The 72,089-nt window shown below is 46.0% G+C and overlaps 1 protein-coding gene across 1 annotated transcript in view; it reads left to right on the top strand.

Annotated features, from left to right (window-relative positions):
- The window catches only part of LOC8035833 (transcription elongation factor SPT4-A), a 46,176-nt gene extending 44,735 nt beyond the window's left edge, over positions 1 to 1,441 (top strand). The window contains exon 4 of the mRNA XM_042290994.1: positions 1,220 to 1,441. Coding sequence (XP_042146928.1) covers positions 1,220 to 1,338 — 119 coding nt within the window. The 3' untranslated portion in view covers positions 1,339 to 1,441. The remainder of the gene's footprint in view (positions 1 to 1,219) is intronic.
- Positions 1,442 to 72,089: the final 70,648 nt, after the last annotated feature.

The raw sequence follows: 72,089 nt of genomic DNA, 5'->3' as shown, positions 1-72,089 counted from the left end.
GTTGTAAACGGCTTTCACTTTTTTTTTCTATTTTGATAAAACCAGTTTGGGTGACTCTTGAGTTTAGTGGTAAATACCGAAAACACGAAACTGTAGGTCATGTCTATACTCCCTGTCACTAGTTGCGTTGCAGCACAGGCAAAGGCAACGCCAGGCGAGGGGTTAAAGGGCAAGCACAAGGAAGGCTGGGGAGGAGGAGAGAAACTTCCTCTCCTCTCTAGCGTTCCTAGTGCTATCGCTTTCTCCCCTCGCCCTTCATTGTCCTCTTCTCCCGTCCCGCTTTCTTAGTGTTCGGCCTCTCTCTCTTCGCCTGGCGTTGCCTTCGCCTGCACTGCACTGAACTAGTGACACTGACTATAGTGTTGTCTTTTCGGGGTTTATTTTTCTTGCGAGCCGCCTCGGTGGCTCCGAGGCGAGAGCGCTGGCCTACGGATCCCCATGTGACGGGTTCGAATCCCGGCCGAGGTGCCCGCCATCTGACGGAGGCTTATTGCAGAGGAGGCGCCGTGTAAACGAGCTTTCGGTTGCACGTCAAAAGATCCCCAGGTGGTTCAAATTAATCCTCAGTCCTCCGCTGGGGCGTGCCAGATACCCGTCGTTGGTTTGGCACGTAAAACCCCCAAATTTGACTGTGTTTTTTTTTTCTTTTTTTTTTCTTTTTTTTTTGCAAATCAAAAAAAGTTTTTTTAATGTTGTTTTTTTTTTGTAAAAATTTGGCTAAAGTTGAAGGAAAACGGACATTGTCATGGGAGCTTCCAAATTGGGCCAATGTTAAAGAAAAAGGACATTGGCATGGGAGTCTACAAATTCCACAGTACACACGCGTGATCCGAATTTTCGAAAACGTCCCTGTATCGATAAAAACATGAAATGAGGTAAGATAAGTGGTTATGAAGAAAAGAAGAGGCCTCGCAAAAACTTATTCGAGGCTGTATTCATGTTCAGCACAAAATAAAACTGTAAACTAATTTTGTTCCCAAAAGGTTCTTTTTTTTTTATCACTTTTCTTTTTTTTTTCTTTTTTTTTTGGGGGGGGGGGAAAGGGGAGGGGGGCGGTTTTTTTTTTTGTTTTTTTTATTAATTCGGCAGGGGGTTAATTTTCGGGGTTCGTCGGTATTTAACCGAAAACACGAAACCTTAGGATTCATGACCGAACTGTAATTCAGAACGTTCGCTATTAAATCTATAACTTGTTTTCTTTTTTTGTTCTGTCGCGCAGACCGCAAAGCCAAGGGCATCTACGCCATCTCGGTGTCCGGTCGCCTGCCTCCGGCAACGGTGAGGGAACTCAAGAGCAGGGGCATCACCTACAAGTCCAGGGACACCAGCACCGTCTAGGGACAAGACAAGGAAAAGCTGTCCGTCATCTGCGGGAAAAAACAGCCTTCTGTACCTCCATCTATTCCGAGCACATTGTAAATAAATTGATCCATGTTAGGAAGCCTTTTGTTGCCCAGTCATTCGTGCGCGTTTGATATTGGTAGAATACAAGATGCGATTCGTAAATTCCGGGACTAGTTTTGTAGCATAAAACGAGGGTTCAGCACGACGCCGCTGTTGAAGGCACGTACGCAGCTGTTGAAGGCAAGGAACTTCGTGTCTCGTTATACCAAAGGGTGTCGTTCGGCGAACGTTTAAAGCTGCATTACACGAGGGTTTCGGACCTCGTACCCGAGAACAATGGAAATTTTAGCATATGCTAAACCAGAGCGAGAGCGAACATCAATTCTGCGTCAAACTCGGCAAATCTGAAACAAAGACCTTCGAGATGATTAGGCGACCTTCCCTGACCTCTCTTCGTCCTCCAGCATCGCTGGAAAACGAAAAGAGGTCGGGGAAGATCGCCCTACTCCTCTTCGTCTTCCAGCGATGCTCTGCCCTTCTTGAAGCGCGACTACCATGCACTCTAACGGCTCGGCCTCATTACTAGTTGTCCAAGAACCGGCCGAATAATTTCAAACGTCTTTGTTTCCGATTTAGCGAGTTTGACGCAGGATAGGCCGATCTCACCTGCCAGTTTGACTGCGCCACCGCTGCCGCAATTCATCGAGGGAACTTTAGTTTTTTTGCACGTGCGACAACATCTCTGAGTATGGAGCCCCGCACGTGAAGAGCACGAGATGGCACGAGCCGTCTCAAGCACTGCCGCCTGCCTCTTGTGAACAAAAGTTATGGCGGCTTCACGCATGCACCGAACGCTTAGTGAAATCGGTCTATTGATGTTCGCTTTCGCTCCGGTTTGCAGTATATGCTGAAATCGCCATTGTTCTCGTGCACTTAATTATAAAACAACTCGTGAAGCGCAGCTCCAAATGCTCACAGAACGACAGCCTATGGCATAACGAGACAGCTGCGCGGACTGTGCTGCAGACGATGGCAAGCGGAGTGACTGGCCGCGGCCATGTCTCTCTTCGCGTGAGCATGCCCGTGCAGTTGCAAGCCTGCCAAAGCTAAGTCCACGCGCATGCTTTGCGTGCTTCCACGCATGCGACACCAGTCGGGCCGCCATGCTTGCAATTGTCTATAGTCCACGTGGGTTCTGTATCAGTTATGCGGGGCGGAAAATAAAATGAAACAGTTCAACCTGGAATATGCGAGAAAATATGGGAGGCGAAATAAGAAATGTTTGACAATCACGCATTTTTCGTAAACACCTTCCGGTGGCGTGGAGAGATCAAATCGATGTTTTACCGCATACCAGAAGTGACGACATTCAAGATGGCTGCGATCTCATTAGCCGGAGTTATTTCGCTGCCGCAATGCAATGCATCGAGGGGACGTTTGTCTCTGTGCACGTGTGGGCAACCTTGCGGTAGCACTGCGCGCGCAGAGCACAAGACGGCAGGAACCGTTTCGTATACTGCCGTCTTCCCTCATCTGAAAGTTATGGCGGCGGCGAGATGCCCTGCTTGCAATCGTCATTGCACCTTCTCCACAAGGGTGCAGCCATCTTGAATGCCGTCACCCTTGGTACGCGCTGAAACATAGTTTTGATCTGGTGACTGAGAATGAACGGAAACAGAAAAAGTATGTATTAAAAGTTTACAAAGCTTTTTAAAGATTTTCTAGTGGTCGATTGAGAAAATGATATGTGGATTTTCGACCCGCAAAAATAACTACTCATCGCAGAAAGTTGCAACTCTATAAGAATGTGGCGCTAGCGTTGGTGACATATTGTGAAAGTTTTAGGACATGACGCTACCTGAATCAAGAGATACGAGAAAAAACAAAGAACTCTATGAACTGAGGTTTGCTTAAACGAAACATTCATCACACCACGAAATGACATTGTAAACGCCCATTCCGTTTACTTTCGTAAAAAAAATATAGGAATAAAGCGAACAATATTGTCTTTATCGTTGACGAGTTCTTTCCACTGCAATTAAGGCCACAGGTGCCCACGATGTAATCTTTTGGCTCGATGAATATTAGGCATAAGTAGACGTCGGCTTATAGAAACATTTTGTTTTCCCCTTATATCTTTTTTGATCCAGGAAACGTCATGTCTGAAGCTTTCGCATTTTGTCATCACCGCTGGCGTCACGTTCTCACGGAGTTTCAACTTTCTGCTATGAGTAGTTAATTTTTGCGGGCCAAAAGATCGCATTTCATCTTCTTGTTTGTGTCCTGCATATCTCAGCAAGGCCTCTACACGTCTGTGCCCAATATTTAGACTAATTCTATCATTTGTTGCAATTAAAGTGTGACCCAAGTAGGAAATGGTATCCTGCTCCCGTTTTAAGGTTCGTTCACGCACTGGCGACTGCTTACAACAGAGTGCATCGTGACCTTTTGTGATCTCTTAGGACGAGGGAATAGACTGGCGCCATCTATCAGCTAACCGTGAAACACTTACAATTTCCGTTTTTTTTTTTTTTTTATAATTTTTTTTTATACTGGCTCGAGAAACTTGACCGGTGTTATAAATAACAATTTCTTTTAGACAGATACGTACATTTCATCTCGCAAATGCTGAAAAACCTTCCCTCTAAGCATGCAGTTCCGGGGCGACCTCATAGGTGGCGCCAGCGTGCTCTTTCGTAGCAAGATATCGACGGAGGTCGTAAGCAGTCAGAAGTGTGTGAACCAGCCTTTACTTCTGCGATGTAGCTTCGTCGAAACAGGATGTGTTGCGAGGCCCTAAATAATGCACGCATATACGGGATATTGCCTCGGTACTTGATTGACAATGAAGATGCATGGAAGTGGGACTGCTTCGGATACGGATTTTAGCACGAAATCGGCTCAGGCTTGTGTGCAGGTTTGCGTTCGACGTCGTCGTGGTGCCATAGTCCGGAAAGTTGCGGTGGGTCTCGGTAGTATCGCTACAGCAAGCGCACCACCTGAAGCAGCCATTAGAGAGTTTTAGTATACCGTTTTCATTTTCCGCTCCGCTCTGGGGGTGCCAAACTGCGCATGCGCGGCCTGCTTCGCCGGAATGGAAAGCGGAGGTCCAAAAACGCGTTTTAGTTGAGCGTTTTTCTTCAGCGTAAGAGCGTTTTGAGCGGGTTCGAAAAATTTGCTTGCGTAGCCCCACAAGTGGATGTTTATAGTACTAGTAAGACGAAAAAACCTGAACGTTAACACCAAGAGAGTGAAAAAGAACTTGCTTGTAGAGGTAGTAAAGACGAAGGCGACAATAATGAACACAAAAGAGTAGGCACAAACCTGAAGAAATATTATGCTATAAAATATAAATATAATCGTTCCACCTTGTGTGCGAGTGAAGCCGAAGGTATAAGCATGAGCACGTTGCTCTAAACGGTACTTGCACTGCACGAGCGCGCGTGCTTATCAAGGACGCTGAAAGGCCAGCACTCGCTCTTGTAGCTTCTGCTCCACTCGAATTAAAAATGAAACAGATTTACTTATTCGAAGTAGAAAAATAAAAGAAAAGGACGAAGTTTGCGCATTGCGAGCACATCCTTTTGCGTAGTACGAGTACATTGTTGCTCAAGGCTAGCAAGGCATCTGCACGATGAATCCCCGCTGTTCTCAAGGAAGGAGACTTCTATTCGTATCCCTCGTGCCATCAAGCGCCGAAGCTTCCTTTCCGAACGCGGTTTGCTGGATATTTCCAACGTAGAAAAGAAACCCTATAGGAAGCTATCCTGCTTAAAGAAGGACCTGGCTGCTCTGCATGCGGGCCTCCAAATACCAGCACCCGACAGATCGGCGCAGGGTGTTGCCAATCTGGCGAGACGCTTTGCATGGTTCTTCCTCGACTGGCCTATCCCAACCGTCTGTTCGTACTTGGATGAGCGTTTGGACGGAACTTGTCGGTGTTCTTCAGTTTGTGAACCTCATCGTGGGTCACATCTACGAGAGGTTCGGCCACCTGCTCGCTGACATGAACAAACATAGGTGGTTGACCCTGGCGAAACTGGAGCTGGGCTCACAGGTGAGACCCTGCATGGTTTGTGTAAATTTCGCATTTTCATTGTTTCTAGCACAGCTGCTCTGTCTGGTGAAAAGGTGTACATGGGCAGTGTCAGGACAAGTCACGACGAGCGCGTTCGTAATCTGTGAGTATTAGTAGGCCACTTTTATTAACCCTCTTTGCTCTACTTTACGCTCTGCGAGAAGCATCGTCCCCACCGCGCATGCGTGGCCCGCTCTGAGTTGGAGCGGAGTGAGCGTGCGCTCCGCTTCACAAGTTGTAGAGCGGACTGCCCTCAGCGTCCCTAGCGTGATCGCTTAGATCTCAAGATGGCTGCACTTACTCAATACGCGCCGATGTTTTTGACCGTGACCTCAGCTTGAAAGGGATCAAATCAAGAAGTAAAGCGTACGCTCCGCGCGTAAAAAGTAAACCATTCGATTTGAGTTCTATGTAACACAAAACAGCATAATCAAACGAAGTGAACGAGTATCACTTTGCAACCAGCACGGCGTCGGTAAAGTCGTCGCGTTTTTGTGGACGTCCTATGGCTATGCTGTCAGATATACGGGTGCGCGTGCTTGAACGCCGATTATATCTGTGCATGCGCCCTCCTGTCGAAAATGCCACTGAAAGCTGACCACGAGCATAGCGCTCGCAAGCTGCACCAAAGAAACCATTCATCTCAGCTTTATTTATTCACACTCGCTCGCAACTTTTGAATTGTTTAACTTTAATCAGGAAATGTTCGCAATGGATTTCCTTGGTAGATTTAGAAAATAATAGAAACTTGAATGCAGCCTTTTCAAAAGTGCAACCTATGGTGCCGCTAGTCTTCGAGGCTGCCTTATTTTGGCCAAGTGTCTAGGGAGCAAGAGAGCTACGTCATTCTTTGTCGCGGATGCGAGTCTAAATGTATTAGACACGAATGCTGCGTCAATACTGAATATGAAATTGATTCTAGTCACAACTCTCGCACTAAAAGCGATGCCCAAAATATGGCGGCCGAATATGTTACCCGGTGGTGTTTTGAAAAGAGTTACCAATAACGGTCGAAAGAATATTCCACGTCATTTTTTTGTCAGGCATAAACAATGCAAAATTTAACAAACACAACCCTGGACTTCTAAGCAATAGTGGTAGATCAGAACAGTTTTCAGAAGTTTCGTTTTGAATTCCGACGTAGCGGGCCTCGCATGCACAGTTTGACGGCCTCAAAGCTTAGCAGAATTAAGGAACAACTATATATATATTAATTTACGATACCCAGTTTTTTACAACCCTACAATGGAAATACGCTTTATCTTAGAGGAGTAACAAGTCCCATATCACATGTTTTGGTAGTGTTTAAATACTGCCGTGTTGTAACAGTGTTTTTCTTCGTTTTTTTATTAGGCCGTCAAGGACAAGGGAACACCCCTGAACAACTGTTGGGGTTTTGTTGAACGCACAGCATGCCCATATGCCGTCCATCAAAAAATCAGAAGAGGACCACAAGAGGGTGCTCGTCCTGAAGCACCAGGCAGTGATGTGCGCAGACGGCTGGACGAAACCTACAGGCATCTTTTTGTTCGTTTAATATTAGAATGCATAAAATTATCACAGTAAATCATATTCAAGCTTTTGTACTGAGCGAAATACCTGTCCAACTGGGCTGAAAGGGATTTAGAAATATTTTAATAAAAAAACGTTTACTAACGACTCTCATTTTACTTCTCAGATGTGCGTGTGAATATTGCATCTAACCAAATTATAGTGTTACTGTTGAATTTAGCATTGTAAGAGTAGCCTATGTTGCGTGGCCTTCTATTGCAAGAAAAGACCGTAGCACAAGTGAAACAGAAACTAGGAAAACGCACTTTCATAAACACACAAAAGAAATAAAAAGAAGTGTATAGTCAAGCAAAATGGTTTCATGTCACTCCCCAAGGCAGATACATACACTGCGCTCCACTGTTAATACGAACACGAAAAATATCGCTTTTATTTGCAGTTTATTTCTTTGACAGCTATTGAAAAAGCTGAAAATTTGTCGCTCAGATTAGTGCCCCAAACGAGCACTTTATTCCACACCAATAGGCAAATGTCAGCCCCTCGAATTTAAGGTGAAAAATGAAAACAGGATATTGAATGCTCCCGCTAACAATGTCGCGCAGTGTACATAAACACCAAGGCACCCTATCACAAACCGAAGCATACGAAGAAGAAAAGACTCATTTCATTGGGGAAAAAAAAGTAGAGATATAAATGGAGCACTCGCTTTCGCTAATTTTCACTGTCTTGCTGCCTGAAGTAACTAAACAAAACATCTGTCCGTTTGCCGACTGCTTTAGTCTTTGGTCTTTAACCTTTCATTTTTGGCTCTGGAGAGCCGCGGCACCGCGGAAAGTAGCAGCCCGTACCACCGAGGCCCGCGGTGCCGCGTCTAAGGAACATGGTAATGTGATGAGTATATATGTGCAAGATGACGACGACATGGGTTGTTGGTATTGGGGAGGGTGGCAGTCTGATTCGCAGAAGTCCAGACTTCGTGGAGGCGGGTTGGACGGGTGAGCAGCGAGCTATGAGGATCTTGCACGCCGTTCGATCAGTGCATGAAGGAGCACCAGGAACATAATGGCGCTATTGCTCACTGGGGTCCACCGGGGTCAAAGAACCATGCTCCAAGGAGGTAGTCCAGCCGAAGTAGAAGGTGCCGCCTCCGAGGAACCGAGGCCCAGGGCTCAGATTGAGGCACCGCCGTCGCCCGGTGTGTCATCCTCTCAACGTCGTCGTCGTCATCTCGCATAGAAAAATCGAGCCCGCTGGCTTAGACAAGGAAGGCAGCACCTGTTCCCACCGTTCAGGGGCCGTGAAAGGATTGCGGCCAGCGATTTCTCGAAGCAGCCAGAGGTTCTTGACCACCGTGAAACATTTTCTGGGGGACGCCTTTTCAAACAAAGTCTGCGCAGCCATCTTAGTGCAGCGAGGTTCATAACGGTCAAGCGCGCTCCTAAGCATGATTTCAAATAGCGAGCACCCACCTTTCCAGAAAAACACCATCTAGTGAACCTTTACTGAGAGTGGAACGTACTTCTTAAAATGGCGACGATAGCGGAGCTGACGCTACACGCTCAAATCCCAGAGCGGGTCGCGCATGCGCGATGGCGACTCCGCTTTCCATAGAGCGGAGCGGGAAAGCGAAAACGGTCTACTAAAACTCTCTATTACCTCGTGCTTGCGGGGCGACACTGCAACGGAAAGCGCTGTAGGGGAAATTCGCGGTTCCATGACTTCCACTGCCATCCCGGACTTGCCTCTCGCTGTACGAGACGCGTATTCGGAAAAGCTCGTGAAGTAAGTCACTGGGTCAATTTCGGCACTCTAACGCGTATTCGTGGACATCACATCGCCCGGTTTACGGTGGAAGTGGTTTAGGTAAGCGAGTGACAGTGATTCGCGTGCTAGCCTTTATCCGGCTTCGAGGTTTGCCTACGCATATGGGATCAGCAAATGTGGGAGCGGGCTAAAGGCTAGTCCGTGAATCACGAAGGCCTGTTTACCTATGCCGTGGCCCTGTATTGCCCTGCCCCCCCGCCCCATAAACCAGGCGATTGTGATGTCAATAAAAACGCGCAAGTAGGAGTGCCGAAATTCTCCAGTTGACTTCTTAAGCGCAGACCGCATGGCGGGTTTTTCTGCACGCGAAAACGCGATGCGCTATGAACGCTAGCGCGGAAGTCGACGTGGGGGCACCCGCATGCAGACAAAGTCAAGCACCGCCGACCGCGCGTTACCAGCGTTGCCGGATAACAAAATTCTCAACACGCGATGTAAATGTTGACGCAAATACTACAAAATGAGAATTAAATGAACAAATAACTAAATAAAACTGGTTTGTGTGTCAAAAGAAACACCTTTTCAATTTTTATATGGAAAATAAAAATGCTTTTGAACACTTTGAATTGTGCTGAATACGAAACAGCGTACAGTGCAGGATCACATGATAGTTCGACCGACCCTCATTGGGCGAGAGCGGCTTCGACGCCTCGGCGCGCGCGTCTTGTTCTGGGTTGGCTAGAATTAAACCAACGCTCCTGCGAAAACGCGTGCCCGCGCGCAGGAAATGACGTCAGTTTGACGCCGACGCGCCTGAATCGCGAGGAAAAACGCGCCATGCGGTCAGCCCTTTAAGATTTTCTGTGTACGCGCACAAGGCTCGAAAGCCACAGATTCCGTTACGTTCGGGGATCGACTGATCCGCTGTCCTCATCTTTCAGCTTTCGCTGGGTGCTTCCTTCGACCAACACCTACACCCGTTTGCACCTCAAGAACCGCAGTAAAAACTTAAAAAAAAAGTCCGGCTTTTCACGGAGCATTACTAATATCCCCCTTTACATCGAGAATGAGATAATTAGATATATGTTACCTTATCAAGGTGTACAGGGTTCAGACACAAAAAAAAACATCGCCTCTTCCTCCGACTGCCAAATCCTTTAAAAACTACAACTCGAGGATGTTGTATGCATGTAACGTGACTGTTTGCGACTCCAGCGACCTATAGGGGGCGCCATCACCGAACAAACGTGGCGGCTGAGTCCAGGTCGCGTCGGCTCGGCCGGGCCGCCTGAACGGGTGGCGCATTCAATTTAACAGATTTTATTTTGTTTAATTCCCAATTTTATAAGTATTTGAACTGAGACAGTTAAGTGTAGCCGGTGCACATAAACTTGCAAAACATAGTTTTGTTTTCCCTTTTTTTTTTTCTTGTTCTTTTCATGTCAAACTTTCGTTCGGATATTTCGTTCAAAACCGAAACATTGGGCTCCGGAGAGACGGTAACAGACTCTAATCAGTTTTGATCGTCTAAGGAAAGTGGCGATGACTACAGAATTGTTCCATCGAGAGTAATTTTCAGATAACTCGCATGCCTCGACCATGTGATTTATCTGTCCGCGAAATCGAGGTTTTGTACGTATCCGCGTTTAATAAAGAGCTCCAGTCGTCTGCTCGGTCAACAGTACAGGCTGCAGAAAAATTACGAAAATTAAGCAAGCGCTTCTTGAGCCGAGGAGCATGTTAACCCGCTGGCGCCCCGCTAAGCAGCTGATAATCGTATTTCAATTCAGGTTTTAGTAATCAATCGAGAAGTCATTCTGACGTACTATGTCCCACTAAAGCGATATTAGTATATTCTTCGGGTTGAAATATGAGCTTAGTTGACTAGCTATTAGGTGAACTGCTGAATAAAAGTATATTTGACAGACAGAGAGATACTACTTAAACTTAGCCAAATGGTTCTAGCCTGTAGAACGGAGACGAATGCGGACAAACTGAGGAGAGTGTTCATCGGAGATTCACTCAGACCTCTCTGCACTGAACTTGACTTCGAATCCTGAACGGATAAAATGAGTATTTTTGGTGGCCGGTCAACCTGAGCAATGTAGACGTATATTGCTGCTGGCTTCGACGGGGCTATAATATAAATATTGGAGGCGCGATAGATCATAATGCCGTGACAGCTTCTAACTTTGCGAGACGCGTCCCCCATCTTTTAAAAGCAGATAATTTCCCTCATTAATCATATGCAGCGAGGAGGTTTTCCTGAATCAAGTAATTGCGAAATCAGCCCAACTCCTTCAGTGTGGTCCAAAGGATTTTTCAGTGAAAAGCAGCCAAGATGAATAGCCAATGCACCGACCGGCGTGGGTGGCTCAAACTTGAAGCTAATCGAACACAACCAAACTCAAGAAAAGCAGCTGTCGAACCTTCCGATTCACTTGACTGCAACATTGGTGTTCCCTCCAGTGAAACACCTCGTCCGTCGACCTCAGTCCACTGTTGCGCATCCTTATAAAGGAACCACTTATAAGCTACCAAGTATTCGTCACTTTGAATGTGATTTGAGACTGACAAGAAATCAAAACGTTTTTCCCGTGATTCCTCCCCATCCAAGAAATCGAAAGCACGCGACCGTGTGTTGTGGAGTAAACGGGCTTTCAAACACGTGATGGAAGGATACAATCAACTGAGGCTTCACCACACCAATGAACACTCAGGCAAACTTAAGAAATTTTCGGACCTTCGTCAAATTACATCGTTCGCCACCGCGCCGACAACACGTGTCCGCCGCGAAAGCCACCAGAGACGCGGAGGGGCGCGGAGCGACCTGGTCCGGCTGGTTCCCGGTTTTTCCGCTTGGTGGCGTCCGTTTTGCTGGAGCCGCAAATACTATTTATAATACACATCATGTACTATTTAGTAAAAATGAGGCATGACTGGTATGTTACAATTGAGAAAAGTTCATGCACGTGTCCAGTTCACCTATAAAATCTTAAGATTCACGACTTTTTTTTAAAATAAACTTATTGAAACGTCGTCTTTTTTTTTAACAAGCATAACAATTACGTTTTACAAACCTCTATGTCAGACAATGAAGGGGCAAGATAAATTATTTTCAGAAACCTAGTGGTCGGAGTGCGAAATTTTGCTTCTTTCATGCGGCCGCATTTTCACGTATACTGGCGAGGCTCGTTGATAATTTCTTGACTTTCTTTTTATTTGAGGCAATAGCAAATCACATAGATAAACGTGGGAAAGGCATCACATTTTTAATATTATAAGCTCTCAGCAACGTTTATGGTGGTAAAAAAGAAAGGGGTTTTAAGTGAGGTTAACATTGCTCTTGAAAAGGTGCTTTTTTTACTTTTATCATTACCCTGAAAGATCTGTCCCTATTATGAACCTTCATCCATAAGTGGCAGGATTGAATGTTTTTCACAAGCCAAAAAGAATTCCAATTTGTTTTCACTTCTGAGGAGTACCAGGCATTTTCGGAACCACTACACGAGAAAAATCATCAACACTTCGAATGCTTGGAATGAAGAGCGTTTTTAAAAAAATCGCTCTGTACGTTATACAGCCTTGATGGAGGTACGGCACGACAGGTAATCGGTCTCTTCGCTAGGTGCGAAATTTAGCCAGTGTAGTACAACCGCAAACCTGGGATTTTTAACGTGCATCACGCAGTGGTGATTAACGAACGCGTGCCGGTACGAAACTCATCGAGATCGAAACGGGCGGGGGCGGTGGGGAAATCGAACCCAGGAGGTTCCCAGCGCAAGCTTTCGCTCTACGCTCCGAGCTGAGACGCGTTAGCCCACTCGGCCACTTCCACCCCTAATGAACGGCGTGCTGGAAGGGGTAAAATTAAAAATAAAGGAAGAACTCCTCCTCCCCCTTTCCCCCCCCCCTTTTTTTTTCTGATAACGCACCCCTCCTCTCCCTCAGGAGAGGAGAGCCCGGCTCGTCGAAGTCGTCAATGGACGTTCGCTGCCGGTTGGGAAACGTCTTGTCCGTCCTCGTCGTTTGTGTTCTTCATTTATATTTCACTTCCAATGATTTCCAGTTCTGACGACCTGAGGTTGTGCAAGGAGTTTTGGTGCTTGAGGACTGTCCCCACGCCATTACACGCACTTTTGCCGTGTCCCATAGCTCAAAACATCAATTTGATCACCTCTTGTCTCTTCCACATCTCGTACAGTTGAAAGCTATTTTTGAAATGACTAGTTTCCCCGCCGGAGATGCGGACAAGTTTTGTAAATATCGGAATGTTTCTTTCCAGCCACTCTTCAACTATGCGCAGAGCGAGCAGTGCGTGTGCTGTATTGTGCACGATGTCGTCGATGACAACTCCTAAGCTGTAGATTTTGCGCTCCGTTATAGCGACACAGGTGAAGATAGACACGATTTGGTTCATCCAATGAAAGCATTGGACCGCTTGCGGAAGAACGACACTCCAGTTTTCCGCAAAACCAAAATGTAATACGACGATACCAGCCTTGAGGTGCGACTTTTCTGAGGTTATAGCAAGCCGCTGAGGATATCGGATGAATTAACGGGGGAAGTACTTTGTTACGCCCTTTCTGAGCTCATTCCAAAATGCGTTACTTCCCACTTGTTTCTTAAGCAGTTCGCTAGATTCCCACAAAGCCACATCAATTTATTCGACTTTCTTTATTGGCCAGGATTCCAGGGTTAACCCGTCTCTTTTTGGGCACATCTTATAGTTCAGCAAAACGCACTCCCTAGTTGAATTAGTATACACACTCTAAGACACGGGTACTCCCCTTGTCCCGTATGTAACTCCCCAAAACTACATTTCGTCGTTCAGTCCACTGACGTCGAGCTGGCGATACCAACTTTTACAAGCGGCCTGATAGCTGTTGGATATAACGTACTGAATAGCTAATGTGCGTATCAAAGACTAAAAAAAAGAAATTACTAAGGTTTTGCAGCCGGGCCGAAAAAACCTTGATTGTCTTAATGTAGCCTTAAATGAGTACATTAGCTATTTTAATACGTTGTATCGGTCGACCATCAAGCCGCTCGTAAAATTCGGTATCGCCAGCTTGACGTCAGTGGAGAGAACGACAAAATGTAGTTTTGGGGAGTTACATATGGGACAAGAGGAATACTCGTGTACACCCCCTTTTTCTTTGAGTGCTGCAGGCAGCCTCTCAATGTCTTCAAGACTGAATCCTTCGTCGCCCTCGTTCAATATTGCTGCCAACAAAGAGTAGTTGCTCCCTCTTGGGGTTTTGGTTAACTGCGTTTAACAAATTGAGATGAGATACCAGATATGTGAACAGCTTAGTACCTGCCAGCGAAGCAAAACGAAAGGGAAAGGCTGCCGCTCTCGAAGGCGGCGGCGGCACACGAGCTTTAGCTCTGGTAGAGCCTTCTGGTAATCACAGGTTGTCTATATATACCTCCTTCCTTTCTATCACCTGCACGGGTCGTCATATGATAGTCGTTTTTAAAGTTCTTAATGACACTGTCTGTGCTAAATAAACAATCCCGACAGCTATCTAAAAGCAGGACGCGACACTCATAGAGTTAAAAACGGTGCATGTCTATGTCCTGCTCGCCTGTGGATTGCACTTTCGTTTCCACTTTCCGTCGAACAAAAATAGTCAATGCAGCTTATGAGAGCCTTGAAGGTATCTCAACAAAAGAAAATGTAAACAAGACGAAATTAGGGAAGGCGCGCGCATTGCAAAAAAGCGAAAGCAAGCGCCGAAGCGGCGCGATGCCATCAGAACTGATAGTTACGCCCCATATCATTCTACGAGATTCGGAACGTACGTTTGGTTTCGCAAACATAGAAGTGCCAATAGTAAAGACGGAGATTGGGAGGTTTCAACAAGCCTAGCTTAGCTATTGTGTAAAGGAAGATGTTCGAAGAAAGAAAAAAAAAATCATACTCGCTTACTGACGTGCTCGGCGGGCCGTTGCTTTGAAATGTTTTTCCCCACAAGTGCTCTATTAACTCCCGGAAAACTTTTAAAATGTCCCATATATGTCTGTTAATCTCATATGACAAGGCTTAAACATTCCTAACTGTGTGTGACCTCGAGAACCGATAAAAACTATTATAATGTAAGGAAAACAGCTAATTTTTAAGTGAAAAACGGAATGACAGAGATATGCGTCGTAGAAAGGAGGCACAAACATGTCTTCGTTTTAAACACACTGCTTAATAGGGCCAAATATTATACGTGAAATAAATTTATTGCATTTATAAGAGCACATAAAAAGCTTTTCATATAAAACATTTTAAAACTACGTATTTTCTTAAAATGACGTTGAATTTTGTAGTTTTAGCTTTTGTTCTCATGTTTACAGTCATGTTTACAGTGTCTTTTATATAAACTATGCTTAAATTAACAACGTTCTAATTTTCATATAAGCTTAGATACAAGCTTTCCTTTGAAATGTTTCTTATGTCTTAAATAATTGCATATCGAAAGCTCGTTTAATAAGGTCCATAAGGTCACTATAGTTGCTTACAAAGTGAAAACTGCAGGACGTGTCTTTCGAAGGCCTGACCTCCAGCACGCGCCCGATGCCTTTCGTCGTGCTTTGATTGCGCGCACGTGGCGCTCGAGGTGGGCGAGACGCCGAAGCGCTGTCAAGGGTTGGAGGTTGGACGACTAAAATTCCTCCCTCTCAAATCGTCACAGACTATTGAGAAGCTTAGTGACTTTTGACATCCAGTCAAGATGTAGTATATGTTAAATGAAAAGTTGACAAAAAGTCTGTAGCTTTTTTCTCTTTTTTCTTCTTTTTATCGACACTGGCTACAGAGAGTCAACTGAACATTTTCAGCAGGAAGTAAACAGAACGTTTGTAGTCTTTCTGATGACACTGTCAACAGGAATTCAGCAGAAAAAAGTCCACGTCAAGTTAATAGAAGGTGAGCAGCTTTTCTTTTGACTTAAGCTGAAGAAAATTATCAGAAATGTTTCTACACAAAATCGAACTTCCTGTTGACCATGTCAACAGGAAATCAAAATCAAAAGAAAGCAACCAAAGTCAATATGAAGTCAACACGTTTTCAATAAAAAGTCAAAAAATCATTTTATAAGGGGGGTTGGGAGGTTTCCTCACAAGGGGCACGCTCAGGGCAGTTGAAACCTCACCCAGCGGTTCGTTTTTCGGTTTTTTCCCATCTCTCGATGCGTTCTGGTCAAATGTTCGAGATGTTCACATACACAGGACAAAAATACGATCGAATTCACCTTAAGCTCGTATTTTCAACAAACTCTCCAACTTCCCTTTAAAGGGGCCCTGCAAGGACTTTTCGACTGGTTTTTATTTGCACCGAACCTGAGCGCACTGAACGCAGTAACTTAATGAAACTTTTCTTTTCTCGAATTTCGCTTTATCTTAAAAGTTATAGGCAAATTAAAATTACCAAAACAAGCAAAAGATAACCTCCTTCATGACGTCCTCGGTTGCTTGACTGGCCGTGAACTAAAGGAGGGGTAGTGAGCTCAGCGAGCGGTCACAGCTGCCGCACTCCGTGTCAACGGCTCGAGAGAGCGCCACTAAAGCATGTGCTGGATAGGCTGGATGAAGCGGGCGGCCAGGGCGGCTCGCATTGCATTTGCTGCGCGACTTAACACTAATTCGGCATGACACTTCATTGGCCACAAACGACAGCAAACACGGGGTAAAGATAAGTTCAGAACGGGAGCCACTTCTGTGGTGCCAAACCGCCACACCGCAAGCAAACCTGCTCGCCGAAGGCCTTCGGAACGCTCGTAACCGCAGCGCTACCGCGTACATCCGGGACCTTTCTACGCTCGCCGCTGGTCGGTGCCTGATCCCACTACCCCTTTCTAGTATGCTCCGCCTTTTACAGCGCTTGGTGGCGAGTATGTCGACGGGTCATTTCTTGTTTCCGTACTTTCTAAATTGCATTTGTTTCTTTTCTGATCTGAAATAGTGAACAAAAAACACTTTCATAAATAATTGAAACGGTTCGTGCCACTTATATTTTGTAGTTTGACTAAAAAAAAAAGCTTTTAGCGGCTTTGATTAGTAGTAAGACCAGGACCAAAAACGTCACGATGTCGTCAGATATCGCGCGCTTTCGGCACCGTCGGTCGCCCCATAGGTGTGGAGGTTTCCGCGTTGTCCGGTTTTCAGCTAACAATATCGACACACTTGCAGAAACCACTAACAACACACTGGAATATTTACATAAATGGAGTAAAGCAAACGCTCTACTACTTAATACATCTAAAACAAAACCGATTATTTTTAAGCCACATAATAAATTGGTAAATATTGACTTGCGCCTGAAACTTGGCCCCTCTATCATTGAAGTCGTCCCGAATGTAAAAACCTTAGGTGTAATGTTTAATGAAAACATGTCATGGGCCACCCACATTCAAAGTGTAATAAAAAAAAAATTTCAAGTGTTGTTGGCATTCTCAACAAGTTCCGTTCAAGTTTGTCAGTCAAAATTAAGCTTCTCAATTACAATTCTTTATTCATGTCACATTTTAATTATTGTCACTTGATCTGGGGCATATCAACTACAACAAACATGGACAAATTAACGATCCTTCAAAAGAAGGCAATCCGAGCTATCATCAATGTACAGTACCACAATCAACCCACACGAAACCATTGCTTAAATCATTGAACGTCCTATGCTTAAGAAACTGTACGAGTACACTTTCCTTATTCGATATATAGCAAGTGTTGAACAAAAGAAGCCTGACATTTGTAACATAGCGAAACTAACAATAAAGATTAGACCTTATAACGTACGTCACGATGAAGTATGGAGGATGCCATTGAGTCGAACCACACATGGAACTCAAATGCTAAAACATCGCCTTCCTTTCTTACTAAACCATTTAATTGAAAATAACAATATCATCGAAAATTTAAGATCTCATTCTTTAAAGCTGATGATTCTATGAATATTTATGTCATACAATTGTATTTTAGCATATAGTGTGTGTTTTCTTCCTTGACATCGTAATCTATTGCCCAATTTTAAACGTGTATTTTGACTATTGCTACAGTGTTTTTTTTTTAAGTATCTGACTTTTTTTTTTCTTTCTCTTTCGATTGCTTGCCGTTTGCTAAAAAAGGGGGCGCGAACCGCGTCAAGCCGACATCTGTCTGCTTTTTGTTCGTGCCTCCAGTGCCTGTATTAGTGTACAGACGCAAATAAAAATGATGGATTGATTAAAAAAATATATGACGTAGTGATATTTACTTGCTCTCTCCATGCCCGCTGGATTGCCCGAACCCCAAGAGACGTGGAAACAGCATAAAAGGCAGACGCTTAAATATGATTGCAGGGCCCCTTTAAGTGCAATCAAACTTAGAAACTAAGTAGTGTTGTACTTCCTGAAAAACCGTGAAAAACCGAAAAACCGTTCTCAGCTGCGAAATCGCACCATAAAGTTAGGCAATGATGCCGGAAAACTAATGACGCGCAAATTAGTACATTATCTTGTGGTTTTCGAAGTTCGTGTATTCTCTGGTCTCGTTAAAACTGTATCACACAATATGCGTCGCATCAGTGTCGGACGTAACGTGTTACAAAGTATGGACGCACGCTACTGACAGCTCGTTACTTTTTTTCAGTAACGTACAGATGTACTGGTTAGATTCTGAAACGACTGCAGTCATTTTTTCACAAGTTTACGATTCTGTCTCTCAAATTACGCTGCTCGTTTACTTTGACTAAAATTAGTCACTTTTTCGAAACCTCTAAAGAGTCAACGCACCATCGGGATCACTCTGCGTTCTGCTAATTTGCTAAACGAAGTATATATATAAAAAAAAGAAAGTTATCAAACCACTTTTTGAAAGTAAAACTGCTTTCGAAGTTCTTAACTGCGGCTAGTCGCTGCCAAATACCGAAATAAAAAGTAACACACAAGTAACGTACGTCAGAATTTTGAAGTAACGGTAACGATATTTTGTTACATTTGCTGAACGATAGCGAATTTCAGTAACGCGTTAGTTTTTGACGAGCTAACGAGTAACGCAATTTCGTTACTTATTTTCGGCAACGGGCGCAACACCGGACTGCATGAACCATTTTTGAGGGCGCGACGAGAAATTCCCTTCGGCGCTTCAGCAAGAAAAGGGTAGTCTCGCTCAAGTAATCAACATTGCTCCCAGATGTCCCAAAAGCCTACATTTCTCGCGCACGCGTTCATTCACTAACCCGGCGGCCGGCATTCTCCGCAGCCCGTGTCCTCAATCCGGCGATCATTCATTTGTTCGCACATCCGAGACGTTTGGCGACCAAAACCGGCCTCTGACAGATGCATTTTTCATCTGGACCAGGTGACCGAAAGAGCTAGTCACCCCCTTCCCCCCTGCCGCCTTTTAAGCATTAAACAACGACTGCGGGAGAAAAAACAGCTAAAAACCCAGGAGTGCGAAAGAAAAAGAAATGTCTGACACAAACACCCCGGAAAGTGAAAGGTTCCCGTCCAGAAAGCTCCTCTTGCGAGGAGGACCCAATGCCAACAACGCCAGCCGCCGGCAACTCTTTGCAGATGACGGGAAAGAAGAAAAAGGGGGCAATATGGCGTCCTGAATCGTCTGCTACCAATGCAGAGTTCCGTGGATGCAAAACAAGAAGGCAAAAATTATTTACGACGTCTTATCCGAATGTCCTCCTGGCGCGCGTACCGGATGCCGGACAAAAGGCCATCCGAAAGTCCCGGGGAAAGTGCGTCTCTCCCAAAAACGACGACAACAAATCTTGAAAAAAAAAAAAAAAAAAGTTCCACGCTGAAGCAGAAAAGCAGCAGACTAGCGCGCCATGTCTGGGTCGTAGACCTCGTCGTTGACCCTTCTACGAGAGGAAGGGGCGACCAGGTACACGGGGAACCCTGGAAATCGAAAACTTCTGCAATATTTTATGCGGTCCTCACAAAAGAGGGGAAGGGGTCTCCCCGCGCGGATCAAAGGATTGCCCGGAGAAGAAGGGCAGCTCAAGATGCAGATCGCCTGGACCATCTTTTGTTCATCGGGAAGCAAAGGCTCGCGGAGGGGGAAATTGCCTCCCCTCTCCTCTTCGGTTCCGCTGCACCCCACCGCAGAACGGGGACAGAGGGGACAAAAAGTAAACACGGCCGACCGGACGCCGGTAAGAAGACCACCGCTGGGCTAGACGGGTGCCACGGCAGCAAACGAAGACGTGGGCCGAAGGAGAGGGTTTGAATCAGGCCATAGCCCTACGCGCTCGAGCCCACAAAACGAATTGAGTTCACGTAGTCCCGAAAGATTATAAAAAAAATAACAACTAAAAACGTCGACTCGGTGTCCGTCGGAAGTTTGGGTCTAGGATGGGTGAAAGCGGGACGCGAGGAAGTAGGAAAGGGGTGTGCGGGAGGGAGAAGGGTGTGGGAAAGGCGGTTTCCCTTTCGACGAGGGGCGCCCACGTCTGGGGCGACTTGGCGGCTTTGGCTGGGGGGGCCTGAATGCCTCAATGGCCGAGATGTCCTAACACCTGTTGGGGGGCCCCCAGATGGACCAGACTTTTGGGGACTGCCCGACTGTGGGCACCCCGTGGGGACGGGCGGCTTCGCCCGCGCCTCGCTACGTCATCGCGCGTGTTGCAGGCGGACGTGAGATAAGTGCAGAGGTGTGAGACGTGGCGCTTGGGCACTGCACTTTCATTATATCGGGGTTCGTAAGGCGGGCTCTACTGTGGTACCTGGAACACGTCTGAGACTGGTGTGTTGTTTGCAGCGTTTTAAAAGTGGTCCTTCGAGCTCCGACTGAGGACGCCGTAGAAGTGTCACGTTATATTCTGCCGTGATCCTGGCGGTGGCACATCAGTGGAGGGGAATGTTGTAGACGCCTGATCTGCTACATGTCGCCCTCTAGCTCGACAGTCCATGGGAGCTAGCATCAGCCAGGAGTTGGGAGGCGTCGGCGACAGCGACATTTGCGTTCGCTCATACTGGTCGCACGAACTTTTACGACCAGCCGCCAGGATCGCGACATCCCGCAGTATATAACTACACGCCGGTGCCTGTGATGTAATTTTTTTTTCACCTGGGAACATTTTTTATGCAGGGGTTGGATGATGCCAAACGTTGGAGACGCATTCCAGGCACTGCAGTTCTACATTGACGACAAGATGGCAGTGGCTTATGCTGAACCGTGGCTGTTAGCGAGCATTTTTATCGCAAGCATTACGAGAACACCGCGTTTTGAAGCAATAGACTTCCACCAATCGGGGACAGTGACTCTCTCGAACGTCTGTTTTGTCTTCGGACTCTTAATTTTGATATCGCCACGACTGGCCCATATCGAAGCATTAAAACTGGTTGTTATGATGAGCTGGAAGGGGGGGGGGGGGGGGGGGGGGGGTTCAGACGATTGTTGCCGAATTGTGGGACCACACTTGCCCGTGCTGCAAGAGCGAGCGAAATTCATGTCTCCCCGTACGCCATGTTAAGACATTTCCGTCCGTTACGCGTTCACAGTAACTGAAAGTACAGCTTCGACAGAGTCACCGAAACAGCTGCATCGTATGCTGCATTTAATGATGCATCTGGCCACGTCCCTTGCATCAGATCAATCAAAGACGGACAATAATGGACGACGTACGCGACCATAAACGTCGCTATGGTCGGCTTTCTACGGTTGGCCGGGCATGGCTATAGTTACACGGGCGCACTTTACTGAAGCTATATGTAACGGGTATGCATTTAATGAAAATACCGCACTGGTTAAATTTCTCAGCTGAGACACCAGACACCCATTCGGGCTGACTAACCGTCGGCTGTCTATATCACGGCGATGAGATTAGACTTAGGGGGTGCGGAAACGAAATGACGCGGCCGCGAGAGTCTACCTCTCGAATCAAAATCGGTCAGTGAGAAGCGCAATGCGTATCGCTCTCGTGACGTCAAGGGCCTCTGCACGGCCAAGGGCACTACGTACGTTCTGTCATCCTCACCTGCATCCAGAGTGGCTCCCTATGGGAGACGCTGTCGCCGAGAAAGTGCTTCGCGTTGTCGTTGGGGGCGCTCAGCTAAGGATTTTCTGCGACCCAAACTTGGCTAACAGCCTGCCTGCCTAGTGCACGGTGCGTACGGTGAGCGGCTTGTGATATCTGATTACAGTTCTTCGAGAACACCTGCCGTAGCGTGGCGCCAGCGGGCTGCAGTAGCGGGCTTTAGCAGTGGCACACTGCAGCAGGACGCACCGCCGGCAACGCTTTCATGTTTGTTTGGATCGAAAGAACGCGTTTCTCAGGCACGAGAGCACAAAGGTGTTTCTTAGCCCCGAATGCTGTTTGCCATCGTCGAAACGAGACGCGTTCTCGGATCACCCATAAACAGCCACTGTGCTGGAAGCCGGCGCCCCTAGTGACGAATCTGTCAAGGCGCCCACTGACTGACGAGATCCCGCGAGGAGAGCAGGTCAGGACCAGAGCCGTAAATGTGGAGAGTTTGGCGATTCATTGAGAAGCATAAGAGACAAATCAAGAGGCGCCACTGGCCGAAAGCAGGCTAGGCGTGTTCCAAAGTGTCTTCACAAATTCGAATGTGGCCAACCAGAAGCCGGAAATAATAGGGGAACGATCGACATGATCCGTACGCCAGGCGCCGAGGGCCAAGAATCTGCCGTCCGAGCGGTCAAACTCTTTCCGAGCAAAACAGAGTTGAGCGGCAGATTCGTTTCTAACATCTTTCTGCATGATCATGATCGAAACATTACGTGCACCCTATTTTCAACCATGAAGGGTTACTACATTTAACTCTTACGCGCTAATTAAAACTACATACCTTTGATTAAAACTGTTTCTCGCTACCACCGCTAGGGGATTCTTTTCGGCTTCTGGTTGGCCAAGAGAGCATGTCAAGCCCTCTTTTTCCGTCTGGTGCACGCCCTGGCCCTGCCCCCGCCTCCCATTGACCAAACTCTATACGCGGCTCTGGTCAGGACCAGATAACACCTCTGCGCCTTGCGCGCCTTCGATTGATATGCGGATAACCTAGGGCAGGGGTCTCCAAACTTTTTGGCAAAGGGGCCGGATCGAGGTTCTGTCTTTGTCTCGAGGGCCGGAAATATAAATGGGCAGATGTAAATGAGGAAAATTTAAATAAATAATAATCTTAGATATCTAAGCATTTAAATATACAATATTTAAAGTTAGAGTAAACATGAAACAAAAAGATTCTAGGTGGATGAATACATTCACTTTGTTATGACATTTAATCATTTAACTGCTTATGACATCACGCAATAATTGGAGCCCAGAAAACATACCAGCATAAACCACAGCGCATAGGAACCTTGGTACGTTCACACAGGGCAGAAGACTAGTGAGAGCGATAGAAGTTATGCTGACTATATTTAATAGCTACGACACAGTACACCAAGCACAATATACATAGTGATGTAAATTAATTTTAACGTACTTAGTTACACAGATATAAAACAGGGGATTAGGAGTGTGGATTCTGCTAATGACAATGTCCAATTACTAATATGACCAGAGCACACGCGTTACGGGAGGCAGTTCTCTCTCGTTTTTTTCTGGTAACTTCGTTTACACGGTTGGTGCGCGCCGCGGCGCCGTTTTACACGCGCTTATTTTTTCGCCAGTAGCAGCGGGCGTACTGGAAGCGGGCCGCGGGCCGGGCTCCATTGGGAGGACTGCAGCCAGCCACAGGCCGGTCAGAAGACCTCCGCGGGCCGAATTTGGCCCGCGGGCCGGGGTTTGGAGACCCCGGGCCTAGAAGAACAAAAACACCTTTGTGCAGCGCCGCGAAGTCATAGCGTGACGAAACGCTGCGGCCGCGGCCTGTACCACAAGGCCCGTGCTGGCACACTTCTGTGACCAGGTCAGGATTACAGTAGTTTGTGGTTAAGGGTATTGTAGTTGCAAGCATTGCCGCTTGGTGGCGTCAACACGTGACAATCTCGCCTAGTAGTAATATCCGAGGACTTTACGGCCTATGGCCTATGGCATTATGCATAGCTTGCCCGCAAAGTCATTCGCGGTGATGCCAGTATATTGTGTGCCGTGAGCGTTCGGATCACCGTGTTAAGGCCCGTCCAAACAGGATGATTCAGAAATCGTGGGCCGACACGAGTCCGACGTAAGTCGTGAGGCAACCCGCTCCTTGTGCTTATTTTTTTTTTTTTTTGCTGGAGGAAAAGTTTTTTTAATGTTATATATCGTTTGTGTCCTCCACGGGGTCCTTGATCATGCTCATCACGTGGGTCTGGACATCCACTCACAAGCTCTCGTGACTGTCGGTCAATCGCTCAAGGGGACTGCTATTCAGGTCCCAAAAACGTGAAAGGAAAGGGCTGTGGTCGATATCTAACCGGAATAGATCCGAGCGACTTCGGCGGGTCGTGTCACGTGGAAGTACAGATAGAGCGACGCTGGACGCGGTTGAGTTTTCGAACGCAAAGGTACAAAACCGTTATTACCCTGGAGTAAGATCGAGTAAATTTTGGAACACGGCCAAGGGTACAAGGGCCCGGCAAAACAAATGGACAGCATTGGCAGGTGGCGTGTGACGTCATTTCGAACGAGCACCGATGTCAGAGAAAAGCGGAGGAAGCCGGCGGAAACTCGGGATTCATGCTTCGTGGGGTTCAAACAGACATCGGACTGCCGTACTGCAGGACGCCTCAACTTCCACTATTTTGGACGGAGTCGTGTCGCCCCGCAATTTCTGAACTGTTCTGTTTGGAAAGGCCTTTAGTAGGGAGTTTTAGAATGGGCGGCCCCTACGCTCGGAGACCCCCGAAGCAATAAGGGCTAACCACTGCGTATGCGCCGAACCCTAACTGCTTTTTGATTTAGCTCTGCCACTAAGTCCCTTAAGGCAAACATGGCGGCGCCCTGTATCGCTCGCTTCAGAAGAAATCCGTCATGGTCGCTGCACTGTTAGGACTGTTCATCGACAATGAATGGTGCACCAGGCTTTCGCCTTGCCTTGCCTCGCTTAAATAACAAAGAATCACAAAGTATGGGTGATAATTTCCCCCAGTCTTTTAGATCGTTTTCTCATTCCGGCCGTTCTTAAGCCTGAAGAGACGCGGTATATAATTTTATACATGGCAGCGCCTCGCGAATCCTAGTGGCCTGAAACCTAAAACCTACAACCTCCGTGTGAGCCATCTCAAGCGACGGTGCAAAGCACTTGTCAGTTTTCCACTGAAGAAGTGCACTCGGACAGTACATTGTTATGTGCCTTGCCCTGATTGGCTTGCTGATACAGTAGCTTTTGCCGTTTGAAAAGTTATGCTGGAATGGAATATGCAGGGTGTTTCAGCAAACTTGTGCCAATACTTAAAAAAAAAAAAAAAAAAGTAGGAACACGCCACATGTGTGAAATCAATGCACGTTTGTTGACAGTTCTGTTGAGCAAGTCAAGATATTTTGCTATGTGCCGCTGGATAGTTAACGCAGATTAATTAGCTTTCTTTCTAAACATTGATTTGTGAGCAAACTCGGCAATGCAAAGGTTGTAGAGCATGTCGAGAAACATCCCGGGCCATTATGTCGTTTCTATCAAGGTAGCCTTTGTTTGTCTACTTTTTTAAACATAAAAAAGCATGCCTGGTTAAAAAAAAAATCGCTACTTATTAGCGAGCCACAAATTAGTGTCCTTAGGCACGTAATTTTTTTTTTAAATCTCGCTTTTTTTTTTTTTTGAGTTCTAAAAAACGTGACACACGAAGGTTACCTTAATTGAAACAACACGATGGGATGCTCCTTAAAATGCTCTACAACCCTTGAATTGGCGGGTTGGCGCGCAAATAATAATATCTAAAAATGTAGCTAATTAATCTGCATGAATTAGCCAGTTGACGCACTGCAAAACATATCTTTTTTTTTTTACAGTAGGACAGTGAATAGTACTGTGTTAGTTCGACATGCTTAGTTTCCAACAGTTTTTTTGTGGTCTTGGCATGAGTTAGTTGAAACACCCTGCAGAAATGCATGGAGGTTGGAAAGACGTCGGACAAGCGACATTCGGACGGCCTGCTTGAACCTAGCTCGGAACATGCTTGGACACCATACTATTGCCAAGCTCAAGCCGAGCTCGTTCCGGCCTGGCCAGCTCACCAAGGCCCATTCCTCGATTGATGACGACTGCCCGAGCAAGTTTTGATGAATTGGCCAATCATCACCAAGCTTGGCAATAATTTTCCAAGCTTGGTTCATTGTCGACCCTCTGCTTGGGGACATTGTAGATCGATAATTTCTGTTCCTAAACTTGTTTATCGCTTGTTTCAGCATAAGTTGGTAAATAGAATTAGGATTTTGGCGGAATAAGATATATAGTTATTTATTCTCGGATGGCCTAGGTGACATTCAATTAGTTACAAACTTATTTGTGACACCGAATAAACGTATTTCGTTTGATTTTCGGATGTTGTCCGTAACTATTTTTTTAGGGCGCAGCTCTTAGGCGCCCGTTTCCGGCTTGAGCGGCGTCACCGTCGCCGTCAGCGTAACCGCACGTTTCATTATGGGACGTTTCCCATGATGACCTCACATGTGACGTCACGAGAATTAATTACCCTCGTGAGGGTAACGAGGGTAACCTCACGATGTTACCCTTGTAACTCCACACATTGACGTCATGTGTGACGTCATTATAGAAAACACGTGACGTATGACGTCACATGTGACGTCACGAGGGGAAAATTTTCTCCCTAACTTTAGCGGAAAAATGTCCCCGCTATATTTAGCGGAGAAGACGAAGGGCCATATCCTCCCCTCCGTACCCTCCCCTCCTTTTCCTCAAGAGCTGCGCTCTAATTCGGTGTTACGAAAAATTGTAAACGTCTTTCATTTTCTTTTATATTACCAATCCCATTATCAAAAATCTTTGCCGCGAAGCTTTCGGTAAGTTTATTGTACGCAGGGATGCGCAATTTCCATCCTGAGACTGAGCATTTGTCTCCATCTTTCTTTCATATTCTTTCTATTTGGGCACTTTCGAGGCAAGCCTGATGGTTCCACACTCAGACATGTTGCTGCGAATAATGTTTGTGAGGCGTGTTAATGGAACATGCTCTGGTATCAGCAACAAAAATCCCAACTCTGTTTGCAGGATAGCTGTAAAGTAAAAATAAATTCGTGAGTTATTGCCGTGTTTCTTAACTGTCATGAGCCCCTTCCCGCCTGGGGAAGCAGACTAGTTCTTCAGTTCTTCTACCCAACGTTACTCGATCAACACAGTTGGCAAACTCCCACGCAGAGCGTGATCTCTTCTGAGGCACGCGCTGAGACACGTCAGTTTCGCTGATAAACCCTAGGCCCGTAAATGCTGTTTGAAGCGTCATCCTTCTTGCCCGTAGCGGCCGTGTTTTGAACTGCTGTTGCAACACGCGCCGTAGTGAACAAGAACGTTGGCGCTTCGAACAGCGTTAAGCGCGATCCAAACCAACGCTTCTTTTTGCGCTTGTAGGTCGTGCGGCTGCGGATGTGACGCATTTCGTGGCGTTTTTGCTGTTTCCGGGCGCGCTTTCTGAGTCAGAACCGTGCGCTTTGGTTTGGACGGGCGAAACTTCGGGCGAGCGCGCACGCGCGCACGCAGGCACGAGCGCACAAGCAAAGTGCAACTGCGACAGACTGGCCGGCCAGACGGCGAGAGAAAGAGAGAGAGAGAGAGATCGCGTTGTCATGTTGGAAGAGAATAAAAGGGGGGGGGGGGGGGGAGAGGGCAGCCAGACGGCGAGAAACGCGGAGCCGGAACTAGCTTGCCCTCCACCGATTGGCCGGGACACAGGGGCGTCCTACTACGTCACCGCGCGTTTTTGTGCGCGTTGAGAAAGAAGTTGAAATCAACCAACTTTCTTGTGCGCGCCCGGAAGGAGCGAAGAAGCGGCGCGACGTCACGAAAATACGTCACATCCGCAGCCGCACGACCTACAGGCGCAAAAAGAAGCGTTGGTTTGGATCGCGCTTTAGCCTACGTTAGCCTAGCGTTATTTAGCCCGGCTGAGGGTTACGAGAAGGGATCACGCCCTCGTGGGAGTTGGCCAGCTGAGTAGATTGAGTAAAGTTGGTTCCACCTATATAAGTTACAATATGCCTGTCGGCGTCTCTTCACGAGATGTACACAACCGATGATCCACCTTACGACATTCACGGACAGCACGGACGGGTTAGTGACACCTCCAAATGGCTTTATATATATATATTTTTTTTTTATATTGTGATAGATTTGCATTAACATAAAAAATATAATGTAAATATGGTTCATAACAACGTGTGCAACGTTCCTCCAAATGTGGCCGCCTTGTTTCCAAATGATTTGGTACGACATAAATACCTACACCAAGTCAAGCGTGACCAGCAGGCGCTGGTGCAGCGCGAACTGGCGCGTAGTTGAACATTGGCGGGCGCGAATGGCGCGAACGCTTGATCATCTGGTTCGTGCGTCACAGATACTGAGCTAGTTGGTGATTCACACTTCTGAAAGCTGCCAGCTGAACGTAGGAAGATACACGAAGAGATACCCTGTTGGTTTAAAACAGCGCGACAAAACGAGGACAAAGTAAACACGAGACCGACGACAGCGCTGACTATCAACTGAGAGTTTATTTCCACCGCTCCCAGCATTTATACACATGGTCGACAGCCCAATAAACAAACAGAGTGCAAATAAAAATGGAGGAAGATCCATTGGTAAATTCTTACGGAATGCGTTAGCATGACCCTTGGAAACGCTACACATGTCCCCCTTTGAGAAACGGTATTGCTGACACAGTCACTTTCCTTTTTCGGATTTCTCTTATGCTTTCTATATGTTTTGCTGCCTCCCTCTGGGCTTAGCATTTCCTGCTAACGGATTCCCCAAGAATCCACTAATGGATCTTCCCGTATTTTTTAATGCGATTGCATTATTAAGCTACTCATCACATATGCCTGTCTTTAACCTAGGTATCTGGCCTAAATGCAGTAGGCAGGGAGGGGAAGGGGGGGAATCCGTGTTTTTTTTTTTAATTTAACGGAAAATTAACGTCACGTCACCTATGCACCACTTCAGTTTCCCCGCTAAATTTGGTAAAGAAATTCACAAAACGACCTATGCACCAATTTAGTTTCCCCGCTAAATTTAGCGGAAAAATTGTCGTCATGACGTATGCACCAATTCAGATTCCCCGCTAACTTTTGCGGGAAAATTTATGTCACCTGACCTGACCTCACAGGACCTACAAACCAATTCAGTTTCCCCGCTAAATTTAGCGAAAAAATTGACTTCACATGACCTATACACCAATTCAGTTTCCCCCCTAAATTTAGCGGAAAACTTGATGTCACCATGCCTGACATCACGGGACAACAAACCAATTCAGTTTCACGGATAAATTTAGCAGGGAAACTGAAACTGAGGCCACCTCTAGGGATCTAGTCCCTGGTGGTTGTCCTAGAGGTCGTCCTAGACGTCGCCTTTGGCGTCTTCCACTTAAACGTTGTCCTCGACGTCATCCTAGACGTCGACCTTGAGGTAGTCCGAGACGTCGTCCTTGAGGTCGTATATAGCCTCGCAAGAAGACGAGGTAAACATGACGGATGCTTTCACAATTCATAGACAACGAGCAATAGTGGTTTCTGTAGCTTTTTTCAGCCCTTTCTGTAATCCGGGAAAGAGAGAGAGACGACAGAAAGAATAACACACTTAAGACGAAGGGAGGACGGACACTTCCTCTTTCAAAAACCAACACCGCTCCCAAGTTTATATTCTGTACCTTGGATACGGTCACCCATATCACTCGTGGAAATAACCACATCCATACCACTCGTGGAAGGAACCGCATCCATATCAACCGTGGAAAAAACCGCATCCATTGTTTTAACTACACACACACACATCACAGACCACGCACCTTTACCAGGAAGCCCAGAGGGAAGAACAACCGGCGACGGCAAAGCGGCAACTGAGCACGCCCGCATTCGACCGCGCCGCGGCGCAACGCCTCCGAGGTAACAAAGCCGTCGTGCTGAATGAGACGACGATATCAGACAATGCGAACACTGGGCACAGATTGGACACAACGATTGTGTCAACGTTCACCTCCAGCTTGACTTGAAGCCGAGCTTTGACGCAGCACTGGTTTCCAATCTGTGTCCAGCGTGGGCCTTCTCTGATGACGCCATCTCATTCAGTACTACGGCTTTGTTATCGAGGAGGTGTCGCGCAGTGCTTCTTCCTTTCTGGCTCCGTGCAAGCTGTGGGCGTGACTGACGAAAACGAAGGGCTTGTTTTGACGAAAACATGACGGTGTCTGTCGGTTTGTCAGTGCCAGGGAGAGAGGGAGAGGTTAACGCGTGTTGACGTCAGTGCTTCGGACCATTGGGAGCGTCCCACGTGTCACCCTCTCCCCTTCCTCCCTCTCTCCGCGGCGCTGATATACGAAAGACACAGCCGGGTTTTCGTCAAAAGGAGGGTTCTAATGCTTTAAAACACAACAATGCATACAGTCACAGCATCTTGTTAGTTAGATTATACAGCGCTGTGTCATAGTTGCGTGAAAGGCCATGCATGTTTGTTTATTTTGGAAGCTGCTATTTTTTTCTAGTTAGTTTCGTTCCTTTTGTGTGTTTCGCTTGTTTGGTAGGCGGGGGTGCATCCACAGTCACTGCAATCAATTTCCAAATGACCAGAGATTCGTTTGGATACATCATACTGATGTTCCCTTAATTGATCATTATTGCACCGTCACCGTCATCGTAATGAACTTTCAGTTGACAGTCGCTGTCGTCTAATTCGTCTTTACTTTGTCCTTGTTCTGTCGCGCTGTTTTAAATCAAGATGCTCATCACAAACTAGCCCAAACATATATTTTACGAAGAGAGAGAGAAAGAGAGAAAAGATTTGCCGAAGACCTTCCACACCCATCAGTTTCGTATCTCGTAACTAAAGGGCGTGGAAGAAGAAGAGCTTTATCTTCAGTAAATAGTTGCTAGTTCAGAAGTTCCGAGCATCCTTGTAGAGAAGAGGCAGGTACCTCAGCGAATCCTAGGAGCTTACGCGAAGCGGAGACGAAACGAGGTAAGGATTGCCAGTTGACCGTTGGCAAGTTGTTTGGCAGCTTGCGTTGGGCTTCACCGGACAGCCAGTTTGGCGAATGCTTCTTTGGCTCCACCTTACGGCAGCCACACCACACGTACAATTTGCCCTCTTCCTTCTGCTTGCCACTGCTCGGAGCCCAAAGGCATAGTGTAACTTATATAGGAGACGCTGCAGAGGCTTGTTGAGCCCCATACGAACTGGATGCTGCGGTAGCTTAATGAATACTTTCACGATCAAGGACATTTTTATACGATTCATTTGCGATCTTTCTATTCGAGGATGAGCATTGATACTATATACATATGTTCCTTTGATTTTTAATGGCAAATAAAGTCATCCTGCTACCGCAAAATAAGAAAAGTAATGAAAAGTTTGGTGCGGACTACATTTTATGTCTGACGTGCTTTCATTTAAATATCAGGTCGGCAGAAAACAAAGCTGTCGAGCTCGAGCTGCTTTTCGATGAATTTGGTTTTAACTTTGAAGTAATAATGCTTACAGAAACATAGTACACCAAAGAGACTGATATGCTAAGACTTTCTTCGTACCGTTCTTTTTATATGACTCGTACTGAAAAACGCGGTGGTGGTTTAGCAATACTGACAAAAGATGCTCTTTGTGAATTAGCAAGTGATTTCAGTGTTATAACACCGGATTACGAAATTATGTGTATACGTAATAACAAGCATATTTTTGCAGCGGTTTACAGACCACCAAACGGCAACGTTAAGTCGTTTTATGAAATTTAATTTTTTTTTTAATAAAGATGTGGTGGGGATTTTAACATCGGTATGAGTGCTGACACCGCTGTTAAAAGGACTTTAGAATCGCCAATCAGTGCAAATGGCTGTGAAAATGTTATTAATAGACTCCCACGTATTAATCTTTTATCTGAAACGCTAATAGATTTGTTCATTTCGAATAGCTCTGTCGAATATATATAAGCTGGTGTCATTGGTTGCAATCAGAATGACCAACTCCCGATATATATATATATATATATATATATTTTTTAAACATCCTGAAAAAGGTCTGCAAAACGTACCGGACACTGATTAAAAAAAATAACTCTAGATTGACTAGACGCCTTCCAGATCGCTGTCTTAAATACAAATTGAAACAATGTACTGTGCGAACGTAGTGCCGATGACGCTTACCAGGCACGTAGCAAGGGGGGGGGGGAAACATGGGGCCCGCCCCCCCCCCCCCCCCCCAATCTTCCACTTTGCTGGGACCTCCTCTCCCCCCTCCCCCTCATACAGCATTTTGTTATGAGCGCCCCTGCCCCCCCCCCTTCCCCCCCTCCCCCCAAATCCTGGCTACTTGCCTGATGCTGACAGCACTTTTATTGAAATATTTCTTAGTTTGTATAAGACGTACTTTCCCGTTTCACACTCATAAAAATAAATAAACGCATCAGAAAACCTTGGATTACTCCAGATCTACTTTGTAAAATTAACACAAAAAACGTCCTGTATGGTTAATTCGCAAAGTCAAGAGACCAGAATGATCTATCAATATTAAAAACTACCGCAACAACTTAACAAAAGAACTGCGGCGTCCGAGACAGCGTTGTCATTTTGATACGTTTAAAGCCGCACATGGTCATGTGAAAACAGATAAATTCTGTTTATCATATCGTCCATCGCCCATACAGTTCTACTGAAAAACATTTCTGCACAACGGCACTGAACTTACTGGCTGTTCATTGGCGGATGCTTTCAACGAACATCTTGAGTACGTCTCCAACAAATAATGCTGCGGTTTTTAGCGATAAAAAAACAACAACAACGAAACAGTGACACGAAAAAAACGAAACAGTGACGCACTCGCGCTTTTACCCTCCGTGGTTAGTTCACATTAGGGAGTCTTTGTAGATCGTTTTCCTCCCTTTCTCTACTACACTTTTTCCGAAACGAAGACGCCGATACTACGCATGCGCTCCGCTAGCCTTGTCTCTAGGGTTCCGGATCTCGTAGCAGGTTGCAGAGAGCGTTGTGGGGTGGAGGGAACGATCTGCGTAAACTCCCTAATAAGATTTGGGACTTCTCGTAGGTCGCAACTTGCGGACTGCGGGCGCGCGCGGCACGAACTCCCGTTTGCAACGCAAAGCTCTTGTCTGCAATGTGCAATGTGCGCACATTGCAGACAACAATACCGACCAGTAACTTAGGGAACCAACTAAAAAACGGACTAATTAACAGATATTCCTACTTGTTCGTCCTTTTTTTTTATTAGTTGCCCTAGTTACTGGTGGCCTACTGCGTTACTTACAACCGCAAGGCGAAAAGGCTCGTTTGTTCGCATAATAAATATGTTTAACGACTAAGTTATACGTTAGGAGCAGATAAAAGCGGGTGAAATTCAAGTGCATCGAACAACGTACTTGTCCGCGCGCTTGGAAGAAAAACCAAAACGAGAAACGTGCAAGAGCGATAAGTCTCCCGCGGTCCAGTATCCGGCAGGGAAATATACAATAGAGCTCGCACGTGCTTGTACGATGATCTAAGAACAAAGGAACCCTGGGCTTCCCACTCGGTGGTCCTAACTCGCGCTTGCTACGCGAAACCCGCGGCACGTGCTGTGATTAATGGATTCCCGTGATGGGGGCCCCTTCCCCTGCTGCGATGCCTTCCTGACCCTGTCCCCGAACTGCCCCTTCCGTCCACTCACGCAGCGCACAGTCGGGCATTAATCATACTCCTATTGCTGCATTGTTCACTGGGCCCTTTGTCCAGTTCGTGACTACTTATTTTTTATTTTTTATTTTTTTTTTTGGCTTTCGCAGTTTTTAATTTTTTGTATTATTATTACTTTTGTGCTGTGAAGAACCCATCTTCATTATTCGAGAACGTCTGTATGCAAACCAGGCTAACAAACCGCATCCCAGCCTGAGTAAATTTTTTTTTTTTTGTTTTTCGTGATTTTTATGGATTCATGAATCTGTGTTGGTTTGCTAGAATTAGCTTCTGTGTGAAAGAAAGCACTACAAAAGCTAGCGCAGGAGAGGAGTGGCACGTAGTCTCAAGCGCTCGCGTTCCCCGGGCTTGGCAGACTTGGCCAACACCACCTAGAACAAATAAAGCCCGTGCACTAAAATTTTGACATCATCACAGTGAGATAAAATTAAGTATGTTGTGCTTATCGTTATACAGACGGAAGTAAGTGAGCCCCGAAGGGCATTGGGTGTCTCAGCTGTAGGTGGGCAATTTAGCCAGTGCGGTACAACCGCTAGCCTGGTGTCCTTAAACGTGTTCCACGCAGCGGTGATACAGGACCGCACGCCGATATGAAGCTCACGCAGGTCAAAAGGGGCGAGGGTGTGGATTAATGTTTTGTTTGTTTAAACGATGAGACAGAAATCGACATCGAAGTTGGTGACGCTCAAGGCGGACATGCCACATTTTGATAGGGAAGGGAGATTGGGAGGAAAATGGTGTAGAGATGGGGAAGAAGGTACGAGCTGTAATAAATAACTAAAATGTAATAAAAATGAAATGGTTACGAATGGCAATTGATTACGAAAGGCAAACTCAAGTTCTCATGTTGGCTTTGGCTTGGGCAGTCGGTCTGCTGGAGTGGATAACGGTAAGATCCCGGCGATACTGTCCTTCTTCAGTGGAGGCTTTTTTGACATATAGGCATAGGCACATAAGTGCTCCAGGCTGCAGTCTTTCTGGTCGTTGGTCAGACTCTAAAGGCCGTTCAGACACTTGCGCTTGAGTGCGTTTGACTGCGTTGCGTCAAGACCCGAAAGCGAATCACCGGCACATCTGTGCTTCGTATGAAGCGTGGAATCCAATTGAAGGAATTATCTTGGCACGCGATATAAGCAGCAGGGATGTCCTGGTTTCTCGCAGCCGCAACGCAGTCAAACGCAGTCAAACGCAACTGTCTGAACCAGGCTTTAGAGGATATCTAGGAGCTCCGTGTATCGTAAGAATATTGTTACCTTTTTGAGCGCCATGCGTCTGCGTCCGCGGGCGAATGAGTTATTTTTAGGCTGGTGCTGGGTAGCTCGAGCCTGGAAAAGCCATCCCTGAGGACGGTTCGCTCCTCTTCATGATCGGGGCAGTGCAGGAGGAGGTATTCGGCGCCTGCGGAAACTTCGCAGGTATGACAGTCAGTGTTGAAATCGGGGCTGAAACGGCCTAACCACGCTGGGGTGAATGCACTTCGTTCCGCAGGCACTACAGTACCACGGCAGTTTGGCGGTCGAAGCCGCGCTTGAGCCGGGCTGGAAAGGCGCCTGCCACAACCCCCTGGTCCGTGTGTTAAAGTGTGACGGCTCTTCTCACGAGGAGCTCGGCGTCCGAAAGCTAAGGGACTGCCGAGAATGGGAATTTGGGAACTTTGTAGGTCTGCACCGCTAGAAAGCCTGGCAACTTCGTTTACTCGGATGCCGCAGTGGATCGGAATCCACTGAAAGGCGATCTCCTGTCCTTTGTGCTGAAGTTCTACTACATCTCGCGCAACTGACCGCGCCATGGGCGTGGCGCGTTTGAGTCCATTCAGTAGCGCGAGAGCCACCAATCTTGAGTCACTCAGGTCCACCCAGCGCGGTCCCTGTGCGCGGCCTACCCGGATTCCCCAAAAAGGCGAGTCGTTTGGCCGCCAACTCCGCGGTATCGGAGGATGCCTGGTGAGCCAGGCGCTCGCTGGCGCCCACGGCTTCTGCTTGGAAGAAGGCCGCTGCCGTTGCCGTGCCTTCAGGGTGGTGTACTGATCCGTCGGTATACGCGGGTCCACCCATCGTACTGGATACAAGCATGATCCTCTGTGAGCTGTCGCGCGGCGACCGGTGCTGTGTTGTTCTTGGTTCACATTCCTTGGACGCAGAGGTTAAAGGCCCGTTCACACACGTGCAATCGCGTACGACCGAGTGAGAGAAGACAAGTTTTGAAGCCTGTTGCGACGGTGGAGGACCTACTCGCAGCAGCGCATCCGGTCTTCCGCCGTCGCAAGAGGCTTAAAAACAGGGTTTGTCTTCCTTGGTCTCACTCGGTTGCAAGTGTGTGAACTGCGCTTAATCCTCAGCGGCTGAGGCTTTCTGTGCAGTGCTGGGAGGTGGGCGAGTGGTCCGGGTGTTTCCGCAATGTTGCCGAGGGTGCATAGGTGCGCTCCCAGTTTCGACTCGGCACGTTCAGCGATCCTCACCAAGAGTGGAATGGTGGAGTCGCAGTTGCTCGTGTGAGTCAGATGACCTAGTCCCCGTTCTTGCAAACCGTTCTCCACCGAGTTCTACCCGGCCTCTGTGAGCGTGTGCCACGATGATGCTGTGCGGGGGCTCCTATAGACAGATTCGGAAGGCCACGCGTTTTGCTTGCTCGATATTTTTCAGCTGGTTTGCGCTTAGTTGGACTAGTGGTAGAACGTATAGGGACTGGCTGGAATAAGCCCCCTTTACAACTGCAGTATCGTCTGTGGTGAGGTGTTCCAGGTGGTTCCACTGAGTGAACGGAGGATGTTTGTATGCGCTTTCATCCTCTGGAGCACTCCCTTCATCGCTGGGCCCCAGGACAACCTCCAGTCTAGCGTCATCCCCAAGTAGGTGACCGTTCTCTCCAGTGTCACCGGTGCGTCCCCGACGAGCAGCGTATAGGCTAAAATCTGCACGGTCCCCTTGGTGCGTAACAAGGCGCAACCGTTTTTTTCGAGCGGGCTGACTTAGTGTAGGCGATACACCGTGTTGGTCAGAGCTCGCTGGAGGTAGCGTACTATCCGCTGCCTGCTGTAGCTCGTGGCAGCAGCCCAGAGTGCCACGTCATCCGCATACACGCCCATGCTGATCGGGTGCGTTGGTTCTTCTCCTAGCCTTGCTGCTGCTGCGACCGACGCGATGGACAGTATGAAGAGGAGCGGGCTTATGACACTTCCCTGGGAATTCCGCGGACAGCTCGCCGGCGTTGCTTAGAGTTTCACCAAATTTTACGCGTATGGTGCGTTCGCTGAGGAATGCGCATACGTAGGCCAATGGCCGCCCACTCACCCTGTACCGATGTAGGACTGAGATGATAGCCTTACGTGGAAGGGCGTCGAATGCTTTGCGGATGCCCAGGAACATGGCCACCGCAGACGAGCCCTGTACTTTGGACTCCTCCAGCGAGCTGGTGAGGTCTCCAATTGCGTCTCCCGTGCTTGAGTGGTGCCGGAAACCCGGGAAGCAGTCAGGCAGAGCCCCGGCGATGTCGAGATGGTAGACTAGGCGACGCAGCATCATCCACTCCTTTACCTTGCCGAAGCATAACGTCAGGGATATTGGCCTGTATGAGCTTAGCTGGTCCTGGGGCTTGCCGGGCTTCAGAAGTGGCACCACCGTTACCTTCCTATAGGAGTGTCGCAACTGAGCTGTCCTCAATACCTCATTAATGAAGGTCAGCATTGCTGGGTGAGCAGACTCTTTGACGCTTCTTAGCGCCTGGTTGGTAGCACCATCCGAACCTGGCGCCGTGCTGTGTCGGGGCAGAGCGTTAAGGGCGTGCTGTGGTTCGTGTAGTGTGAAGTCTTTGTTCGTATGCTGCATGGGGGGTGCCAAGCGGGAACGAAACTCGCTCCACCCCTCGGGCGGTGGGCCTGCGGTTGGCACGGGTAGAACCTAAACCTTAAAAATTTGTTTCTTGTGACTATCTAAATGTATTAGTACTTTATGGCCTTGAAGGATTAATTCAGACCACCTCTCGAAAATACTATTTAGGTTGTCACCTTGTGTCATCATTCCTTGACATCATTAGTGTTCGTGCTCCCAATGTAGTCGCCGAATCGGCCGTAATAAAACAAAACCTTGCTGCTCACTATTTTGTGGCCACCCGACTTACATCGAATCTCTGTACTAAATCATCATCGTACTCAACAAACAAGTTGAAATTGTGGATCGAGTGATGTTTGATAAATTTGTGTGGACAACCTTTTGTCGGTTCGAGACTTCGAGGAAGCTTACATAAAGTTTAGAGATCAATGAAACGCCTTCAAATAAAAAAGCTAGAGGGACGATTACTGTGAGGCGGTGTCGGTGTGAGCAAGTCTGGGTAACCAGTGATATCTTGTTAGCTATTAAAGCATAGACGCTCTCTGGAGTCGCTGTTGACGTTATCCAGGAAATGCGCAATTGAGAGCTGAATTTCGTGATACTCTAAATTACGTCAATGCGTTAATTAGTTCTGCAAAAAGAAAATATTTTCAGGATAAGTTTATTAAAATACTATCAGATGTATCACAGACGTGGAATTTGGTGAATCAACTGCGAGGCATGGGTTTCATGCGATCACTAGATGACACATTAGTCAATGCATTTGATTACAAGGCGACCAAAATGGTTGAAGTTTTTAATAAGTAGTCTGCTATCTTCTCAGGGGTATCCCATGATGATGACCTTTATCACACAAACTTTCTTGACACAATTATTTCCTCGGCTCTTCTACCACTAATGGCCTAGCTTGATCTGAGAACAGTGCTGTTCAGTCTTAAACCTGGAAAAACACCTGGAATAGATAACATCCAATCAGAGAATCTAAAAAAACAAACAAAAAAAAAAAACAACAACATACGATTCTATAAAGCATGTATACTGCCAAGTGGAATGATTCCTAATGATTTTAAAACCGCTCTAGTGAAACCTTTATTTAAAGGTAAGGAGCGTCAACAACTTCAGAACTATCCCCTAATTTCAATTTCACCGTGTTTTGTTCAAATCCTGAAAAAACATATTCTCCAAGCTATGGCATAGTTTCTTTATAGATTTGATATTCTCTCGTCTAACCAATATGGCTTCGTCAGTGGTCGGGGGACACAACCATTCCTGTAAGATTTCGCAGATGAGTTACATCTTGCTTTTGATAGGCGTCAAGTCGCATGTGCACTTCTTATTGACGTGGCAAGCGCATTCGACGCAGTCAAAGTCAAAGTCAAATGGGACGTTTAGTGATTTATATAGCGTAAGGCCGATCTGCCAGGATGGTGCGACACTGGTCTACACTGTAGGTGAGCAATTTTGCCAGTGCAGTACGACTGCTAACCTGGGGTCTTTAACGTGCTCACGCACTGCAGTAGTGATACACGACCGCACGCCGGCACAATGCTCATTCGACACAATAAGTCATAAAAGTTTACTGAAAAATTACACAACATTGGATTCCGTGGTCTATTCCTATCATTAGTACGAAACTTTTCGACCGGGCCAACGTAGCTAGTTTCCGTGTGCGACATCCGAAGCTGTATACTCCGTTGCAGCTCAAGAAGGTAGGACGAGGGAAAGGAAGGCCGGGGAGGAGAAAGAAGACGGAACGCTGGAGAAGAGAGGAGGAAACTTCTTTCCTTCCTGTAACGTTCCGTCTGCTTCCTCCTCCCCGGCCATCATTTCCCTCGCCCTATCTTCTTGAGTTGCGACGGAATATATAGTTGTATTAAAAGCTAGAGCTCCCCAAGGCTCCGTTTCGTCACCTCTACTTTTTAACATTTTTGTTAATGACGTATCGAACGCAACTTCTACATGCCAACTTTTCCAATACGCAGACGATACAGTGTTGCGCTCGCTTCATCTTCATTATGATCAGAGATGGCAAAATTACTTTCAAACAATAATTAAATTACATTACTAATTACTTTTCTGGAAACTGAAAAAAAATGTAATTAAATTACATTACCAATTACCACAGACTAAAGGCAATGACATTACATTACAATTACTTTCGAAAAGTAATGAAATTACATTGAAAATACTTTGGCATTACTTTTGAATACATTGAGGCAGTAATTCGTGCTCATTTTATTTACCATATACACCAACACAGTGTTTACAAAACAAGCCCTCGTTTGCTCACACAGCACCTGTGCAGGAACCAAATCCGAGAGAAGCGAGGCGCTGCGCATGCGCAGTGCTGACAGCAGCGGCACCGCAGTGATGTCACGTCACAGCTCAGTTGGCCTATATGTACCAAAACTCAGATCTTCCTGCTTACACCGCAACAACCTTATCTGCCTCAAAGTGAACCGTACTGAACGGTTGTTTTGCTGGCGCACACGACATAAGTGTTAAACATCTTGAATAGCTCCTTTAGATGTGACTCAGAAAGACAGTCGACTCACCGGTTTCTTTGTTCATACAACGGAGAAGGTTCTCACTAAAAGGGTGATGTTTTCGTCTTCCTGATTCAGAAGTTGCCATGGCAGCTCGTTCTTGCAAGGAGTCGTCACGTGAAACGTGCCCCTTCTGCCTCAGACGCTATCGAATTCTATTCTCCCAGAAGCACTATACTCGACGGCAACTTTTCTGGCAATGCAGTGGAGAGGAGGAGAGCCCGCGCACAGCCAGCACAGCTTTACTCAGCGTTCAAAATGGGAAAGAGAACGCGTGCATGTACCCTACACTGCACTGGCAAGAAAAGTTGTCGCCGAGTATAGTTGACCTATTCTCGGTCATTCCTTTCAAGGAGCATTTTCCCCAAATACCCGAAAAGCCCAAGTTTTTGCGCATTGTCACACAAAGGGCCTGGATAATTGCTAAGCAGAAGCGTCGCCAGTTGAGGAATGGCGCGAGCTTCCTAAATTGTGTACTTTCCCAACAAACGAGGGCGATATCTGCTTGTAGGCTTAATCCCGAATAAACTTCCCAAGGGAAGGCAGCGAGGCATGCCGCGAGCGGCACCTGCTTTGCTCGAAGACGCACGAAACGTTCTGGGGCTTTGACAAGGTATTTGGAATTAACTATTTATTCCGGTCGTTTGTTGTTCACAAAGGTCGAGGCTTACGGTTTGACCTTGCTTCACGAAAGTAGAAGGGTGGAGATCTGTTTGTCCTGTCCTCTCGGGGTTTAAATTATGTTTAACTCACGGGTGACCTGCCCGTCTCCTTGTAGCCTATGAGCCATTCATCCCTAAGCTGAGGGATGAACGGTGGAAGCTACGTGTTTGTTGGAGCAGTCACCAGCCTATCGTTCGCCACGTAACCAGGCTTTCGTTCATACGTACGCGCAGAGAAAGGGACGGGTCAGTTGATGAAAGGAAGGTGTTTGATTGGTTCTGGTTATCTTGCAGCTCCCACCGCACTGTCAGCTTAGGGATGAACGGAGTATAGTATCGTTGTGGCGACGCGACGCCGTGAATCTGTCGTGCCTGAAGTTCGTAAGCCGTTGCCTTCCAACGATGTCTACACGTAACTTTTTCTCCTTGGCCTTTCCAGCCCTCCTTTGTGCGTCTGTCCAGCTCTTCGTACGAGGCTTTGCGCTCCGGTGGCCGTCGTTTATTTCCTCTGATTCTCTTTCACGACATTTCATCATGCGAAATAATTTTCTCTTCTTTTTTAAAGCTTGCAAACGAACTTTCTAATTTAGGACAAAAGTAATTTCAAAAGTAATGAGTAATTTTCTCGAAATTACTGCCTGAAAGTACTTCATTATATTACTGAATTACTAGCCTAGAGATGTAATTCATTACATTACTCATTATTCCGAAAAGTAATTTAATTACTGTAATTCATTACAGTAATGTCATTACTGCCATCTCTGATTATGATGTAGCAGCTGCGCATCTCCAGAGAGGTACTAGTTATCTTCTTGACTTGTTTAAAAGAAATCGTCTCTCGGTTAACATTTAAAACCAAACTTGTATGCTTTCGTAATCCACTAAAAATTCTTACACTCACTCACCCGCTTTACATGCGCACATCGGAGTGCGCACCTGGACTGCTCTCCTGTTAAGTACGCTTATCAGTTTAAATAATTAGGTATACCAGTTTGACAGTGACCTGGCCACGAAGTTCCCATCTAACGTATCTTTGTAAAAGCATACGAAGTGTTTCCTGTTTATTATTTAACACAATATCGTTGATATCTACTTCAACGAAAGGATGACAGCCCAAGCACTTGCATACAGTGTTTTAAGATACGTAATAACTGTCTGTTGTCATGGCTCTGGCTCATGGAACCAAAAGATCGATTCAATCTTGAAAGGCCTTTTTAGAAGTATCACATCTGATCTAGGTTCACACACTCAGGAACGAAGGATGGTAATCCTAGGTTTGCCATTATTTAAAGGATTATTGTTTCAAACTGTTGTTGGTAAACACTTTTGAAGCGATAACTTCAAGACTGTACACGCTAACTCTCGATCACCCCTTTATCGTACTGAGCTATACGAGTTGCCTCGTGTTGTCACGAATTACGGAAAGAAGGTTCGTAGGTTATATGTGCCTTCTTTTTTCAACAGTTTGCCGGTCGATTTTTAGGATGTGAATTTGCTAAAACAACTCAAGCACCTTCTCCGTGGTATTAGTGAAGCATCCCGACTTGGTTGTGATTCACCTACGTATATTCGTGATTTTTACTTAAGTACGAATGTGCTGGAAAGAGAAATTTATTGACGAGAACCACGAAAGTACAAGGTGCAAATATATACAAATGACAGAGACAAGGACAAATTACAGGGAACAGTTAATACCAGACTAGGACTCGGCCCGACTTCAGGGGTCGCGGCACCACCAGGACGCCGACCCCCGCCCGGCCCCAACCGGAGGCCAGCGGGCAAACATGTATTTTTTTTTTCTTAGGACGTGAACATCGTCGTTTACATCATATCGTGCACAATACATGTTTGATTTGAAAGTTTATTACCGGACGATTTTTATGGTGTGTTCTTCCTAAAATGTCTCAAGAATCTTCTGCACTTTGTACCGTATTTGCTCGAGTAATAGCCGCACTATTTATGTAGAAAGCCCTTTTGTCTGCTTTCCCACACAACACATAAACAGCCAATCATTGCGTTCCGCATAAATAACATAGCGGATAACCAGATCGAGAACACGGTTCTCCATACAAATGCAATGTTCACAGATGGTTTTTTCGCACGAAGACGTTATCTCTGTCCTGTAAACAGCTGGAATCATGCTGTCGATCGCCGTGATTGGCAGTCTGTGTGATCCGCGGAAAAGCGAACCCTCAGGTTTTCTTCATAAACAGTGCGGCTATTACTCGAGTAAATACGGTATAAATGCGTGTGTGTTATATGTGCCCCTTTTTTACGAACCTTATCATCGTCGTTTCAACACAGCGTGCATAATGTATATTTATTTTGAAACTTCATGTATGTGGGGATACTTTCAACTATGAAGTGTAGGGTACTGTCCTACAAGCCTTTACAGGCTTGTAGGACAGTACCCTACACTTATAGACTCGTTTTTCTCTCACTTGATAGATACACATACAAATAAAATTATTATTATTATTATTATTATTTTCTTCTATGTCAGAATCTCTGTATTTTTATGTTTCTGATCTTTTTTTACTTGTTCTGTAGAACCCCTCACACTGGTCTTGGGTGTGAGTGTACGTGTGTGAGAGATGTTTCTGCTTTCGGCTAGCCTATTGCTGGTAACTGCCGGGTCCCAATAGCACAAGCCCATTAGGCTTCGACGAACCCATTGTTTCCACCAAAATTCTTATGCGGAAATATATTAATATTATTATTACTCATATTATTATTATTATTATGATTATGAATGAGTGAAAACAGACATATGTTCCAATTAGAAACTTTCTGAGTGTCATCAAAAAGACTAAATAAACTCATTTTAGAAAGGTATGGAAAGGTACAGCATTTTACGGCGCTAAAGACGTCGCTAGATGTGGAACTTGTGCTCAGGTTTAGGTGCCCTATCGAAGCATATCTTGGCACCAGCGGTCTTGCTCCCGCGTAGCCGAAGCGCAAAGCTACAGCCTCGCCTCCCTCGTAGGATCGAATGGAGAGTGGCTACCACGGGACCGCAGGTGACTTTATAGTTAACGAGAATACCTGTAGATACTTCACTGTTCTGACCTCAGTAATGATTTGAGGGTTCATTTCTAGGAAAGAAAGCGTTTGGGAGAGGACGTCGACATGGCGGTGAAATTAAGGCTACCGTTTTACTATAGTCGGGGACAGGTTATGAGTAAAGTACAAGCTTCTCTCAGTTTTTCCGACTTAGCAAAGCGAACGCTGTAGAGGAGGTCGGATACCCTCTAGCGTTCGCTCTGCCAGAAAGGAAAGAGTTGGGAGGGCCTTCCATTTTGCTCCTAACCTGCCACCGACTATAGTGTGTCGAAGGAAAAATGTTCGACCGTGCGTTTTGCGCAAATTGATGCATGGTCGAGGGCGCATTCTGAGCCCTAGCTGTCACTTTGTTGACTTTGACTTAGGGTTCAGGGAGCAACGTCATTTTTGTGAATAGCCATCTGTCTTCAGGTTCGCATGCTGGAGGGAATCACTATAGTAAAATTACCTTTGCTATATTTAAAAGAAACTCAAAACTAATCCCTATGTTACTCCACTGCTCATGAAAGGGTTTTCACACAGGGGAGAAATCCCTCCCATTGCCCCAAAGGATGCGCATCACGTGGTAACAACGTCAAGCCTTTGAGCGGAGCCGCGCTGACGTAGACATTTCAGGGGGATGGGGCAGCTTTTTCTCGGGCTGAAAAAACAGTCCCCGCCTTGAGGGGGATCTCTTCGTACTTGGTGGTATTTTGTTCGCGTGTCTGGCAACTTTGCAATTCTTGCTCTGCGGGATACCGGCGGTGGCATAGGGATCGTCTGAGTTGTTTTTTGTGACTTGGGCTGTTGGGCATGCCGTCCGAGGAACTCGAAGGGGTCTTCGATATTCATGAATGTCGTCCTCAAGCCGCTCGTCATACAACTGGGTTTAAATTCTACGTTCCTTGCGTCGCATCTACCCATTCAAGAAGCATAAGCACATTTTTCTTTAGCAGGAAGCAGTTCGTCGTCTTTCGCATCTAACAGCGCTGCTGCCATAATCGCGTATCACCGTTTCGTGTACGCCGTTATTTTTCTACTCTCCTCAGCTCGCACCGAGTCCTGTTGTCGAGCGTGCGACCGCTAAATGCGTCTGATAACAGTAACATCGCTCTTGGCTCCCCGCCGTTCGTGTGAATGCTGGGGTCGGAGTGGGAGCCCCGCTAGTTCCGCCGATCACTGACGTCACGCGGATCCCTCCTCGAAAGCATCTCCCGCGACTGTGGTACACTTACAACAGTCACGAGATTTGGCACATTCGAGGAGAAAGAAAATACGTATAGAAAGAAACGAGCGGGTGTTCTTCAGGATATTTCCTTGCAAGTTGTCCTTTACTTGTGTAGTGCTGCAAAAAGCCGAAATATTTTTATATGTTTAGATACAGCGCAATTCACGTTTTTGCCAGCTCTTTATCTACAAGATGCGAGCTACGGTCTCATATCGCCTATAGTGTGCATATTTGTTACTTGAAGCTCGGAGGTTAGGTAATGTGACCTAAATTAAGTTATCTTCAGTTACCAAACTTTTTTTTTTCGGAGGACAGATCCCTCAATGAGCTTCTACAGTATCTAAAAACCTAACCTTCGTTTTTTTCCAGTGTTTTACTAGTGTAAAGTTTATATACCGTGACGTTTGTCCCTCCCTGATGTAAAGCCCTCAAAGGGCGCTGTAAGTCTAAAACAAAGGAAATTAAACGAATTGAAATGAGTTAAACAGGAAGTTTAGCCACAGTGGGTTGGCAAGACGGCACTTGGTTTGACGGGATATCTCCCTTTAAAACTGGGGTAATTGCTGAAAAGAAACTGGCCTGCAGAATCGCATCTGGTGCACCCCAATGCAGTGACCGTTATCGAGGAAAGATGAGAACTTTTTCAACACCTCTACTTTAATTCTGTCTAGGACAGAAGTAAAAAACCGCATGGTTAACGCCTTATCCTTTTTTTTTTTTTTGAGAGAGAAGATGTTGGTCACTAAAGACGCGTGAGAAGCAACTTTACAAAAGAAGACAGGGCAATTATCGATTAATTGATATTGATTCCATAGAAAGGGAAGCGGGGCAAGTAAGTCACTTTCGCTGATGGGCAACGGTGTCAATCGGAAGGTCGAGGTCATTCCAGCTCCTTATGCACGTGTCTACGGTAAAAAAAAAAAGGAATGTAGACGAAAAAAATATTCGCGGTACAAGGTTTTGTTACGACTCGTCCATAACCGGCCACTGAGGCTCTGGAACCGAAGACGGCTCCCCCACCCTCATGGCACGAGAGTGGGCGCGCCCTCGACTGACCAGGCGGCCGACAAGGCCACGAGGCGGCCAAGAAGAAGACAACTGGCGTGGGGCGGCGGCCGAGCCGGCTCGGGGCCCGAAGACGCCCGGGCGCGTGCCAGCTGTGTCCTTGACACGGCGAAGAAGGTGTTTGGGTGCCGGCCGTCCCGCATTCCCGGAGAGGACTGACCCACAGAGCGCTGCCGGGCACTGCAGGAACCAAATTGCCGCAGCGTGACGACAAGCCTTCTATTTTTAGCCGCCTCGGGAAGATAAATGATGCGGCGGAGCACTCTTTTCCCTCATGCATTCTTACGCGTGCGCGTGCGCGCCGCAGCCGCCTCTGAGACAGGATGCTCGTTTGGCCAAGTCTCGCCGGAGCCTGCCGCTGCATCATCCCGCCAGCGGCCGAGGCGTAATTGCGCGCCGAGCAGTGCACGCGCGTGTGCAGTGGAACAGCCTGTCATCCATCTCTGCAACCCCGGAGCAGTCCAGGTCCCAGCGACGCTTGCGCACCGCCCATGCAGACTGCCGCGTGGTCCGCTTGGTCCAGCTTTGTCAAGGACGCGGCATTGTGTCGTTGACCCGTGACCGAGCTGGCGGGAACTGGTTTCACTGCTGGCTTTCATGGGCCCGCGAGCCGAGGCTGCCACGCTGACCAGAAGGAAGTCCAGCTGACTGCGCCGTTCAGCGGGCCCCGTCTCTGGCGCACATCGACGTCCGTCCACACTCTCCAGAGACGCGCGAACGTGCAACGACGACGAACTCCTCCGGAGTAACCAATGGACCGGGAGTGCCACGGGTTGCCTCTCAGGAACAGAGCCGTTTTGTATCGATAGCTTGGTCAATGGGCGGAGTCTGTGGCCCCCTGGAACAGGTCGACGACGTGGTACCACAACCTGTCGTGTTGTCTTATCGAGAGACGGTATGTCGCTTGTTAGGTGTCAACAGCATAATATGGCAGAAAGAACATCCCATTTCCCTGTCGCCGGAGTGCTGGCCGTGGTTGCTAGACTGTCGGTGTCTACAAAAGTTTGGCGAACGCTCCTAGTCAACTCTGGTCGGAAGTATTACGAGAACGTTGCCGAAACGCGTTCGCACAAAGTTCGTCGGACGTCCTTACAACTGCGGAATTCGCCTTCTAAGTGAATGTTTTCAAGCTGCGTTTGGGAGGGGGGGGGGGGGGCTTTGTTATCACGTGCTTTGCTCACAGACGGGGTTAGTTAGTCCTTATGGGGGATCGAGGGCTACGGTAGTTTTCTCTATGGCAGAAAATACGGATGCATTGACTGTGCCTAATTGACCGTTGTGTTGGTAGACGTACTCCCTGAGGGCTGGGGCAGGAGGAGACAAACACAGACACACAAATCACGTACAGGAAGCTTCCTGTCCACTTCTCTACTCATTTCAAGCCAGCCTCGGGGCTTTTGTCGTCATGTTCTGTAATTTGTGCAGCAAGGCAGTGCCCTGGGAATGAAGTATGAGCGCTAATTGGTCCAGGATAATCTCTCCGCCTTTCTCTCGTCATAATCATAATTTAGTTTTCCTTGAGGGTTATACGAGCGTAATGCAAGATATCAAGATGCAAGTAGGAATAAAGCTCAAATAAACAAATGCACCAAACGAGAATATAACTACAATCATTCTTGTAAACTAGTTATGCGAATTAGAGAAGAAACAGCGTAGCTACCAGATTTATTACTAGGGTTTGCAGTAACTGCGTAATAAGGTAATGGGGTTGTGTAGCCAGTATTACGCAGTTGATTTCTGGAAGATAGGTTTAACAACTGAATTTGGTGGAACTAAAGAGGCAGGGTAGAAACGAGCAAAAATCCGATGCTGAGCTGAGAGCAACAGATGTATAAGACTGGTGTAAGTACCAGACTATGGTTAGTGTCTCACGGGCTGCCTATCTTTGAGCCGTACCTTTAATTTCAGGTTGTGGCTCGGTTACACCAGAAAGTTAAAATAACTTATGGTCATAAAATCACACTGTAGCCACCCTCAGGGCTAGGAAACACCTAAAACGGAAATCACCTGCAAATGTTCTCAAGTGCTCAACCGCAAACCAAGTCGAACGCATGAGCACAAAGCGTACAGCCCTTGTGCGAGCGGCAAGTTGGTTCATCTAAGGCTATTTCCAGTTCGACAAAAATTAACTTCTTAACACCAGTGGTTGTCGTCCGAAGCACAGGTGGGACCCATGTGGCGAAGGACCCAGACAGTTCTCCTAAGATCTGTCCGACACTTGCAGTTTAAAGCCGAGTGATCGACACAGTGACAGCAGCAAACCAGACTACCGACGAGGGCAGCGGGCGAGCCTGCTTCACGGCGGAGTCACGTTCGGGGGCGACTCCCGCCCGAGTCGGCAGCGGTCACCGCGCAGCCCAGGGACTGGGTCATGCCAGTTCCGGGAGGGAATGCCGACTGGTGCGTCGACACCGGCGCTCCATCGGGCCGTTCAACTCGGGCTGTCGCCGTCCAGGAAGCACTTTCTCCTTATCTGGCCGGCTGCCGATGACTCCCTTTGCCCGAGCGCAAGGGAAGGCCTGCCGCGGCGCAGTTAACGGAACGTCACGAGAAAGTGGTAGCTCGTTTCCCCGAGGCGCAGCAGGCAGGCAATCGGACGATGATGAGGGTCGGCAGGATCCGAGTAGCCCGCGGTCGGTTCAATGCCACGGCCGCAGAAATTTCCCTCCGGGAACCAACCGGTTGCGAGCACGGCCGCAGCGGCGACCGAGGATTGTTCTCCCATGATACGGCTCGTGCGTGGCGAAGAAAAAATGACGACGACGACGCTGCAATCAGCGTCACACGAAGAAGAAGAAACAAAGAACAAGAAGGGAAAAGCGAAGCGTGCATGGTGTAACCAAGCTGCCACTCGATATCGCCTCCTTGCAGCTCTTGCTGCCTCCAGGCGCACATCTTTTTATGGGATGGGCTCCTTCCTTTGAGAGCGGATGATGATAACTCGCTGGAGAAAAGTTTCGCAGTCGATGCGCACGTAGAGAAAGGACGAGAGCGCGCGTAGGGTTTCCGGGGTTATGTGATCTGCTCTAGGACTCCCTGGGAAGGCGAGTTGATGGTCCATGGTAGCTCCGGACACAAGCGACGAATATTCGGGGCATCGAGGCAATGGAGCTTCAGGATGTTTCATCTGCAGTGATAAGGCTGAGGCAGTACGATTATAAGTTTTTTTTAATACTTGTGTGTGACTGGGGAGCATAGTTGTATGGCCATGCAAACACGGACGTTAGAAATGTAGAGTTTAATTTGTCCGACCTGTCCTGGACGCCACAATGAACTTCGTTAATGATCTGAAACTGTCGCTGAGATCACTGTGATCGTCTTGGCTTCAGCTAAATTCTCTCCAATAGCGTACGAAAAGCTTTTGCTCACGCTATTTTAAATTCCCAGTTGCTTCGATTGAAACGTCGAGGACTGAATGATCAAAACATTATGCGGTTATCACAAAGAATACCAGTTGCGGGATTGGGGGCCGGGTGGGCTAGCGCACACCAACTCGGAGCACGTGGAGCGAATGCTCGCGCTGCAGAACCCAGGGATCTTATGTTCAATCCCCACCCGTGCCCGTTTTGATCTGGATAAGCGTCGTACCTGCGTGCGGTCGTGTATCACTACTGCGTGGTGCATGTTAAAGACCCCAGGTTAGCGGTTTGTACTGCTATGGCTAAATTTCTCATCTACAGCTGAGAGACAAGTCGCCCGTCGAGGCGGACTAAGTTTTTTGGGCTGTGCAAACATACACACACCCCAATTTTTTTTAATTGTTCAGACTTATTAAAATTTCGAACTCCGTGGGCGACAATCTGCCGATTCAACGGGATTTCATGTATCCTACTATTCGTGGTGCTGTGTGTCAGTTCTAGGAGATAAATCCTTGAATATCCTTCTTGCTGAGCGCCGACTCTAGACGTCTCGATATCAAAATGAAAAATGAAAATGTTTATTTTGATGACGTTGAACTCTTCAGCTCGGTATTGAACTTGTTTCGCGAGTACAACAGTGCCCTTTTGTGTTTTCTTTGTCCGCGTGTTTTGAGCGGTTCATCCTCATCACGCGCTCTCTTTTATTTTGAGGCAAATACTTTGATATGCGAACTATTTGCCATTGCTTTGATTGTGAACAATAAACATTGAACACGCCCGCTAGGGGCCTGTGGCGTTTTTAATATTAGGAAGTTCTGGGATAGGGGTCCCTAACGCTTGGGGGTCCCTAAGAAATAGGAGGACCCGTTGCAAACACAGAGATACTCGCACTGCCGGCTTATAGAATGGAGTTTTCAGAACGCAATGCAGCATGCTTGCGTTACTCGCTTGCTCTAAAATAACAATAAAAGGAAAGTTGTTACTTTTATCGTTACTTTAATAAAGTAAAGAAGCTACAGTTGGGACTCACATTTTGAAAAAAAAAAAGGAGCAAGTTATTGCTGAAAGTTACCAAAATCCAACAAAGTTACAGTAGCGCGCAAGCTAGTTACTACGCAAGTCCGTTTAAAAGGCCTTCAGAGCAAACGTTTTTTTTTAATGAATCAGGGAGCTAGCTCGTAATTTCGAATTTGCCCGTGCCTGTCGGTGTGCGCTAATTCGCCGACACCTTAAAGAAGTTAATCTTGAAGACATTTTAAAGGGCAATATGTCTATTAGACGACGCCTTAAAGTTCATTTTTAATAAATATTCTTTCTGCCGAAGGCTACTCCGGTAAAGAGGCTACTCTCACACGGCCGGCAAAATGCTACTTACCACCGGTATTATTTTACACTTTTTAGCACTATTTCAAACATTAAAATTTATGAATTTTCGTTTTACTGGATAATTGAAAACGAATATAATTAAGATAATTAAAGAAAAGAAACATTCGCAAGAAGCTTTCAGTTTCTTGTCATAACCAAACAACAAAACTGCAAAAGGAACTTACGTTAGGCTTTTTTTTTTTTTCTAGCCCTGGCGCTAAGTTGCGTGGTGACCGTGAGAGCCACTGGAAAGAGGCGATATTTGTTAATTAGTTAGCGGGTATACTGTGTTTTTGAAGGATCGACGCTCGATCTCATCATGGTCTAGCAATGACGTGAAATTTCGATTTAAGGAATTCGTGGTGGGTGCTTGCTTTGTGGCGAGGAATGTGATCCCTGTAGTACACGACTCCAAAACCTAAACTAACCGGAAAAGCGTGCTCGCGACGCCGATCCCTCCGCTTCGTGCTGGTGCCGTAGCACCTAGAAGATGCACGGCCTGTGGATGACAGTCATCGATTGTCGAACCCCGACCCGTAAGAAAAGACAAAAACGCTGAAGCTCGACGCGAATCGCCGTGAAGCGGTAGATGGATTTGGTCTTGTGAGACGCTGAAGAACGTTGTGAGACGCTGCAGGACGCGCTGGCGACGATGCTGACGCGAGCTCGCTGCGTGGAATCACTAGTGATGACGCTCGGGGTGGGAGGGGGGGGGGGGGGGGGAGGTTTTGTTTCTTACAGGTGGTATTAGCTGGCGTCTTAAGTGGTGACGCCACCTGCTGCGTGAACACGTGGATCGTGGAGCTGGAGCAGGACCACGCAAGACGAAAGAATGGACCGTCACGAACGCGCTTCGCTATACTTCGTTTTATCTTCTGTTTGGAACCATAGTGGAAGGCCTCTACAGTCAGTCAGGCGCCAGTTTTCGAGTTACGTCACCCGGCTCTCCGGGCGTGTATACGTATCAGTGCGTGAGTTAAAATGGCGCTGGTTGCCAGTCCGGCGTGGACGCGTTGCGGATGAAACGCTTTTTGTCTGCTGTGTTCGACTAAATTTAGTCTTGATATAGGCGCTTTCAACGCGCGCCAGATTGAGCCGCCATTGCCGACCTTCTCTTGTCTCACCGAGATGCCGAGCCACTGAAACGGCCGTTGACGAGCCTCCACAAAGGCTAGCGCTGGAGAGAAGGACACAGTAGCAAAGTGGCAATAATCTGTCCTGCTGCGGCAATGAGGAAGTTAAGCGAACGGAATAAGGGTAAACAAAACCTGAAGGTCGGTTATGGCGGCGCCCATGCACAACTGCCTGAGCGTGTCTATGCTTTGTTCGATTTAATGTGCAGTCTCAAGTTTGCAAGTGGTATCGGTGGGATGGCACTGTATGCTGTCCTATCACGGAGGTCCTTTACGTCGAGCGGAAGCAGGCTCCGCAGAAACTCTTCGCTTCACATCTTGTGCCACACGGAAAATTGGAGACTTTTCCGTCGCATAAGGGATTAGGTAGACGTGGAGGATGGAACGTCCACTCCAACCTTACGCACTTGTGAAATGTCTCGCAAGCATGAACTCGCAGACCGGGGCTCGTATGTCGGATTTGAAAGTGCCGATGTCGAGGACCACAGAGAGTTGTTAGGAGGTGACTGACGAAGCATGCGCGGCGGAACAAAACTGTTTCTGTCGCTTTCGAAGCCCCAATATAGACATGCGGCACTGACAAATAAGCGTCCTTTTCCAGCGACACCAGACATGCTGCCAGTGGCACTTCCCCATTCACTGCATCTCAGACGTTCTTCGAACGATCGCTCTATACGACTCGCTCGGTGACTCAGAACGAAGTTTGTAGTGCACGTTGAGCACAATTTACCGCGCTTGTCTTCCAAATTTGAATTTTTTTATTCAGAAATTTGTCTGGAAGTGAGCTGGCGAAGGAAACACAGGAGCCCCGGGGGGAGACGCGCCTGCTGATACCACGGCCATTACGGGCTGACAAAAGTAAGAGCGCAGTTACATTTGTCACGTGGCATTTTAAACAAACAGCAAGTCCATTTTAAAGTTCAAACTTTTACTTCCAATAAATATCGAACTCAGGCTTTGTTTGTACATAATGACTTTTAAATAGGAAGCTACATTTGGAAGAAATCTTTCTTTGCAATACGTAACATCGGTCATGGTGCCATGAATGTTGAATAAACGAACGTGACGGCAACGACATCGTTGCCAACCAGAAGTCTACTTCCTCAAAACATGCTACATATTATAATAAATATCACGTTTGAGAGCCTCATTACAACATAGATGCTGTATCACTGGTACAAAACACGAACATTACGCTAAGGACAAGGGCTACGCGCCTTTTACTATCAAAGTCTTTGATACACTACTTTGCGATGCGTAAGAATGCCTTTCCAGTGCCGTTTCACAGCCCACAGCCTTCCGCTGCGGCTCAGCACAAGCTGAATCGAAGTATAGTTCGTTTGGTTTTCGAAGCTGTGCATATCTCCCCGTAACGCCCAGTACGAATGTTTAGTTAAAAGTTTAAATCAGGAAAGGATAATAAGGTCGAGCGTGAATTCTGTAACTACATTATGCCCCCAACAAATTAAGATTGAGAAGGTCAATGAAAACATTTGAGTGAATTATCTATCTAGCAAGCTATTATATACTGCTCTCAAGTGGTCTCCCAGGGCCACCAACTTAGCCTCAAAAACCAAAACGATTTTTTTTTCTTTTCTTTTCAATCTGGATTTTCTAAACAAAAACATTCTGTATACCTTCTTTCACCGTAAGTTGGAGCGAGGCCTACACTACGAGCCTAGAACAGCTTCAAAAGCGCAGTGTCACGACGCTCTTTTTATCTATTTGTGCGTGCATTATGGAAGGTTAATTCAAATAAAATCACTGGCAGCGTAAAGGGGTTAAGACAAGCAAAATCTAGAATATGAGATATTCACGTCACTGAAGCCCATTAAATATCACAATATTTTTCTAAACTTGTTATGTAAACAGCTCGTTAGTTTTCGGGATAAATTTGACGGAATCTCTGGACCCTGGGGTCCATCCATTCAGGAGGGCCGCCATGTTTGGAAGGTCGGTGATGTAGTACGCCTTGTCCCCCCATATATCATGCATGTATCTGCAAGCGTCCCTGGCGCCGCGGCAGCGAAACTCCGACCGACTCTTGCATTCACTGCGAGACTAGGCTCTCTCAGCGCTTGAGCTGCTTTGGTTCTAAGTTTCTTCGTTTGCTTTTCGCGTTTCGAGCCGATGGAGTTTACGGCACTGCTTTTGTTGTCGGAATCTTTCCTTTCGGCAGACTATTTGCGACTCCAGTGACCCACACACAGCTTGGTGCACATTACTAAAAGAAAGTAAAGAAGTACGACGAAAGTAATCCCTGGAGAAGGGAAACAAGAGGGACAAAGGACAAACATAAATCTCCAAACACAGCTAGGTGACTGGTGAGCGACCGAAAAAATCCGCCTGGTCCGGGTATCGAACCCGGGACCTCTCCATTACAAGTGGAGCGCTCTACCAACTGAGCTAACCAGGGGTTAGACGTCAGTAGAGCAAACGGGTTTTAACAGCTGCCACCCGTCGAACACCAACAAGGGTGAGGCTTGCAATTTAAGGTTATAATTATAATGCAATTAAATGCAAAGGTGCAAGCGAGCTGGACAAGAATGACGAAAGTAATCCCTGGAGAAGGGGAACAAGAGGGACAAAGGACAAACATAAATCTCCAAACACAGCTAGGTGACTGGTGAGCGACCGAAAAAATCCGCCTGGTCCGGGTATCGAACCCGGGACCTCTCCATTACAAGTGGAGCGCTCTACCAACTGAGCTAACTAGGGGTTAGACGTCAGTAGAGCAAACGGGTTTTAACAGCTGCCACCCGTTGAACACCAACAAGGGTGAGGCTTGCAATTTAAGGTTATAATTATAATGCAATTAAATGCAAAGGTGCAAGCGAGCTGGACAAGAATGACGAAAGTAATCCCTGGAGAACGGGAACAAGAGGGACAAAGGACAAACATAAATCTCCAAACACAGCTAGGTGACTGGTGAGCGACCGAAAAAATCCGCCTGGTCCGGGTATCGAACCCGGGACCTCTCCATTACAAGTGGAGCGCTCTACCAACTGAGCTAACCAGGGGTTAGACGTCAGTAGAGCAAACGGGTTTTAACAGCTGCCACCCGTCGAACACCAACAAGGGTGAGGCTTGCAATTTAAGGTTATAATTATAATGCGATTAAATGCAAAGGTGCAAGCGAGCTGGACAAGAATGACGAAAGTAATCCCTGGAGAAGGGGAACAAGAGGGACAAATTACAAACATAAATCTCCACACACAGCTAGGTGACTGGTGAGCGACCGAAAAAATCCGCCTGGTCGGGGTATCGAACCCGGGACCTCTCCATTACAAGTGGAGCGCTCTACCAACTGAGCTAACCAGGGGTTAGACGTCAGTAGAGCAAACGGGTTTTAACAGCTGCCACCCGTCGAACACCAACAAGGGTGAGGCTTGCAATTTAAGGTTATAATTATAATCCAATTAAATGCAAAGGTGCAAGCGAGCTGGACAAGAATGACGAAAGTAATCCCTGGATTATAACCTTAAATTGCAAGCCTCACCCTTGTTGGTGTTCGACGGGTGGCAGCTGTTAAAACCCGTTTGCTCTACTGACGTCTAACCCCTGGTTAGCTCAGTTGGTAGAGCGCTCCACTTGTAATGGAGAGGTCCCGGGTTCGATACCCGGACCAGGCGGATTTTTTCGGTCGCTCACCAGTCACCTAGCTGTGTTTGGAGATTTATGTTTGTCCTTTGTCCCTCTTGTTCCCCTTCTCCAGGGATTACTTTCGTCATTCTTGTCCAGCTCGCTTGCACCTTTGCATTTAATTGCATTATAATTATAACCTTAAACTGCAAGCCTCACCCTTGTTGGTGTTCGACGGGTGGCAGCTGTTAAAACCCGTTTGCTCTACTGACGTCTAACCCCTGGTTAGCTCAGTTGGTAGAGCGCTCCACTTGTAATGGAGAGGTCCCGGGTTCGATACCCGGACCAGGCGGATTTTTTCGGTCGCTCACCAGTCACCTAGCTGTGTTTGGAGATTTATGTTTGTCCTTTGTCCCTCTTGTTCCCCTTCTCCAGGGATTACTTTCGTCATTCTTGTCCAGCTCGCTTGCACCTTTGCATTTAATTGCATTATAAGTATAACCTTAAACTGCAAGCCTCACCCTTGTTGGTGTTCGACGGGTGGCAGCTGTTAAAACCCGTTTGCTCTACTGACGTCTAACCCCTGGTTAGCTCAGTTGGTAGAGCGCTCCACTTGTAATGGAGAGGTCCCGGGTTCGATACCCGGACCAGGCGGATTTTTTCGGTCGCTCACCAGTCACCTAGCTGTGTTTGGAGATTTATGTTTGTCCTTTGTCCCTCTTGTTCCCCTTCTCCAGGGATTACTTTCGTCATTCTTGTCCAGCTCGCTTGCACCTTTTCATTTAATTGCATTATAATTATAACCTTAAATTGCAAGCCTCACCCTTGTTGGTGTTCGACGGGTGGCAGCTGTTAAAACCCGTTTGCTCTACTGACGTCTAACCCCTGGTTAGCTCAGTTGGTAGAGCGCTCCACTTGTAATGGAGAGGTCCCGGGTTTGATACCCGGACCAGGCGGATTTTTTCGGTCGCTCACCAGTCACCTAGCTGTGTTTGGAGATTTATGTTTGTCCTTTGTCCCTCTTGTTCCCCTTCTCCAGGGATTACTTTCGTCATTCTTGTCCAGCTCGCTTGCACCTTTGCATTTAATTGCATTATAATTATAACCTTAAATTGCAAGCCTCACCCTTGTTGGTGTTCGACGGGTGGCAGCTGTTAAAACCCGTTTGCTCTACTGACGTCTAACCCCTGGTTAGCGCAGTTGGTAGAGCGCTCCACTTGTAATGGAGAGGTCCCGGGTTCGATACCCGGACCAGGCGGATTTTTTCGGTCGCTCACCAGTCACCTAGCTGTGTTTGGAGATTTATGTTTGTCCTTTGTCCCTCTTGTTCCCCTTCTCCAGGGATTACTTTCGTCATTCTTGTCCAGCTCGCTTGCACCTTTGCATTTAATTGCATTATAATTATAAAGAAGTACATTCACAATTACTTGGGCTAAATTGTAATTAATTACAATTATAATTAAATTTTCATAAAAGTAAGTGACCGTTACACCAAAAAGGAATCTATCACTTTCGTGGCATTACTTCCAACATTACTGTCCTCGAGTAAAAAAAAATAAGGAAAGGAGAGAGGGCTGATCGAGCGTTTATTGGTTTATGATTGCCGCCAGTCACAATTATTGGCCTTGAGTATCTTGAGAAACAGCTAGCTCCCCAAAGTCTCCTCAGCCATCGTGCCTCATTTCTTCGTGAAGATGTCGATTGCCACTCTGAACACCCTTTCAACTGAGGCACTGGAGGGGAGTGCCGTATTGTGTTTCACGAATGCTTGGTGCACTCTATCTTGCACCAGGAACCATGCATAAGAATCACGCTTAGTGAACTCCGGATCTGCCTGTTATCACGTGCGATCGTACTTCTGGTTGTTTTTTGTCAACAAGAATCAAATAAACAGTTCTGGGCGACCCTTGGGTGTTCATAAATTGTCAGTCTATATGATCATCACGGGAGTCGGTAGCGGCATTGCCCTTGGTGTATGGGTAGTCCTTCCCCGTGACCAAAACAAAATATGCAAGGGGAATGAGCTGAGCTAGTTGGTCATTCATATCGGGCGGAACCAGCGGAGCCAGTTGGTTACTCACTTCGGGTGAAACCATCTTGCGATCTTCAGCTGTTTCCACATGAAAAATAAAGTAGTTTTATTACCAAATACTTTGACCAGTATATATCAAGTAAACAAAATATTTCAATAGATCTGAAGGCGTCATTTGTGTAGTACGCTCTGCACACATTCCTATGCAATCATCAACAGCAGACCATGTCGAGCTCAATTTCAGTATGGAAGCGACTACACTATCAATGTGCAAGAAATATTGAGCCACCAGCTGATCATTCAAAGCATTCTGGCACGTTGGTCAGGTTAGTGGATGGCAGCATTGTTTTCAACAAATACGCTTCAAGACATGTTGAAAAGGATAAGGTCTTAGGAGAACATTCTTTTCCTATGAACATTCTCCAGGAAAAGTAATGTCCTGTGACGCAGGATTCGCTGCGTCACACTACATCACGATACTAGTTGCTGCACCAGAGACAATTACCAAAATAAGGTAAAACAGGACTGATATTTGCATCTCCGTGCTGGTGGTTTCAGACCCTTCATGAACAGGTGCATGCTATGGCTATCACATGCATTCAGGTTTTGTCTGAAATTGCTTCAACAATGCCCACCCATTTGAATGCTCTAGTTGCTGTTTCACTGACAGGAGCCGCACATAGCCTTACCCACCGTATAAAAGGACAGTAGGATGTACGGATATGCCCTTTTCCTGATCCCAGGTTCAGTCTAAGGGCTAAACACTGCGCATTTTGGCATTGTGGCCATAGTAGTTCTCCATAACATGATTCTTGAACAGGTCGAAACCAAACTCCCTGTGGATCTGGAGCTGGCAAGGCATTTAGGTGTTTAACAAGCTGTGCCAACCGAGCAATTGCCTTGTCTGCTATATGATAAGAGCATCTAAAGCCATTCTTGCCAACTGTATGTTTACAATGAGCCCAAGTGCTTCTCGGCAGGGTTCCGAAATGGTGATTGGGCATCATGGGGAGCAGTTTCACCTTTTGACATGTTTCCTTGTTGACAAATGATACCGCGAATGATACTGCTTTGTAGAACGCCATCTTTACCTTTATTTCTTTTATTTATTTCAATGTTACCTTTGTGGGTGTGCACTTTTACTGTAATCATGTATTAATTAAGGCGCAGTTTCCATATTACTAGTTGCTTAGAATTCTTTCGTGCAAGTAGTGTGATCTCTGATTTGCACTTGTGTCACAGTCCCTGACCTTGAAAAAGGCTTGCATAAATTGAACACCAAGATTTATAGTCGTCCCTAAATTATCATGTAACTGCCACACCGGAAACACAAGTAGGGATAGTTGTCTCATATTTGCAAATAGGAAACTCAAAGGAAAAGCAAACATCAAAAGAGATGGAGCACTAGAATGTATACTTTGTCAGTGTTTACTTTGGTTTCCTTTTCTGTTTCCCATATTGCTGGAGTTGTGCTTGTCTCTAGACCAACAAGAATTAGTTTCTGTATCATCTTCTGGTATTTAATGATTCCCTAGCCACTTAACAGAAGTGAGGTTAAAGATACCATAAGAATTTTCTCTCTATTTTTAACAATGTAGTCAGCAACTATCAGTAGAAATGCAGTTTCCACCCGTTTATTGGAAGAGGAAAGTGGGTGAAAGCTGTGAAAATGAAGATTAGGTATATACTGAGCTTAGAGGCACATGACATGTATCATAGGCTAATAGGTGATGGCATGAGCACCAACCTGCCCATAGAAAGCACAATGTAACACAACTCGTACGTGATCGCAGTTTTTTACTTTTTTACTAAACAAGACCCCGAGACAGGGGGGAAGGAAGGACGACAGAACACGAAATCTCAAGCACAGCTGAAAATTATTCGACAAAAGATCGTAGTTTTATGGGACACAAGTACCCCTAAAACCAAAAGGAAGGAAAAAGGGGAAGGTTGAACTTCTCTTCCCTAAACTTGTACTGTATAAAACCACAACCTTCTGTCCAATAAATTTCAGCTGTGTTTGAGACTTCGTGTCGTGCCGTCCTTCCTTCCTCCCTATCTCGGGGTTTTGTCTAAAATGTTAAACCTTCACCAGCTTGTTTGCCCCCTAACTTCTGTTCGCTAGCCTCTATAATCGGTGAGAGTTTAAGAGAAGCTCCTTCCACCATTTAAAACGTTAGCATAGTCAACGCTGGGGAGGGGGTCACTTCTTTTCCAACTTTCGCTCTGCTAAAGTGAAAAGAGGTGAGAGGAGCTTCCCCTGAACACTAAACCTGTCACAGACTATATTCACACTGATGAGTGTGGTGAATGTGCTTACGTAGAACACCAACTAGAAGGGTACAATGACGTGTTTAAAACTCATCTTCTTCGACAAACTACAGATCGCGGGAGTGGCCCGCTCTACTACGCAAGATATTCTTTCCCCCCCGGCTCCGTTCGTGATGCCGCAAGAACATTCTCTTGTCTTCTTGTATTCCTGGAAGATACCTGCCTAGTGGACCGCTTGTAAAAGTGCCGACAGTTCTGTGAATAGATATACTGTAGTGGACAAACCTAATCAAGTAACTGTGACTTCATGCAAGATGCCTTCTCTCTTCCCTCTTCACCTTTCTAATTTTTTCTTTTGATCCCCTCTTTCCCCATCCCCAACCTGGAACTGGCTTGCCCCCAATCGACGGTGTGGTTAATAAGTTCCAGGCTTCCTTTCTTTTCAACACTTCTCTCTCTCTGAAAACCAGACAGTGCCACACTCATATTGACTCTGCGTGGTCCAGTGTACTCTGCAACAGCATATATGCCACGCCCCTCTAAGTACACATGTAACCACATATTTCACAGTACCGCAAAAGCTAAGAATCGTTAGGTAATCGTAATTCTACTTTGTTATATTTTATATCCATATCATAATTATATAAAACATTTATCTTTCATTCTTGGGGAGCGCTTCGTTGCAATGCACATGTCTTGTGTTGTGTAGTAGGCATCGCGAAAACATCTAGTTTTTTGGCTTCACTTTACATACTAATGTAATACAATAGAACACATTACATTACAATACAATACATTTTATTGAGTGTTTTCTACGTTTGAATGTTTAATTCTCACATAAGCCAAGAAGACTTGTGCGATAACAGGTTTGGGGTGTTGGACAAAATAAACAAAACAATGAAAAACACTACTTTAGTAATATTTTGCACACGCAGCTACCAAAGCGTGGAAATGAGTGTTACATGTCCCTGCGCATACTAAGAATTTGGAGGAATCATATCGGTTTGTATATGTACGGACTTTGATCCACTAAGCAAGTTCTTTGAGAAGTTACCTAAAATGACTTTTTCCATACTATGTTTATTTTTAATTTTTATTTTCGTCTTTTTAAATATATTTTTTGTGCACATTTAGAGGTTTTATGAGATTTTATCCTAACGATTTCTTCGTGTAACTCATTGATTAGCCTCGGCACGTAATTTTTCGTCACCTCTCAGCATTTTGTGTTTATATATCCATGAGCTGAGTTCAGCTGACGTACTTGGGAATCGCGGATGCATCACAGTAAAAAGGCGAAAAGCTTTCGAAGGAAAGGAGGCAAGAAATAGTCCGCTATATTTTCGAATTTAGTACCGAAAAAAAAAAGGCTTTTGGCTTTCTACCCTTGCGTGCAAGTTTTCTTTTTTCGCCCACTACACGATACGCAGTTAGTTAAATCCCAATCTAAAATCATTTATCCCTGCCCAAAATTATATTTCGTGGTAGCTTTCACAGCGATACTACAATCGCGCGTTTTGTGAATACCATATATAATACGACTACTCTGAACAGGTCACGCCAAAATTCTTTCACTGGCGGTGATCATGTAAAGTCACGCATTTGCATCTGCCCTTTGGCAGATGTAAATGCGTGACATAAAATATAATTATTGTAATTACTCTAACGACTCTAAAAACCGCGACAGTTGGTGTATAAACTGTGACCTATGATCCTTTGAGATCAAGAGTAACCTACCTGTTTTAAAATTCCTGTCATAACCCTTAAAAAGAAACAAAAAAGAAAAGAAAACAGGGCGCTGCCTATTAGTGTCATTACGTTCCTTACTTTGTCATTCGTTCTTTGGCGTTCTTATCTGCCAACACCCCAATCTTATTAGCTGCGGGGTGAGAGTAAGGGGGGTCATGCTGGGTCCTCGTCAAGCCCTGGGTCCCGTATGCTTTGAATGGCTCTATGAGCACACAGAGCGGGCCGTACCCTTGCGCTTTTTGTTCTCCGCATCTGGATTTGTGTGTCCTTCATCGACAGCGCCTCAACTTATGAAAGAGCACAACCGCCTAGATGGCAAGGCCATAGCCCTGCTTTTTTTTTTTACACCTACAAGGGGCCAGCGCGAGGCAGAGAGTGGTCACGAGAGCCGCGTCAGCGTTCAGTAGGAACTGGCGTTCGGCCTGACGTCACCTCCGGTATGGCGACCTAAGGAATTCGGTACTGTACGTCCTTTTATTAGGACGTTGGAAAGATGCCTGTGCTCGAACGGGAGCGAAACATTTGGCACGCACGTGATTGACCAGTGATTTCCCTACACACCCCCTAGGGAGGGTGTACACCCTCCCCCTTTGTTTTTATGAAGGCACCCCCTTAATTCGTAACGACTCCTCTATTAGCAATGCCCCCCCCCCCCCCAACCTCCCCCTCCCCTTAAAAATGTAGACACCTCCCCCCCCCCCCCCCCTAATTACAATTCCTGGGGAAACCTCTGTGATTGACTTTCTGCGCCAAGGACACGAAGATATTCATATATATTTTAAAGAAGGTTGACATGTCGGGTTCATGAGCCTCGACGCTTCGCCTCAGGAGTCCCATTCACGAAACAGTAAGGATACAAAGAGCGCACTGGTTTACCTTGAACGTCGCCCACGTGCCCCCGAGGAACACGCCACGACCAAACGGAACGACCTTTTAAAAGGACGTTCGCAGGAGCAACGCATCAACGCGGGAGAGGGGAATGCCTGTCATGGAGCGTTAACTGTCCTCCTGGTTCTCTAACGGTCTCGAGAGAACGCAGATATACGCAGGTCCGGTGGACCCCAAGCGGTGCCAAGTTGCTCGCACACCCGAGATGCGCATGAAAATAAGCGATTGTTGTCGATTTTTGTTTTCTTTTTCAGTTTAAGCTGCCTGGGACACACAGTGTTGGTAAGTTACTTTCAAAAAGTAATTTGTTACACTTTCTGTAAAAGAAATGTTACGAAGTTACAGTGACAGTTACCGCAACGAAAAGTAATTCGTTACGGTTAGTTACTTCTAAAAAGTAACGACGTTACTTTTGCCTTACTTTTCGTAAAACAACATACCAAAACAAATGTACAAAATGCATCCCCCCTCCCTAAGTTTATTGCAGGAAGTGCAAGTAGATTGAGCGCAAGTTAGCACATGCGAACATGAGAATCAAATTGTTGTAACACACCAATTAAGAAGTGTGAGGACTGGCTATATATTGTAGTCATTCAATGATAACTTAAAGGGAAGATGAGCCGGCTTTGTATTTGCGTAAAAACAACTAAATCGTCTTCATTTGACCTCCAGGATCACGAATATTGATAATATTTTTCAAGTTGGTGCACGGGAGCTGCCGAAAATCATTTTCAGAGAACCGCTGAATACTTGGAGTGTTGCGTCATACAAGGTGTTTTCGGAATCTCCGCTTTCGCGCATCTTCAGGGCCTATCAAAGCTACGAACGCACTCTCTTGCTATTTCAAAGAAGATCAGAAAAAGACGTCACGAGTCATGACATTTTTTTTTAAGAAACTCTACAGCTTTCATTTGATGCCGAAGAAGCTGTGCAAATATAACGACAAAAGTTACTTCGTGACTCTCATCGGTACTTTACAAAAACTTATAGAACTACACTCAAAAGTTACATCTTGAAAACTTAACGCTTTACGATTAAACGTTACGAAAAGTTACGAAGTGAAAACGCGTTGCTACTCGAGACTAGGGACACACAAGCGTGTAAACGAATATCGTTGTGATTTCGAACTAACCCAGCATTCAGAGGAGTCTCAGGTAGCCACCTTCATAGCGCAGCCAGTGCCAATCTGTGACAATCTTCTTCCAGACCGCAGCACTACAAGGTTCTGTTTTTACCTCCCTTTCTTGGTGGTTCGTGCGGGTTTCATTTTGCCAACAGACCGGGCAGATAAAGCTACCAATAAAATTATTAGCTTCTTCATCCGTAATACGTAAGACTGCTTCAGCATTGTTAGCGTATTATACCGCCAAGATATTATGTGTGGTGAGGTTCGCGTAATTTGGGAGAATAAATATTTTGGCAGAGTTCAAGCAGCAAGCCTGGTCCTCAACAGTGCTACCACGCAGTGTTGGCAGAAATTACGTAAGGATATTTTCTTTGTCGTTATTTATTGTGAAGCTATTCATAAAAAAAGAAAAAAAACGCTAGTCGCGTGCATCTGGCCGTATTGAACACTGAAACCGAGGATCAACCAGGTTATCGACATTATTTTAATTATTATAGTTTGATAGTCCAGTGCTGGAAAAAGACGAATTTTTAAATTTTCATTTCCACAATGTCCTAGGTTGTTTTAAAAGTTTTAATTACTTTTGAAAGAAAAACGTTTTCGATATAATATTGTTTATCAGACTTTGAAATTAGAAATAATAAAAACAATTGCCACCTATGCACTTTGTCTCTATTAGAGCCACTTCACGCACACACACACACACACACACACACACACACACACACACACACACACACACACACACACACACACACACACACACACACATATATATATATATATATATATATATATATATATATATATATATATATATATATATATATAATATTGTTTTGGTAGCAGTGCCCTAATGCTTTGAGCTTTTACTCTGCTTATATGAAATGCCCCCATGCTTGGAAAGTGCCAAATTTAGTAGTCCACTACAAAAATATTACATTTAAAATATTTTGATAGACGTATACTCCAAGTGCAGCACATAAAACAAGCACTGTTATGCTAGTTTCCGTTTATTTTAGCTAATTACACCCTAAGATTTTTTTAGTGTTCGTTGTATTTAATTTAGAGACTTTTAAGATGGACCGAGTAGGGCGACTTATCGGTATACTCGGCCAACGCAGAGAAGCGTGCCGCCAGCGCTTGCGCGCTACACTTAACTTACGGTACGTGCTGAGTCTTACATGAAGTGAAGGGAATAAAATAGAAAAAAGAGCAGAAACCACATATGATGCTGACTCCCTCTGAAACTTGAAGTAGGGAAGTCTCTTCCCGAAACGTCGTGTAATAAAGTCTCTACTGTTGTTTAAAAAACGTCTACGTCCCTCTGACAAGATGAACTGCACGTGCACCGACCTCAGCCACCCATCCTCGAACACTGATTTGAAGGGGAAACAATAACTAATTGAACAACACAATATTAAGAATCATCAAACTAGGAATGTAGAGATTGCTGTAACTTGTGCTGTTATACACGCGGAACGATCATGGGGCAAACAGGGCCTGCGTGTGCTTATCAGTGCGTGAATACCAAACCGAAACTGCTCGAAAGCACGCTTTGTGGTGTTACCTCTCTTTGTATTCACCTAGTAAACTGTGGCACTCACTAGCGTAAACCTTGTCCGAAAATGGAAGGGCATATATACGAATCAGGTCGGTAGGTGGTTTGAATAGGACGCCGGGCGGAGGTGTTGTGTTGGAGTTGTTTATGCGTTGTTGTAGTGCTGACTGACATGCATACGCCGGTACCAGTGTTCGGTATGGTGGTTGGTGTTCGTCCTGTGTATGTATGCTGCATGTGCTGGCTGGTGTATGAATATGCAGCCTTGAAAGCCCCGAACTAGAAAGTGCCTTCTTCTTAGCGCCATCTATCCGTTACTGCTAGACTTTCTAATTGGCGCAAGCTGACACCTGATTTAAGTAGCTGAGCGTTGAGCTGTCGTGTATCTATTGATTTACAAACATCTAGCATATTGGCCTCCTTACCCTCCCTACCTCTCAGTTCGATAACAGCCGTAGTAATGTGCCACTCAGCTACCTAAATGTTGGTTCTGTGTCCAAGAGCTGCGAAGTACAGGCACACGCGAACACGAATAGATAACCACGACGGTAGAGGTAGGCACAAACAAGAAGCGATAAAAAAAAACATTGGTACCGTCGGTGCGATATGAACGCCTCTGGTCGGTGTCAACGAAGGTGATCAGCGATTTGCCGTCGCTTATGGCAAGCATACGTTGTTTTCAACAAAGTTAGTATTCCCATTCATCGTGTAACAACGCCTGTGGTAAAAATACTGCCAATCTAGCGAGGTGTTGTCGAGGTCAATCGCAACGATTCTGGCAGACATACTGTCGTCCTTACTAGATATACGTACGGTACAGGTGTTTGGCAACGGATGTTTTGAGTGTTTGATGGCGTTCAATTCTCTCACTCAGCCGAAAAGCCGTCCTGTTCGTTAGGCTTTACCGAGGAACTCGCCCGTCACTTACTGGCCGCCATCTTGTTTTTGAGGGTGGTCACTTTTGACAGCCGTCATTTTTACTTTAAGGGTCGTTACATCTGTGCAACTTTTGACCGCCACAAAGGTAGTTAGTTAGGTTATACCTACTTTTTTCTTGGAGTGTGGCTCCGGTGGTTGTGTAGCGCCCGTTGTGGTCTATCGTAAGGTGAAACGGAGTATAAAAACGCCTCCAAATGGAGTTTTTTCAGCACGTCGTAAAGTGTTCTACCTAGCTTATGTCTTCCTAAAATGAGATGAGTTAGTGTTTTCCAATGATGGCCAGAAAATTTATAATAGAAACCATACCTTCAAATTTCATAATAAAAAGTTATTTTTTTATAATAATTAATAAACTAATTAACCCGTTCGTTCATAATTTTCTATAGACCGTTTGGGAGATACCAATATGACAGTAACCTTTTTTCTGTGCGATCCATTTTTTTTTTCGCAGGAGCAATTTTGCTTGGTTTTCGAATAATTCCCTGTGCAGGTCGTTAACCCTGTTGGACTGCCCCATTTTCGTCGTGTGGCGCTTGATGATGGCATTAGTAAGTGTATGTTATGCTCGACTCAACTACCGGTCGATGTTTCCTATCTAAAGTGCAGCACCTGCGAATATTTTTATCATCTCAGGAAGTGTTTAGTTATGTAGAGAACCACTGAACAGTTTGCCGTTTGGGAGGGTGCAACATGCGCAGTCCATTCCAAGTGGCAGTCTTCGTCACACCAGGAACGCCATGGGAACGACAAGACGAGTAAAAAAAAAAAAAAAACACAGAGCAGGAGGTAGAGGGAGGCTCCAACAAGTTGACCGTCGTCATGGGCATGAAAAAGCAGTTAGTAGCTACTGGGCCATGTTAGGGAGTTTTAGAATAACGTGCAGAATTTAGGAAAAAAAAAAACATGTTTTTTTTTCTTTTTGGTCCGGAGCAACTTTTCAGATTTGCTTAAATATGAGAATGCGACGGGAGCGGTCGAGCGGTCGTGTCCGCTTGCGTCGCTTCGGCAAGAGAGATCTCATGTACTGACATTCGCGCACCGTTCCCGCCGTACCTGTGGCGAGAAAAATTCACCCGTCGCAAGCAGCAAGTTTCTGGCGATCATTCCCCACCTTGGTGAGTCTTCCAAACCGTTTGTGACGTGCACCTCCAGTAGGAATGCAATTTCGTCCTGTAATGAAAAGCGCAGTCGTGAGGATGCCGGCGACGTCGCACTCACGCCTATTAAGTTTGCTCACGACGACCGCCGAAGCTGCCACAGCTTTGGTCTTGCGAACCGACATTTTCTAACTGTGATCGTCTCGGATTTAGCCCATTTCGCGTACGAAAAGCTTTTAAATACGCCATTTTAAATTTCCTATTGACTCGATTGAAAACTCGAGGACCGAATGAGCAAAACACTATGCAGTTATCACAAAGAATACGAGTTGGGGGATCGGTGGCCAAGTGGGCTAGCGCACACCAGCTCGGACCCATGGAGCGAAAGCTCGCTCTGCAGAACCCAAGGAGCCTGTGTTCAATCCCCACCCCTTTGCGTTTCGATCTGGATGAGCATCGTGTTGGCATGCGGTCGTGTATTACTAGCGCATGGTGCATGTTAAAGACCCCTGGCTAGCGGTTGTACCTGCAGTGGCTAAATTGCTGAGGCAGACTAACTTTAGGTTGTATAAATATACACACAAACAAAAGAATACCAGGGAAAAAAATATTGGAAGTAATTAATAATAAAATCCAGAATGTTGATAACCGGGCAAGCTTAGTAAAAGGACTAAAAAATGACCTGTGAAATAGAAAAAATTATAGAAAATTGCTGGGCTGTTGTGTTGCATACTTCAAACGTTCTATAGCATCACAAACATTTAGCGATACTCTCAGCGTCACGTATGCAGGGCTGATAAACCTGGTAATCTTCTAGAGCCTTCCATGTTCTCCGAGCTTCTCTCCCTCATTGCACAGATGCACCACTTCCTAGATAGGAAAACCTACGTGCTTTCCTGCTTAACTAAAGAAGGCAACCGTAGGCTATAGATTGGGCACGACAGCAGCGTCAGCGTTCCGCAAGAAGTCCTGGCCAATCAGCGAGAACACGGCTCCTAGCCGAACGCTGATACCGTAGTCGTCCCCAATCTCTGGCCTACGGTGATCTTCTTTAGTGACACAGGAAAATTCAGGACTTAGGCTATCTTATCTAGAAGGTGTTGGCAGTCGAGTTCCTCTTCACCTATCTCATTTCTCATCGCCTACCCCACTGGTTACTTTACCTTCCCGTTAACCAATCAGCACCTAGCCTCTAGGCCACGCTAATCAGGCTTCACTAAATGCTGAAAACCTAGCAAAAAAAAAAAAAACGCTGCACGTTAAATTAATTTTTTTTTTCTCAGGAGTTGGAAATTTGGGAGCTTAGGGCAGTTGTGAATGATGCTCGCAGTTTAAAAGACGAAAAAAAACAAACAAAAAAAAACATGGAAGCAAAGAGCAAATGAGAGCTTGATGAGCATTGTGGTTCAACAGCTGGCGGAACACGAACTTTCTGGGCCGAGAAATGAAAACACTGAAGCAATGCATAGGTTGGGCTCAGATGAGGTGAAAATCACACCTATTATTGTAAGGTTTATGGAACATAGCATTCGAAACTCGTGGATAACGGAACGCACGACCCTTAGAGAGGAAAATGTTTTAAATGTTTTCATCAACGAAAAGATTCACTTAAATCTTGTGATTGTTGTACGTGTCAAGTTTTTTGACAGGTAATGGAAACACATCTAGTCGAATTGCTCGGATAGGTTATTTTTTGGCAATACGTTACATTGTGTTCAAGTGTCTAGCTTCGCCGCAACACTGGGTCTAAATTTAAACTGTGTAGTTTTCGCCACGTTGTCTTGTTTGTCTCTTTCTTCCCCTCTGACACATACATATCTTTTCTTACGTCCTCTTGGTCGTCGATGGCATGGACTTTGTTTTATGCTGTGTTTCTGTTTGGTAGGAACATTGCGGCAGTTCTATACTCTGGGGCTTATAATAAGATTTTCCATATGAGGAATCTTCCCTACGCCTGTAAGATTCTCCACAAAACTGCATGATTTTCTTATTGTTCCCGACCGATTTGTTTCTTTGTATTTTGTCTCTAGTGCATTTTTTTTCTTTGGTGTTGTTTTGGTTCTCTTTATGACAGCGTTCACAGTCTCCGTTTTTCCTTGATATTTCATTGAGCTGCTGGGACGGTTGCTCGCATGCTTTATAGAGGTTCATGGCTTTCTGAATGTCGACTGTCGTATCACGATCAGTAGGCTTTTTTAAAAGACTGTTGTTAGGTCATGGTTACGCCAACGATAATGTGGTCTCTTACAGGGGGTTTCTTGGTGGGTTTAAAGCAGTTTTGGAGCGTTTTTTTAATATATATTTACTTGGGCGAGCACGTGTGCCATCGAATCTACCGCGCTAAAGACGCGAGCATGGGAGCGCTATTGAATGGTTCCAAATTCACCAAGGGAATTCCCCATTAGTTGATAATCGGACTGCGCAGAAAACCGGCTTCTTTTTTTTTTTTTTTTTTTGCTTGCAGTCGTGCGTTTAAGAGAAACCCTTTGTAGGTTTTGGTTTCCCTCTGCTTCATTTGGTTAAACCTGTATATATTTTTTTCGGCGTTCGCCTTCGCGAGTTCTTGAAACTCTTGCTTGAGGATTTTCAAGTGATTCTTTCTTCTTAGTTGAAGAAAAGCGTTCTTAAAGGGGCGGTACAACGATATTCAATTGAAATGTTTTTAACTTTACACGAGCTTACTAGCACAAGTGGGACGCAAGTATAGTCGCAGGCAACGCCATTTACCAAGAAACCTCTTTTTTCGGTGCAATTTCTGCAATAAATACGAGCGTTTTCTTTTAATCTATCCTTCGCAAAACGTGATGACGTGGTTTGGAGGTCGAAACGTTTTTACAGTCCCTCCATGACAATATTTGACTGCGGCTCATAATTTGGACCCCAGCATTGCGTGAGCACTTGATTGGGCTCGTGATAATCAATTGCTCAAGAAGTAATCGGGTAGTGGCCCGTGTACAATCGTTTCAATGACGACAACAGTCGAACCTTAGCCATGTCTAGATCTCAGCATGTGTCCTGTGTTTTGCCAACCCCAGCACGTGCGTATGAGAAACATTGGCGGCATAGGATCGTCTCCAGTTTATGTGGCCGCTTGCTCTGACTGAGAGTTGAAGAGAAAAAGCTGCTTGTTTTTCTTTAATTTTGTTTATGTAACTTCGATTGCGTGAGGAGAAAAACTAAGGCGTGTTTCATAGGTTATGAACGCCAGGGATTCATTCTAAGTGATATTTACGCAAGGAACAAGAATTGTTGCTCCGCCCCTTTAAGACGTGCTGTGCATATGTGCTAATAATCGCCATGAAGTGTGCAATTTGTGCCTCTGGTTCTCTCTTGTACAGCTGGTTCCCAATGGCGTACCAGCTGTACCTTTGCAGTCAATCCTCCCAAGTGTTGGACGACTGGGAAGAGAGGAAGCGGCTTTAGTGGATTTAAGCTGTGTAGTGATGTAACTGCACCGCCATTTGCGTCGACCTACGCCAAAGTGCTTACCCTGTTACGCATTGCTACATTTCGCCAAAATACAATGAATTTGCGCCAAGATTGCGCCAAAACGTAATTTAACTTTACTACGGTAGCTTGTGCGAATTTTCGAGAATTTTCTATTATCGCCTCAAATGACGAGCTACTCGATTTGACATCTCTGTCAAACGCTGACAATACTCAGAGGTCTCACAAAATGAATGATGCTCGTGGTTTGTACTGACGGGTTAGCTAGCTCCGATGAGTTCGCTTCTCGCTGCGCTTCGGTGCATTGCAGTGAAACAAGAGCCCGTGTGTTGGCGTCGCGATGTTGCGTATTTTGCTTCGCCCCAGCTCACCCGCGCACTAACGGACAATCACTCCTCCAGAGCAGTATGTCGCACACAAAAACGTCGGGTGCATAAAAAAAAAAAATAAATAAATATATCTATATATATATATATATATATATATATATATATATATATATATATATATATATATATATATATATATATATATATATATATATATATATATATATATATATATATATATATATATATATATATATATATATATATATATCCGTGTGTAATTGTAATTGTGTTGTGTATGTTTATACAGCCGCAAGTTAGTCGTTCCCAATGGGCGTCTGGTGTCTGAGGTGTAGATGAGGAATTTAGCCAGTGCAGTACAACCGATTTCCTGGGGTCTTTAACGTACACCATGCAATATTGATACACGACCGCACGTCGGTACGGTGCTCATCCCGATTGAAACGGGCAGGGGTAAGTTCTGCAGCACGAGTTTTTGGTCCACGTTTTCCAATTAGCCTTTCGCAGCTGGCTTTGCAGCAGCAGGTGCTCGCGCTTATCTTCGGGGACTACCCCAACACGAAGCCCGGTCTCGGACAGCGCGCCAGTGATAAGGTGGTCGTTGTTCCTTCAGAGCACGTCTGAGAGCGCTGCCAGCGCAATGCGCGGGCGCGTTGTTTCGTTGTCTGTTTTTACATTTCGCGGGTTTTATTTTTAGGCTGATAAAACGAAGCGCTCAAAGCGTATCATCTAGGAAACACCTTAATTGGGCGTTTCTCAATGCTCTCTACAACTTTCCAATTCTACACCTCGGCTCTTAAACGAATAATTGAAACATTAGCTGAATAATTTTAATTACCTAAATAGCTATGTGCAGTGACAACATCAGAAATTAGAAAGCGTCTTTGCCAAGACGCTTTCTAATAACACCCAGTTCGTTTCACACTCGCAGAGTGCACCGTTTTTTCTTTTCTTGTAAAGATCAGTGCAAGTTATCTGGGACACCCTGCGTGTGTATATATCTATATCTATGTCTATATATCCGTGAGGGTTCACATTGTCACGAATGGCAAATGATGAGGCGGCGAATCACTGGAGAAACTAAACGTTTAATGGGGCGGACTTGTGCCCAAAACAAAATTGAAAAAGGTTAGTATTGAAAGTGTGGCTGTCGACGAAACAGCAGGGTCGAGCGCTGGGCCGGGACTTACTCCGGATTGCCACGCGGAGCCCCTTATGTACTCACGTGGCCTTCTGGAACAATCGGCGTAGAAGGTTCGACGCGTAGAGCATTCGGAGCACGAGTAAGCAACATAATTCTCCAATACACCAGAACGCGACATTCGCAGAAATAACAAAAAGGTGCGTCCGTTCCCAGGC

The sequence above is a fragment of the Ixodes scapularis genome, unplaced genomic scaffold (assembly GCF_016920785.2).
Source record: "Ixodes scapularis isolate PalLabHiFi unplaced genomic scaffold, ASM1692078v2 PGA_scaffold1__304_contigs__length_218370807, whole genome shotgun sequence".
Lineage (NCBI taxonomy): Eukaryota > Metazoa > Arthropoda > Arachnida > Ixodida > Ixodidae > Ixodes > Ixodes scapularis.
Note: the sequence above shows the minus strand (reverse complement) of the source record. Positions and strands in the feature narration are given on the sequence as shown.